The following is a 72,089-nucleotide window of genomic DNA, read 5'->3' on the forward strand; positions in this document are numbered from 1 at the left end:
GACCTCCTCCTCCACCATACCGCGCCCACTCACCGACTCGGTCACACCCTCGATCTCGTCATCTCCTACCGCTGCACTATCTCCTCCCTCACCAACTCTGAAATCCCTCTCTCTGACCATAACCTTCTCACCTGCCTCATCTCTCACACTCCCTCCCCCTGCAAATCTTCGCTACTGCCCCACAGAGACCTCCGCTCTCTCGATCCCATCTGTCTTTCCAAAAGCATCTCTCCTCACCTTGCCGCCCTGTCCTCTCTTCCCACTCTCGACGAGCGGGTCTCCGCTCTCAACTCCACCCTCTCTACTCATCTCGACTCTCTCGCTCCCCTTTCCCTCCGCCGCTCTCGCTGCACTAACCCACAGCCCCGGATCACCTCCTCCGTCCGCCTCCTATGCTCCTATGCTCGAGCTGCTGAGCGCTGCTGGCGAAAGTCCAAGCACCAAGCCGACCTCACACACTTCAAATTTATCCTTTCCTGCCTTAACTCTGCCCTCTTCTCCGCCAGGCAAAACTTCTTCTCCTCCCTCATCGACACCCACGCCCGTCACCCCCGCCGATTGTTCCAGATCTTTAACTCTCTCCTTAAGCCCCCTGTTCCTCCCCCTCCCCCATCTCTCACCCCCAATGATCTGGCCACCTATTTTCTCACAAAAATCAACACAATCAGGTCTGAGCTCCCCAAAGTCACCCCTCCGCCTCTCCCCTCCCCCCCACCAACCCTCTCCCCTACTTTCCCATCCTTCCCTGCAGTATCCTCAGAGGAGATCTCCTCCCTCCTCGCAAGTGCCACCCCCTCCACCTGCACCTCAGACCACATTCCCTCTCACCTTATTAAAACCATCGCCTCTGCCCTCCTACCTTCCTTAACTTCTATTTTTAACCACTCAATCTCCACTGCCTCCTTCCCCGCTGCTTTCAAACATGCCCACGTCTCCCCCATCCTAAAAAAACCCGCTCTTGACCCCACTTCCCTCTCCAGTTATCGCCCTATCTCCCTACTACCCTTCCTTTCCAAAATCCTAGAACGAGTCGTCTACAATCGATGCTTAGAATTCCTTAACTCCCATTCTCTCCTAGACCCCCTCCAATCTGGCTTCCGTCCCCTCCACTCTAAGGTAACCCATGACCTCCTTCTTGCCAAGTCCAATGGCTCCTACTCCATTCTGATCCTCCTTGACCTCTCTGCTGCCTTTGACACTGTCGACCATCCCCTCCTCCTCCATACCTTATCTCACCTTGGCTTCACAGACTCCGTCCTCTCCTGGTTCTCCTCTTATCTCTCTGGTCGGTCATTCTCGGTCTCCTTCGCTGGCGCCTCCTCCCCCTCCCATCTTTTAACTGTTGGAGTTCCTCAAGGGTCAGTTCTTGGCCCTCTTCTGTTCTCCATTTACACTCACTCCCTCGGTGAACTCATTCGCTCTCACGGCTTTGACTACCATCTCTACGCAGATGACACGCAGATCTACATCTCCGCCCCTGTCCTCTCCCCCTCCCTTCAGGCTCGCATCTCCTCCTGCCTCCGGGACGTCTCCACCTGGATGTCGGCCTGCCACCTAAAACTCAACATGAGCAAGACTGAGCTCCTCATCTTCCCTCCCAAACCCGGTCCTCTCCCAGACTTCCCTATCACCGTGGATGGCACCACTATCCTTCCTGTCTCTCAGGCCCGCAATCTCGGTGTCATTCTTGACTCGTCTCTCTCGTTCACCCCACACATCCTATCCGTTACCAAGACCTGCCGGTTTCACCTCTACAATATCGCCAAGATCCGCCCTTTCCTCTCCACCCAAACGGCTACCTTACTGCTACAGGCTCTCGTTATATCCCGGCTAGACTACTGTGTCAGCCTTCTCTCTGACCTCCCTTCCTCCTCTCTCGCCCCGCTCCAGTCTATTCTTCACTCCGCTGCCCGGCTCATCTTCCTGCAGAAACGATCTGGGCATGTCACTCCCCTTCTTAAACAACTCCAGTGGTTGCCTATCAATCTCCACTCCAAACAAAAACTCCTCACTCTAGGCTTCAAGGCTCTACATCACCTTGCCCCTTCCTACCTCTCCTCCCTTCTCTCTTTCTATCGCCCACCCCGCACGCTCCGCTCCTCTGCTGCCCACTTCCTCACCGTCCCTCAGTCTCGCCTATCCCGCCGTCGACCCTTGGGCCACGTCCTCCCGCGGTCCTGGAACGCCCTCCCTCCTCACCTCCGCCAAACTGATTCTCTTCCCCTCTTCAAAACCCTACTTAAAACTCACCTCCTCCAAGAGACCTTCCCAGACTGAACTCCTCTTCTCCCTCTACTCCCTCTACCACCCCCCCCTTCGCCTCTCCGCAGCTAAACCCTCTTTTCCCCCTTTTCCTCTGCCCCTCCCCCTTCCCATCCCCTTAGCACTGTACTCGTCCACTCAACTGTATATATTTCCATTACCCTATTTATTTTGTTAATGAAATGTACATCGCCTTGATTCTATTTAGTTGCCATTGTTTTTACGAGATGGTCTTCCCCTTGACTCTATTTATTGCCATTGTTCTTGTCTGTCCATCTCTCCCGATTATACTGTAAGCCCGTCAAACGGCAGGGACTGTCTCTATCTGTTGCCAACTTGTTCATTCCAAGCGCTTAGTACAGTGCTCTGCACATAGTAAGTGCTCAATAAATACTATTGAATGAATGAATACTATACACCTAGGAGAGAACAGAATTAAGAAGCATGGTTTCTGCCCTGAGGGTCTCCTAGTCTACAGTCTAACATACAGTCTATGTAGATTACCTTTGTATTCAAAGAGGACACTCCTGAACATGAGTTCTTATTGTGCTCACCATACCAGTGGTCATTTTCCTTTTACTAAATTGTAAACTCCCAAACATGACTGTAATCTCCTTAGGGCAGGGATCCTGCCACCAACTCAATTGTACTGAATTCTCCCAAGAGCTTGAGTGTCCAAAAGTACCACTGATTGATTGATTCTTCCTTGGTGATCTGATTTTCCCAAAGCCTCTGATCCAAAACAAGCCCTATATATTCGTAATGGACTCTTTCCATCCTACTCATCAACTCCCTTTTCCCACTACAGCTCAGCTCATATTCTTTGCTCTTCTCAAGCACATTCTTTGCTCCTCTCTTCTTGTCTTATGCTGTTGAGTCATCTCTGACCCATAGTGACACCATGGACACATCTTGGCTCGGTAGAAAGAGCATGGGCTTAGGAGTCATAGGTCATGGGTTCCAATCCTGTCTCCACCACCTGACAGCTGTGTGACTTTGGGCAAGTCACTTAACCTCTCAGTGCCTCAGTTACCTCATCTGTAAAAAAAATGGGAATTAAGACTGTGAGCCTCACATGGGACAACCTAATTACCCTGTATTTACCCCAGCGCTTAGAACAGTGCTCCGCACATAGTAAACACTTAACAAATACCAACATTATTATTATTATTATTATCTCTCCCTGAAAGCTCCCACCTCCATTTGCAATAGTCCTGATAGTGTATCCATAGAGTTTTCTTGGTAGAAATATGGAAGCTGTTTACCACTGTCTTCTTCCGCACAGTAAACTTGAGTCTCTCCCCTTGCTTGACTCTCTCCCATGCTACTGCTGCCCAGAACAGGGGAGTCTTGACTTGTAGCAGATTGCCTTCCACTCACTAGCCACTGCCCAAGCTAGGAATGAAACGAATAGACCTCTGCTTGACTTTCCCTTCCATAGCTGAGACTGACAGAGTCCTGGAAACTTTCCAGGTGGAACCCTGAGTGAGGAAATTATTTGTAGGTCCTCTATTTCACCTCTTCTACCACCTACCTCTTCTCTACTCCCTTCCCCCTTCCTGGAGCTTTCTCCTCCTTCATGTCCACTAGACCACAGCTTTCCCTATTTTTGAAGCCAATTTGAAATCCCATATCTTCCAGTACACCTTCCCTGATTAATCTTCCTTCTCCTTAGGTTATAGTCACCTAACTGCCACTTTATCATTGTCATTTATCATTTACCATATTGTGATAGTTTATCATTACTTTATCATTTGGAGCAGCGTGGCCTAGTGGAAAGGGCATGGGTCTGAAAGTCAGAGGACCTGGCTCTCAGCTCTGCCAATTGCTTGCTGTGTCACCTAGGGCTAGTTACTTAACTTCTCTGTGCTTCAGTATCTTTGACTGCAAAATGGAAATAAAATATCTTTTCTCCCTCCTTACTTAGACTGTGAGCCCCAAGTGAGACTGTTTCCATCCTGATTAACTTGCATCTATACCAGCACTTAGAACAGTGCTTTAGATATGCTAAGTGCTTAACAAATAAAATGGCAATGATAAAAAACAACCTCGGCTTCACTGACACTGTCCTCTCCTAGTTCTTGTCTTATCTCAATGGCTGCTCATTCTCAGTCTCCTTCACGGGCTCCTTTTCTGCCTCCCACTCCCTAAATCTGAGAGTCCCTCAAGATTCAGTGCTGGGTCCCCTTCTATTCTTCATCTACACCCTCTCCTTTGGAGAACTCATTCGCTCACAGGGCTTCAACTACTATCTCTATATGGATGACACCCAAATCTATATTTCCAGCTCTGAGCTCTGTCTCTCTCTGTAGTTTTGCATTTCCTCCTGCCTTCAAGACATCCCTACTTGGATGTCCTCCCATCACCTCAAGCTTAATATTTCTAAAACAGAACTCCTTATTTTCCCACCCAAACCTTGTCCTCCCTCTGACTTTCCCATCGCTGTAGATGGCACTACCATCCTTCCTATCTCACATGCCCATAACCTTGGTGTCATCCTTGACTCCTCTCACTTATTCAACCTACGTATTCAATCCATCATTAAATCCCGTAAGTTCCACCTTCACAACATCACTAAAATCCACCCTTTCTGCTTCATCCAAACTGCTCCCAAGATCTTCTAATTACTTATTGTATCCCACCTTCATTACTGCATTAGCCCCCTTGCTGGCCTCCCAGCCTCCTGTCTCTCTACACTTCATTCCATACTTCACTCTGCTGTCTGGATCATTTTTCTACGGAATCATTCTGGAAATACTTCCCAACTCCTCAAGAAACTCCAGTGGTTGCCCATCCCCATCTGCATCAAACAAGAACTCCTCATTATTGGCTTGAAGGCACTCAATCTCCTGTCCCCCTCCTACCTCACCTCCCTACTCTCCTACTACAACCCAGCCTGCACACTCCACTCTTCTAATGCTAACCTTCTCACTCTCCCTCAATCTTGTCTGTCTTGCCACTGACCCCTCACCCTCATCCTGCCTCTGGCCTGGAATATCCTCCCTCTTCAAATCCGGCAGATCATCACTCTCTCCAGCTTCAAAGCCTTACTGAAGGCTCATCTCCTTCAAGAGGCCTTCCCTGACTAGGCCCCCCGTTCCTCTTGGAAAGTACAATTTAACCCCACCTGATTCTGTGTTGCCCTGACTTGCTCTCTTTATTCATCCCCCCTCCCAGTCCCACAGAACTTATACGCATATTTGTAATTTATTTATCCATATTAATGTCTATCTCCCCCTCTAGAGAGTAAGCTTGTTGTAAGCAGGGAATTTTTCTGTTTATTGTTGTACTGTATTCTCCCAAGTGCTTAGTACAGTGCTCTGTAAATAGTGAGTGATCAATAAATATGATTGATTGATTACAATTTAATAATCATCATCATCATCATCATCACCATCATCCTTTGTGTATTCTCAACTTCTGGGAAGCAGCATGATCTAATTTATAGAGCATGGGCCTGAGAGTCAGAAGGACCTGGGTTTTAATCCCAGCTCTGCCATTTGTCTGCTGTATGATCTTGGGTAAGTCACTTCACTTCTCTGTGCATCAGTTCCTTCATCTGTGGAGGTGAGTAAGACTGTAAACCCCATGTGGGATAGGGACTATGTCCTACCTGATTAGCTTTGTATCTACTTCAGTGCTTAGAAGAGTGCCTGACACATACTAATGCTAATAATAATAGTTACTTATTAAGCACCACAGGGGTAGCCTGATGGATTTTTCCCCAATTGGCCACAGTGATATTATTTTAATTACTAATATAGCCTCCTAGCCCTTTGGCAAGCTCACTTTGACTCTTCAGAAGCCTAGGAACCCTGCATTGTGACTGTAATGTCACCTGGTGCACAGAACTCTAAGCTCTTCAAAGAACTGACAGGTTCTCTGAAGGAAAGGAACCTGGGAAATGGAAGCTTTTGGGGACTTTAGAGAGTGGTTGCCTATCAACCTCTGTATCAAGCAAAACCCCCTCACTATTGGCTTTAAAGTTCTCCATCACCTTGCCCCTTCTTACCTCACCTCCCTTCTCTCCTTCTCCATTCCACCCCCCTCCCCCCTGCTGCTAATCTTTTCACTGTGTCTGGTTCTCACCTGTCCCACCATTGACCCCTGGCCCACATCCTACCTCTGGCCTGGAACACCCTCCCTCCTCAAATCCACCAACAACCATGCTTCCCCACTTCAAAGCCCTACTGAAGGCTAACCTCCTCTAAGAGGCCTTCTCAGACTAAGCTCCCCTTTTCCTCTGCTCCTCCTCCTTTCCCCATTGCCCCAACTCACTCCCTTTGCTCTAACCCCTCCCCGCCCCACAGCACTTGTGTATACATGTACATATTAATAATTATTTATATTATGTGTATATATCTATAATTCTATTTATTTATATTGATGTTATTGATTCCTGTTTACTTGTTTTGATGTTTGTCTCCCCTCTTCTGGACTGTGAGACCATTGTGAACAGGGATTATCTCTATTTGTTGTTGAATTGTACTTTCCAAGCACTTAGTACAGTGCTCTGCACATGGAAAGCACTCAATAAATATGACTGAATACAGAAATGAATGAATACTATGATATGATAAAAAAGTACCAATTTACATATCTAAATTATTAAATATTATCTCATGTGCCAAAACTTCTTTTATTTCTTCCTCCCATGTGAGAATTATTTTAATTTTAGTGAGAAGCAGTATGGCCTGTTGGAAAGAGCACATGCCTGGAAGTCAGAAGACTTGAGTTCTAATTTCGGCTCTGCCAATTGCTTTTTATGTGACCTTGGGCAAGTCATTTATCTTGTCTGTGCCTCAGTTCTCCTGTTCTTTCATTCATTCAATCATATTTACTGAGTGCTTACTGTGTACAGAGCACTGTACTAAGCACTTAGGAAAGTAAAATACAACAATAAACAGACAAAATACCTGCCCACAACGAGCTTACAGTCTAGAGCAGGGGAGACAAACAATAATATAAATGAATAGATTTCAGATGTGTTCATATGTTCATTGTGGGCAGGGAATATGTCTGTTTATTGTTGTAGTATACTCTTCCAAAAGCTTAGTATAGTGCTCTGCACACAGTAAGTACTCAATAAATATGAATGAATGAGTAAGTGCTGTGGGGATGGCAGAGGGGAAGGACAAAGGGAGCAAGTCAATGCAACACAGAAGGGAGTGGGAGAAGAGGAATGGGGGGACTTAGTCAAAGGAGGCCTCCTGGAAGAGATATGTCTTCAGTAAAGCTTAGAAGTAGGGGAATGTAACTGTTGAATTTAAGAAGGGAGGGAGTTCCAGACCAGAAGCAGGATGTGGGCAAGGGGTCGGCAGTGAGAAAGGCGTAGCATGGCATTACCATGGGCCTAAGAATCAGAAGGTTATGGGTTCTAATCCCAGCTCAGCCACGTGTCTGCTGTGTGTCCTTGAGGAAGACACTTCACTTCCCTGGGCCTAAATTATCTCATGTACAATGCAGATTGAGAATGTGAGTCCAGAGTGGACAAGGACTATGTCTAACCTTATTTGCTTGTGTCCACCCCAGAGTCTGTACAGTGTCTGCCAACAATAAGTGCTTAACAAAGACCATAATTAGTATTATTGTTATTTTCAAGACAGAGTGAAAAGTTAGCATTAGAGGAGTGAGATGTGTGTGCTGGGTTGTAGGAGTAGAGTAGAAAGGTGAGGAAGGTGGGACCAAGGTGATGGAGTGCTTTAAAGTCAATGGTGAGGAGTTTTTGTTTGATGCAGAGGTGGATCAACAACCACTGGAATTTTTTGAGGAGGGGGGTGAAGTCTTGAACGTTTTTGTAGAAAAATGATCCAGGCAGCAGAGTGAAGTATGGACTGGAGCGGAGAGAGTCGGGAGGCTAGGAGGTCAGCAAGGAGGCTGATGCAATAACCAGGCAGTATAGAATGAGCGATTAGCAGTTTGGATGGAGAGGAAAGCGCCGATTTTAATAATGTTATGAATGTGGCACTTCAGTAGGAGGTGTTGTTCCTCCTACTTAGACTGTGAGCCTCTTGCAGGACAGGGATTGGGCCCATTCTAATTATTTTGTATCTACCCTAATTGTTAGAACAGTGTTTGACACATAGTAAATGTTTAACAAATCCATTAAAATAGTCTGCCTCAAATATTTTTTTTTCCAGAACTACTTAATCTCCAACCCATTTGGGGATGCAGAAAGAAGTGGGAGACTCTGGCCTCAAAAAGAGGGGTAGGACTGGGGAAAATAATAATAATGATTCGTTAGGGCTTGCTTTGTGTCAAACACTGTACTAAGCACCACAGTAGTGACAAAACAATCATTTTGGACACAGTCCTGTTCCTCATGACTCACGATCTAAATCGGAGGGATAACAAGTATTTTAACCTCATTTTACAAATAAGGAAATCAAGGTCCACAGAACTAAAGTGACTTGCCCTAGGTCACACTTCTGTCAAATGGCAGATCTGGGATTGGAACCCCTGTCCTCTAACTCTCAGGCCCAGGCTGTTTTCAGTTGGAATGGCAGCCCTTACAAACTGGTGATCCCTAAAAGCAGTCCTGACTGAAATAGTCTAATAATCCATCTACTCCAATTTCTGATAGTGTTAACAAGATACATGAGGAGGAGCATTGCCTACTGGAAAGAGCATGGGCCTGGAAGTCAGAAGGACCTGGTTTCTAATCCACTTGTCTGTTATGTGAACTTGGGCAAGTCACTAAACTTCTCTGGGCCTCAGTTACCTCATCTGTAAAATGGGGATTAAGACTGTGCACCCCAAGTGTCCACCTCTGCACTTAGGACAGTGCCTGGAATATAGTAAAAAAAAAAGTATTTTTTTTTAAAAGTACTATGATTATTGTCCTTCTCGTCTTCCATTCTAATGATTATGACTCTCTTTTATTTCAATTTTCTTTCTCTCTATACCTCTATCTCTTCAGCTACCCATCATGGATGTCTTGTCCATGAATTTTTCTAAACTCTTCTTGAGCTATTGAAATGCTCAGTCTCCAAAATTTGAGGTGGGAATGAATTACATATGCTGTGTGAAGGGTTTGTCTTGAACCTAATATTTTTAAGCTTCAATAAGTGCCTCTTTATCCTGTTGTGGGCTTTAGGGAGCAGCGATTCTATATTTGCCCTGTCAGAACACTTTTTAAAATTTCCAGTGTGCTTTCTCTCAGCCTTCATCTTTACATACTGAAGAGTCTTGATCTTTGAGTCTAATCTCATAGGGTAACTGCTGAATTCCCCTGATCATTATGATTGCTCTTTTCTATGCCATCTTGGTTTAAAAAATGTGGTGACTAGAACCGCATGTGATATTTCAATTGTGGATGTGCTATGGTCTTAAAGAATGTCAAAACTCCTTTATTTTCTTCTTCAAAACTCTTCCGGATGAGGCCCAGCATTCTGTTGACCTTGGTGGCTGTCACTGTCCATTGCAGCCATGATTTGTAGGACTGATAACTCAGCGCCCATTATCTTGTAATTAACTGAACTTTGAATTTTCCCTAAATGAATAAACTTCCATTTGCATCTCCCAGGACTATTGTAGTGCTGTTACATTGTCCTTTAAGTTAAACACAGTTCTTTTATGTGACACTGCAACCCTACTCTCCAATCCTCCTGATCTTCACTTAATACAGTGCCTGGCATATAATAAGCGTGTAACAAATACCATAATCATTACTATTATTGTCCTCCCATTCTACTATAAATGTTTGTCAGTAACAATTATGTGCCAGCAAAAAGGCTGGATTAACCCACCCAAGTCCTGGGGACTGATCTGTTTTTTGAAGCTCCCTAATATATGTGATGAGTGTTGCCACTTAAACAGCATGGCCTAATGGAAAGAGCACAGGCCTGCAAACTGGAGGACCTGGTTGCTAACCCAAGCTCTACTTCTTGCCTGCTGTGTGATCTTGTGCAAATCACTTAACTTCTTGGTGCCTCAATTTTTTCATTTGTAAAATGGAAATTAAAAACCTGTTCTCCCTCCCCTTTAGGACTGTTAGTTCAATCTTGGACAAGAAGCATGTCCAGTAAGATGATTTTGAATCTAATTCCAGAACTTAGTGTAGTGCTTAGCACATAGTAAGTCTTTAATAAATATCAATGCTATTATTATTATTATTATTATAAAATATCAATAATATCAATATAAATATCAATATAAAATAATAATGCTGGTATTTGTTAAGCACTCACTATGTGACAAGCACTCTTCTAAGCTCTGGGGTAGATATAAGGCAATGAGGTTGTCCCACATGGGGCTCACAGTCTTAATCCCCATTTTACAGGTGAGGTAACTAAGGCACAGAGAAATTAAGTGACTTGCCCATGGTCACACAGCTGACAAGTGTAGGAGTCGGGATTAGAACCTATGACGTCTGACTCCCAAGCCCGTGCTCTTTCCACTAAACCACGCTATATTTGGAACCCTCCCGCTGAATCTGCCCCAATTCTACCCTAACCCCAAAGTTACTTTCCAAATCAGTGGAATGTGGCATGCACTGAGTTAAACTGATAAACCCGTAATTCTGGGGGTTAGTTTTAGGAACCCTTCTAATGATTCCCATTACAAGATTTGTTTACATCTAATTTCTTGGATTATTTGAAACTATCCTAGGCAGTTACCGCAATTTGATCCAGTGTTTCTTATGTATCTTACACAAAAAATAGAGTATTGACTTTTCTCTAATATTACCCTCAGTAAAGACCAAAAAAAAGAATCTGCCATTCTACATTCCTGGGGAGGGGCTTGTCCACTTCCCATGCTGCTTTCCCCACCCTCCTCCTCCATCCTTTTCCCACATCTTCCAGGGCCCCCAAAGTAGGGGAGAAGAGATGGCCAAGTGTAGACAGCAGTCATCCCCCAGCTTCTGTTGAGCTCTGAATCTTGCCTCACAGCCTGAGCTGCGTTGGATGATGGGACTGAACTCTCTCAGTGCAACTCCAGAGCTGGTCCGGCTGGGACGGAGTACAGGAGGGGGAGGAGGTGGTGGGAGAAGGTGATAAGGGGACTTTAAAATAGCATTCTGTCAAATCAGCTGACCCAGTGCAGTGATGGCATGTGGGTGACTGTGGGGAAGTTGGAACAGCTCCCACCAACCCCTTCATTCCAACCTCTCAATATTGGGAACCTCAGTGCTTTCAGTCCAGTCTTCCCCACCTCCCACAGGCCAGCCAGCCAACAATTTGTGGGTGGCAGCAATGGTAAATCCAGCCAACTAACAATAATAATTGTGATAACTGTCAAGTTTGAAAAGCACAGAATTGAATGTTAAGGTAAATATAAGAAGATGAGGTCAGACATGGTCCCTGTCTCATAAAGGGCTCATATAGGAAGAAGAGGTATTGAATCCCCACCCTACCCCTTTACAGCTGAGAAAACCAAGGCACAGGGATGTTAAGGGACTTGTCCATGGTCACATAACAGGCAAGTGATACAACTAGGATTAGAAGCCAGGTTCTCTGATTCCTAGGCCTGCACTATTTCCATTTAGTCACACTGCTTCTCACTGGGGATGGAGCTTACCTGGCAAGCAGAACACTGATGGGTCTTGGTAGGGGTCAGTACATGACTCAGGGATAGGGAGTGGATCCCCAACAGCTCCTGAACCAACATTTGTGTAGACAGTCAATCAGCCCCAGCCCCCATCTCCTCCCTGATTAGTTCCTACAGCAGCAGTGTGAGCCCCCAGCTGCTACAGGGAGGGAGTGGAGTTCCACTTTTAGATGAGTGATTTAGGTGGAGGCAAGCTTGGCCCAGCCATGCTGGAGGTTGCAGCTGTGGCTCATGAAGTTCAGAACTGTAACATAGGATGTTTGAGGCCTCCTCCCTTAGCCAGGGATGGCTAAACTCTGTGTTGATCTGGTCCTGATTATCTGCTCCATCACTCAGAATTGAAATAGGCTGCTTTGATGTCCATTGAATTTGGCAACATTTTTTTTGGATGGCCTCCACCTGAAAATGGTTCTGAACAAGTGCTAGCACTTATCTATCAATCAACTGATGGTGTTGATTGAGGGCTTACTGGGTTCAGGGCATTGCATTAGTGCTTATAAGGGTACAGTATAGGTGCCTGTTGAAATTACCAGCTCCATAAAATTGATTTAGTATTTATAATGAAAGTAGATTTTAGAATATTGGAAATGAAGCAATAGTATTTCTGAGAAATGACTTTATGCAAATGAAGATGCCAGAGAATTACTATCTTTGCATGGCAGATGATCTGTAGTATAAAATGCCACTTTTCCATTCTTTCATCTATTTCATATTAATAAATGTATGACTACTTGTCTTTCCTAATTGATGGTAAGCTTCTTGAGAACAGATTCGGGTCTTATCTTTTGCAAATCACCCACACTGACTAAAGTAGTTGTTGATACTCTTGATCTGGTAAGCGTGCTCACGGTCTAGAAACATATGGAACCATAATTTGTTTGCAGTTTATGACTGCCCCAGCACTATTGTAACGAGAACAAGAGGCTTAAATGAAGCTTGTAATGAAGGTTGTACCACTGACACTACAGGCACCTTCCTGTTACTGCCCTGTGATTCCAGATACTTGGGCCTATGAGTAATAAGTAATAAGTGTGCATTTGTTAAGTGCTTACTTATGTAGTGAGCCCACAACTAGTTGCCTTATTAGTGACTGTTTGTGATTCAATGAAAAACAACAGGGGAGACTGGCAAAGGCACTGATGGACTCTACTTGAGGACAGGTGATTACTGGCCTGTGGGGGCAGAGAATGGAGGGAGCAGTAAGTAGCCTTCATACCCTGTTCTACCCTCAACAGGCTTGGACCAATCAATGACTGCTATGTACAGCCAGCTGCTGTAAAGCCTAAGGCAGTTAAAAGGGGGTTGCTTGAATTGCAAGGAAACACCTGGAGCACTGAAGTATACAGACCAGGAGCAGAAGCAAGCATGCAGGGGGAAAGCATGCCGAGGAGAAGGAAGCATGCCGAGGAGAAGGAAGCATGCCGAGGAGAAGGAAGCATGCCGAGGAGAAGGAAGCATGTGGAAAGCAGCAGCAGCAGCAGCAGGAGGCCAACAGTAGAAAGCAGTAGAAGGCAGCAGCACTTGGAAGTGGAGAAGAAGCACTGACAGAAAGGACAGAATGGGCTCCTTTGGTGTGTATGTGTCACTCTCTTGCACATTAGTAAAACTGAGTAAAAAACTTTCCACTGTAACTTTGGTGGTCTGTGGTATGGTCTGACTTTACTATGTGTCGCTGAGGCTCCCCCAGTCCAGGAAAGTCCTCGTTGGTATGAGCCAGGGGAGCTTGTGACAACTATGTGCCAGAAACTCTACTAAGTGCTGGGGTGGATACAAGCAAATCAGGTTGGACACAGTCCCTGTCTTACTTAGGGCTCACAGTCTCAATCCCCATTTTACAGATGAAGTAACAGGCACAGAGAAGTGAAGTGACTTCATTTATTCACTCATATTTATTGAGAACTTACTGTGTGCTTACTTGGGAAAGTGCAGTACAGCAATAAAGACAAACCCTGTCCACAGTAAGCTCACAGTCTAGGAGAGTGGAGACAGACATCAGCACAAGTACAAAGACATCAATAAAAATAACATTACAGATATATTGATGAGTACTGTGGGACGGAGCCGGGGGGAGAGCAAAGGGAGCAAGTCAGGGTGATGCAGAAGGGAGTTGGAGATGAGGAAAAGCGGGGCTTAGCCTGGGAAGGCCTCTTGGAGGAGATGTGCCTTCAGGAAGGCTTTGAATGGGTAGAGTAATTGTCTGGTGGATTTGAGGAGGGAGAGCATTCCACGACAGAGGTAGAATGTGGGCGAGGGGTCGGCGGCGAGACAGGCGAGATCGAGGCACAGTGAGAAGGTTAGCACTAAAGGAGCAAAGTGAGTGCGCTCGGTTATAGAAGGAGAGAAGGGAGGTGAGGTTGGAGGGGGCAAGGTGAAGGAGAGCTTTAAACCAATGGTGAGGAGTTCTTGTTTGATACAGAGATGGATAGGCAACCACAGAGATTTTTGAGGAGGGGGTGACATGCCCTGAATGTTTCTGTAGAAAGATGATCCCAACAGTGGAGTGTAGTATGGACTTGAGTGGGGAGAGGCAGGAGGTTGGGAGGTCAGCAAGGAGGCTGATGTAGTAATCTAGGCAGGATAGGATGAGACATTATACTAATGTGGTGGCAGTTTGGATGAAGAGGAAAGGGTGGATTTTAGTGATGTTGTGAAGGTGAGACTGACAGGATTTGGTGATGGATTAGACATGTGGGTTGAATGAAAGAGAGGAGTCAAGGATGACACCAAAGTTACGGACTTGTGAGACGGAAAGGATGGTTATGCTGTCTACAGTGATGGGAAAGTTTGGAAAAGGATGGGGTTTGGGAGGGAAGCTAAGGAGTTCTGTCTTGGACATATTAAGTTTTGAGGTGATGGGAGGACATCCAAGTTGGCATGTCTTAAAGGCAGGAGGAGATGTGAGCCTGGAGGGAGGGAGAAAGATCGGGGAGGAGACGTAGATTTGGGTATCATCCACATAGTGCTTGGCACATAGTAAGTGCTTAACAAATATAAAGATGGATGCTCTGTGACTTGTCCAAGGTCACACAGTGGACAAGTGTCCTAGGCCTGTGCTGTTCTATTTACTGTGCCATGCTGCTTCTACAGACATCTTATGTCACATTGCAAATACCAAGGAAAGCTTCCACTCAGTGATTTTTAAAAAATTTTTTATTACACTGCCAGTTATTGGAGTGAAGGATTGAAAAATGGGTCATCCACAAATTAAGTGCTGGTTAATTAAACTAAAGCTGTAGTCTAAAGCATTAGCAGACAAACATGACATAAATACCTGAAATTAAATTTACCTTTTGCTTCTGTTGAAGATTTTATGAAAAATGGGTTGTTATTAAAAAAAATATTTTTGAAAGGAAATAAGAAACCAAATTCTTTATATATGAAACTTCTTTTATCATTCAGACATCCCTAGGAAAAAATGAGTGAACTCCCTTTGATTTCTATTTCTTCATTTTTTATAATTAAGCATTTTAAAGAGTAAAACATGGCAAAGGAAGTGTTAGGAGATAACACATGCCTTGTTGCATTATAAAAAAACAATCTTTGAACTGGAAATATGTTATCACTCACATACACCTTGGAGTGTCATATTGTAACTTGCAAATGGAAGTTAAAAATATACAACTCTTTTAAATAAAACATTTATTGCCCAGTCTCTGCTTATTAGTTGAAAGTTCCCTGTATCAGTCCCGGGGAAATAATTTGACAAGGCATCTCATTGTTGTTCTATACATCAATGGACTATTACCCTGTGGCTAACAACCTTTACCACCTCAATTCCATGGGCAAAAGCATTTGGGGCTAAATGTTCCCTTCATCATTTTCACTTCCATTTTTCATCTAATTGCACACTAGATGCAATTCAGTTTACCTTACTATTTTCAATGTACCTAAGGACCAAAAGGATATTATTTCCATGGCAACTATATATGATTTTTAGTAAACATCAGCTTTGAAGATGCTTGAAATTTTGGGGTTTGTATTTGGTAGTAATTCAGTCTACCACAAGAGAGATTTAGATTTCATTTAAAATCAGTGGATCAAATTTGGGGGAAAAAAGTTTTGTTTATTTTTGGATTTTTTTTTTAATCAAGCATGGTAGAGCGCTCTGTTTTTTCAATTCAGTAGATACTTGGGTGCTGAGTAATCCAGTAAGTAATTTAAAATTTTAAGAATCATTCCTGTCACTTGAGATGAGTTTACTTTCAACAGGTTTAAACTTGCTTTCTTGAGAACTGTGAATATTTCAACAGGTGATTTCTTTTCATTGTAGAAATATGATTCCATTCACCTTTAAAATCAAGCCCATGGTTGTATAGATTCATATGGAGTTATGGTGGAGAGCACATGAATCAATCTATCAATAGTATTTATCAAGTGCATACTAGATGTAGAGAGCTGAACTAAGGGCTTGGGAGGGTACGATAAAATAGAGATGGTAGAGTTGGTCCTTGCTCTCAAAGAGCTTAAAGTATATCTGGGGAGACGGATATTAAAATAAATTGCAGGGATAGTTATGTAAATGCTGTCATTTGGGGTTGGGATAGCTATCAAAATATTTATAAGGTACAGACCAAAGTGAATAGGCAATGCATAAGGAAAGGCAAATAAGGTGCTGAAAGAAAGGCTATTCAGAGAAAGCTTTTTGATCATTCAAGTCAATCATATTTATTGAGCTCTTACTGTGTGCAAAGCACTGTACTAAGCATTTGGGTGAGTACATGGGTATGAGAGTAGTAGGACTTTAAATAGGAGGAGAAAAGTAGTCTGTCAGATGTGAATTGGGAGGAAATTCAAGGCCAGAAAGAAGATTGTTTTGTTCTGTTTTGCTTTGCTGTCTTCCCCCGTTTTAGACTATGAATCCATTATTGGGCAGGGATCGTCTCTATCTGTTGCCAAACTGTACATTCCAAGAGCTTAGTACAGTGCTCTGCACAGAGTAAGTGCTCAATAAATATTATTGAATGAATGAATGTGAACAAGGGGTCAACAGTGAGAGAGACAAAATTGAGGTCTAGTGAATAGGTTGTTACTAAAAGAGCAAAGTGTAGTCTGGGTTTTGTTATGTTCTGGGTTTTTTAGCCCTAAATAAAGCCAAAAGAGCCTGCAGAGTCAGTTCAAGGGGCCCGAGACCCCTACAGCCTCCTCTGCTGATTCCTAAAGTCTTCCATCTCTCCTGTTCTTCTATCTCATGTTTTGGGGCATCCTACTGACTGGTCCCCAAGTCCCTGCACCTCTAACACTTTCACCACTCTCTGAAGTCCAGGCATAATGCCAAAGGCACAGATGTCATTGTAAAACATCATCCCTCTAGATTGCGAGCTCTTTGAGGATAGAAAATGTGTCTACCATCTCTGTTACACTGGACTTTCCCAAGTGCTCAGTGCAGTGTTGTGCACACAGTGAGCACTCAGTAAACACCAATGACTGATTAATTGATTGATCATAGCCTAACACCAAAATACTCCTTCCTGCATGGCTTAGTGGAAAGAGTAGGGGGTTCAGAGTCAGAGGTCATGGGTTCTGACCACGGCTGCGCCACTTGTCAGCTGTGCGACTTTGGGCAAGTCACTTAACTTTTCTGCGCCTTGGTTACCTCATCTAAAAAATGTGAAATGGAGATTAAGACTGTGAGCCCCACATGGGATAACCTGATTACCTTGTATCTGCCCCAGTGCTTAAAACAGTGTTTGGCCCATAGTAAGCGCTTATCAAATACCATCATTACTAATAGATTCACATTCCATGTATCTCCATGGCACACAGAGATTCTTGTCCTCTCTCTATTGCAGGCAGATACAATGATCTGAGGTCTCAAGACTGTGAGCCCATTATTGGTCATTGATTATCTCTTTCTGTAGCTGCACTGTACGTTCCAAGCACTTACTACAGTGCTCTGCACATAGTAAGCACTCAATAAATATGATTGAATGAATTTAATATGTTCTTAACAAGATATCAAATGAAAGTAAATCCAGTTCAAACTGACTTTCCCTGAATCTATTACTTCCCTTTCCAGGACCCTCAACATTTGTCTGTATATATGCCCCTGGGCTCATCAGTCAATCAATTAATCAGTCATGCTTGCTGAGTGCTTACTGTGGGCAGAACACTGTATTAAGCACTTGTGAGAGTACAGTATAATGGAGCTGGTAGACAAGTTGATGTTCATGTACTTCTCCCTCCAGGGGCAGGAGCTTCACCCCACAGAATCCTGGCTGCTGGACTCTGTACATCCAGGGGTCCTCTCTGATCCCTCCCTGTGCCCTTTGTTTATCCAATGGTCACAGCATTTGCTCTCCCAAGAATACTGCTAGCTTGCCCTTACTTTCAAGATAGTCAAGGGTCTTTTTCTTCTCCCAAAGTGGCCCTTCTACTTCCAGCCTAATCGCTCTCTGTCTGATGGGTTCAGTTGTATATCCAGGGAGGGACACATAGAGGCTTTACTGGCTTCCTCCTCCATCTTCTAATCTTGGGAGTCAGTGGCACTGGTTATTTCAAGGTAATTGTATGAGATCAGCAAGGGAAAGTAGGAGGGGGATAGCTTATTAAATGCCTTAAAGCTGATGGTAAGGCATTTCTGGGCAACCTTTGTGGTTTTTGAGGAGTGAGGAGATGAGAGTGCAGAATATTTCTTTTAGAGAAATGATCCATAGTGAAGTACGGACTGAAGTGGAGAGAAATTGTAGGCAGAAAAGTCAAGGGTGCTGATGCAGTAACTGAGGAAGGATATAATAAGTGCTTGGACCAGCTTTATGGGAGTTTGGCTGGAGAAGAAAGTGTGGATTCTAGAGATTTCCTGAATGTAGAACTGACAGGATTTGGTGAGACAGAATGTGCAAGTTGAATGAAAGGGATGAACTGAGAATAATGTTCAGTTTATAGGCTTCTGGAGGGTGGTGGTAATGTCTTCAGTAACTGGAAAGTAGAGGAGGATAAGGTTTGGGTGGGAAAATGAGGAGTTCTGTTTTGGATAAGCTCTGAGAGGGAGCAAATTATCCAAGAATGTGGGCATAGCTGAAGAATGGAAAGGGACCCAGCACTTAGTCTTGAGGGACTCCCACTGTTAGGGGACTGTAGTCAGAAGAGAAATCAATCAATTGTATTAATCGATCACTTTGTGCAAAGCACTGTAAGAAGTGCTTGTGAATGTATAATATAACAAAGATGGTAGACACATTCCCTGCCCACAATGAGTTTATAGTCTAGAGGTGACTGATAAAACCAACAAAACCACTGAAATATACTGAGAAAACTGGCCAAGGAGATGGGAAAAGAACCAGGATTGGACTGGGTCAGCGAAGCCAAAGTTAGACAATGTTTCCAGGAGAAGGAGTTTGTACACAGTGTTGAAGTTAGCTAAGAGGTTTTGGAGGATTAGGATGCAGTAAAGACCACTAGATTTGATGAGAAGGATGCTATTGGTGACCTTAAAAAGGGGCAGTTCCAAGGAGTGGAGACACAGTAGCCAAACTGTAGAGGCTCTAAGAGAAAATTGGAGGAGAGAATAGAGAGGTAGTGGATATGAACAATTTTCACAAGGAATTTGGAAAGAAAGGATAAGAGATGGAATGATAACATGAAAATTAGTCCATTTCTACTGATAATAATAATAATAAACAATAATAATTGTTATTTGTTAAGCACTAACTGCCAGGCACTGTACTGAGCACTGGGGTGGATATAAGCAAATTTGGTTGGACACAGTTCCTCTCCCATGTGGGACTCACTGTCTCACTCCCCATTTTACAGATGAGGTAACTGAGGTACAGACAAGTTAAGTGACTTGCCCAAGGTCAGAGAAGTGGCAGAGCCAGATTAGAACCCATGACCTTCTGACTCCCAACCCCTTGCTCTATCCACCATGCCATGCTGATGGCATTTCTATTAGTTGTTGTCTCCTGTAATGCTTATTATTGATATATCATCATCACCATCATTATAAATGGTATTTACTGAGCATGAAGATTTCCTCCCCCACACTTTCAGAAGTGGCAGATATTCCATTTGCATTTTTTTTTTCAAATTATATTCAGTGATCAGCAGAAGGGTCTCTTAGGCATATGTTTAATAAGTGTTTTAAAAATGCTAGATGAGAAGACTGAGCATGTCCTAGGAAACACTGGGGAAACAGCATAGCCTAGTGGAAAGAGCATGGGCATGGGAATTAGGAGGCATAGGTTGTAAACCTGGCTCTGTCATTTGCTTGCTACATTACCTTGGGAAAATCACTTAACTTCTCTATGTCTCACTCAGTTTCTTATGTAAAACTGGGATTAAATACCTGTCCTTCCTCCAGTGTAGACTGTGAACCCAATGTGAGACGTGACCCTGATGGAGAGAGGTGTTCAAAGCCATGAAAAGGCAGTGAAAAAATGTTCATAAGGAATTGGCCCACTACAAGGAATCTTTTAAAACAGAAAATTGGCTATTGTACCTAAATTTTTCTTTAACAAAACTGAATTTTAATAGAAATTAAATGATAATCCAGTGATCCTTAATATAATCTAACATAAAGAGAAACAAGAAGACAGGTTATTTTATATTCTAGGGGTTCTTGAATGGATCCCTATTTATAACACATGAGTCTGTGAAAATATAATCAACTGGTCATGTTACAATCATTCTCAGGAAACACCTGACTATAGTGAATTCCCTGAGTCTTTGGAAAAATGTGTACTATTATTTTCTTTACCATGTGATTAATATTGTTGGGGGGGTCGTTCAAGAAGCTCATTTTTCAAATATGGAGGAAAAGTCAAGATATTCACCAACAAGAATGGGTGAAAAAGCTGCTTTAGTAATTATAATAACTATGGTATTTATGAAGCCCTCATATATTATTATACTAAGTGCTAAGAAAGATACAATAAAATCAGATGGGACACAATCCCTGCCCCACACAGGCCTTGCATCCTAAGAGCCTGCGGCATGGCATAGTGGATAGAGCATGGACCTAGGAGTCAGAAGGTCATTGGTTCTAATCCCAGCTCCGCCACTTTGCTGTGTGGCCTTGGGCAAGTCATTTAACTTTGCTGTGTCTCAGTTGTCTCATCTGTAAAATGGGGATTAAGACTGTGAGTCCCATGCGGGACAGGAACTATGTCCAACCCAATTTGTTTCTATCCACCCCGGCTCTTAGTGCTTAGTACATAGTAAGCGCTTAACAAATACCACAATTATTATTATCATTATTGTGTCAGCAAAGAGATACCATGGGGCCTGATGTGTGGATGCTATGGAGTTTCTCCATTCACAGCTTGTGGTTTTCACCAGAGGCAGAGTCCTGGCCTGGATGGGCCATTAGTCTGGTACCATAATGGCATGGCTTATAATCTTATATGAGACATGTGTCAGAGAATGGAAAGTATTTCCCAGGGTTATTCAGAGGCATAACAGTAGCAGCACAGCACTGTAGGTTCATTCATTCATTCAATAGTATTTATTGAGCGCTTACTATGTGCAGAGCACTGTACTAAGCGCTTGGGATGAACAAGTCGGCAACAGATAAAGTCCCTGCCGTTTGACGGGCTTACAGTCTAATCGGGGGAGACGGACAGACAAGAACAATGGCAATAAATAGAGTCAAAGGGAAGAACATCTCGTAAAAACAATGGCAACTAAATAGAATCGAGGCGATGTACAATTCATTAACAAAATAAATAGGGTAATGAAAATATATACAGTTGAGCGGACGAGTACAGTGCTGTGGGGATGGGAAGGGAGAGGTGGAGGAGCAGAGGGAAAAGGGGAAAAAGAGGGTTTAGCTGCAGAGAGGTAAAGGGGGGGTGGCAGAGGGAGTAGAGGGAGAAGAGGAGCTCAGTCTGGGAAGGCCTCTTGGAGGAGGTGAGTTTTAAGTAGGGTTTTGAAGAGGGAAAGAGAATCAGTTTGGCGGAGGTGAGGAGGGAGGGCGTTCCAGGACCGCGGGAGGACGTGGCCCAGGGGTCGACGGCGGGATAGGCGAGACCGAGGGACGGTGAGGAGGTGGGCGGCAGAGGAGCGGAGCGTGCGGGGTGGGCGGTAGAAAGAGAGAAGGGAGGAGAGGTAGGAAGGGGCAAGGTGATGTAGAGCCTTGAAGCCTAGAGTGAGGAGTTTTTGTTTGGAGCGGAGGTTGATAGGCAACCACTGGAGTTGTTTAAGAAGGGGAGTGACATGCCCAGATCATTTCTGCAGGAAGATGAGCCGGGCAGTGGAGTGAAGAATAGACCGGAGTGGGGCGAGAGAGGAGGAAGGGAGGTCAGAGAGAAGGCTGACACAGGAGTCTAGCCGGGATATAACGAGAGCCTGTAACAGTAAGGTAGCCGTTTGGGTGGAGAGGAAAGGGCGGATCTTGGCGATATTGTAGAGGTGAAACCGGCAGGTCTTGGTAACGGATAGGATGTGTGGGGTGAACGAGAGAGACGAGTCAAGGATGACACCGAGATTGCAGGCCTGAGAGACGCGAAGGATGGTCGTGCCATCGACGGTGATAGAGAAGTCTGGGAGAGGACCGGGATTGGGAGGGAAGATGAGGAGCTCAGTCTTGCTCATGTTGAGTTTTAGGTGGCGGGCCGACATCCAGGTGGAGACGTCCCGGAGGCAGGAGGAGATGCGAACCTGAAGGGAGGGGGAGAGGATGGGGCGGAGATGTAAATCTGCGTGTCATCTGCGTAGAGATGGTAGTCAAAGCCGTGAGAGCGAATGAGTTCACCGAGGGAGTGAGTGTAAATGGAGAAAAGAAGAGGGCCAAGAACTGACCCTTGAGAAACTCCAACAGTTAAAGGATGGGAGGGGGAGGAGGCTCCAGCGAAGGAGACCGAGAATGACCGGCCAGAGAGGTAAGAGGAGAACCAGGAGAGGACAGAGTCCGTGAAGCCAAGGTGATATAAGGTATGGAGGAGGAGGGGATGGTAGGCAGTGTCAAAGGCAGCAGAGAGGTCAAGGAGGATTAGAATGGAGTAGGAGCCATTGGATTTGGCAAGAAGGAGGTCATGGGTGACCTTAGAGAGAGCAGTCTCGGTAGAGTGGAGGGGACGGAAGCCAGATTGGAGGGGGTCTAGGAGAGAATGGGAGTTAAGGAATTCTCTGCAGGTTCTGTCTTGGTCACCGCACTCATAATGTATTGTCAGTCTCCCCTAACTAAACAGTGCGCAGCTAAACAGAGAAGCAGCGTGGCGCAGTGGAAAGAGCACGGGCTTTGGAGTCAGGCCTCATGAGTTCGAATCCCAGCTCTGCCACCTGTCAGCTGTGTGACTGTGGGCAAGTCACTTAACTTCTCTGTGCCTCAGTTCCCTCATCTGTAAAATGGGGATTAAGACTGTGAGCCCCACATGGGACAACCTGCTTCCCCTGTGTCTACCCCAGCGCTTAGAACAGTGCTCGGCACATAGTAAGCGCTTAACAAATACCAACATTATTAACATTATTAGTGAGCTCTGTGAGGGAAGGGATCCTGTCTACCAACTTTATTGCATTCCTCTCCCAAGAGGTTAGTAGAATGTTCTGCAAACTTAATAAGCCATCCCTAAATACTATTGATTGGTTGATTGCAGCTGCTCTCTTAGAGCATCTCCTAATCAGAATTTAAAGAGCTGTGTAGATGGGAAGGTCTCAGATGGCACTGAAAACAGCTGTTGTGCAGAGAGTGATTTTCTTGCTTGACAGGGAAGCTTCGAGGTCAAATGGAAAACAGAGATGGGAACCTTTGGCAGTTTGCCGCCTTATCCGTAGTTCCCATAGGTTCATAGCTGCACTGTCAGGAACCTCAGATGGGAGGATCGAACTGATTAATATGCTTCATCGAGATAGTGAAACGGGGCCAGAACAATCCCAGTGCCTAAATGTGTTGATGTCCTAAGGGAGAGAAGAGCAATTGCTATTATCTGAACAGGATGTCGAGCAAAAGATGTACTTCTGTTTGGCAAAGCACATTAAATTGGGCAACACCCCCAAAGTGTTGGGTGTCAGTAAAGTAGCCTTGCTTATTATTGAAATGTCTTAATCTGTGCCTCATCTATTTGACTACTCAATATCCAACAGAATATGACTTTAATTCAAAGGCAGAGGACTGGAATTGTAGAAGACCATTTCATTACTATATCATCCTTGTGTTACAGCTACACATGATGAATGTGAGAAGTTAATGAAAACCACAGTGGAAACATGAACTGTGTAGCCCTCTATTCAATGCCTTATTGGTAGAGGATTGATATACTCCATATTTTTTGTTTAGAAGCATTGCAGGTATATGAAGATTTCAGGTCATTTCCCTTAGGGGTGTCCATCTGACAGATCTCTGCTATTAAGACTAGAGCAAAAGAAACACCTCTGGAAAGAGCAGGTGCTTGCGAGTCAGAGGTCATGGAGCAGCATGGCTCAGTGGAAAGAGCATGGGCTTCGGAATCAGAGGTCATGGGTTCGAATCCCAGCTCTGCCACCTGTCAGCTGTGTGACTGTGGGCAAGTCACTTAACTTCTCTGTACCTCAGTTACCTCATTTGTAAAATGGGGATTAACTGTGAGCCTCACGTGGGACAACCTGATTACCTTGTATCTACCCCAGCGCTTAGAACAGTGCTCTGCACATAGTAAACGCTTAACAAATACCAACATTATTATTACATTATTACATTAATTCCTACTTAGATTGACAAGCTCTGCCGCTTGTCAGCTGTGTGACTTTGGGCAAGTTACTTAACTTCTCTGTGCTTCAGTTATCTCATCTGTAAAATGGTGATTAAGACTTTGAGCCCCACATGGGATAACCTGATCACCTTGTATCCCCCCAGTACTTAGAACAGTGCTTCACACATAGTAAACACTTAACAAATACCATTATTATTATTATTATTATTATTAATAATGAATCTTGATTCCATACTCCTAGTTTTTCTTGAAGAGGTTGCCACTATAGTCACAATATTTTAAACCCTACTGTTTCCGGGGTCAGTCTCTCTAAGAAGAACTACTAGCTGATTGTCACAGTAATGTATGTATAGAACAGGATGGGGAAGTTTGGTACAAGTTGCTAAAATATTCTTAGTAGAGTTTTACTCATTCTGCAATTTTCACACATCATGCAGTTGATTTTGTTGCTATTAATGTGGCATCACGTTTTGTGTAATGAGGTGGGGCCAAACACTTCTCCAGGTGGATAATCTGCTGCTTATGAAAATGAGCAAAGCTATTTTGGATGATTGAGAATGGAGAAAGTTCTATGCTTTTGTCTGTGTTTATACCTGCCACAATTAACACTGCATAGCTGTGAGCCAGTTGGATTAGCACAGATGAATCTCAGGAGACCTGAGCTACTGGGGACCCTCAAAGACATAAAATGTGCCTCTCCCAGAAGCCCCTGCTCCAGCAAAAATTGCCCACAAGCTTACCTGATGAGGCACACTCTCTCTTCCACACCCTTCCCCTCCCTCCAGAGATGGAAGTCCATTCCCTCCCTGCAGGTCTGGCATGTTTCTTGGGACAGTGTGTTTAAGCAGTACAGGAAACACAGCTCTTCTCAATAGGCCCAAGGAGGGAGAAGCTGTACAGAAGCTGAAAATTAGTTTGCAGGTACAGTGTGGGAGGTGCAGCCCCAATTTACCATGCTCAGAACACTGCAGCTCAGTTTTGGTGTGTATTGAAGGAAAATGAGCCCTCAGACCTACAGGGAAAGAAGTGGGAATGGAGTATCACCCCTTCACCTCTCCTTCCCTTCATCTGCCACCAAACGTAATAGCTCCATCCATAATAGCCCCATCCATAATAGCACATAAACACGTTGGCTCTGATTACCCAATAAAAAACACTACATTTTTTTTTCTGAATCAAAAGAGAAAACAGCATGGGCTAGTGGAAAGAGCATGGGCTAGTGGAAAGAGCCTGGTCTGGTAGTCATGGACCTGACTTCTAATCCTTACTCTGCTACTTTCATTTATTCATTCATTCATTCATTCATTCAATAGTATTAAGTGTTTACTATGTGCAGAGCACTGTACTAAGCGCTTGGAATGTACAATCGGTAGCAGATAGAGACAGTCCCTGCCCTTTGACAGGCTTACAGTCTAATCGGGGGAGACAGACAGACAAGAACAATAGCAATAAATAGAATCAAGGGGATGAACATCTCATTAAAACAATAGCAAATAAATAGAATCAAGGTGATGTACATCTCATTAACAAAAGAAATAGGGTAATGAAAATATATACAGTTGAGAGGACGAGTACAGTGGTGAGGGGAAGGGAGGGGGGAGGACCAGAGGGAAAGGGGGGCAAAGAGGGCTTAGCTGAGGAGAGGTGAAGGGGGGACATGGGAGGAGCAGAGGGAAAAGGGGAGCTCAGTCTGGGAAAGCCTCTTGGAGGAGGTGAGCTTTAAGTAGGGTTTGAAGAGGGGAAGAGAATTGGTTTGGCGGAGGTGAGGTGGGAAGGCATTCCAGGACCATGGGAGGATGTGGGCCAGGGGTCGACGGTGGGATAGGTGAGAACGGGGAATGGTGAGGAGGTGGGCAGCAGAGGAGCGGAGCGTGCGGGGTGGGCAGTGGAAAGAGAGAAGGGAGGAGAGGTAGGAAGGGGCAAGGTGATGGAGAGCCTTGAAGCCTAGAGGGAGAAGTTTTTGTTTCGTGCGGAGGTTGATAGGCAACCACTGGAGGTTTTTAAGAAGGGGAGTGACATGCCCAGGGTGTTTCTGCAGGAAGATGAGCCGGGCAGCAGAGTGAAGAATAGACTGGAGCGGGGAGAGAGAGGAGGAAGGGAGATCAGAGAGAAGGTTGACTTGCTTGCCTGCCATGTGATCTTGACTGGACAAGTCACTTAACTTCTCCGTGACTCAGTTTCCTCAGGAAACTCTTCTGCTTCCTACTTAGATTGTGAACCCAATGTGGGACAGAGACTATGTCTAACCTGATTAATTTGTGTCTACCCCCGTGCTTAGTACTGTGCTTGGCACATATTAAGTGCCTAGGAAATACTATTATTATTATTGTTATTGTTAAGAAGAGGATTTAAATGAAAGGCTGCAGGTAAGCTTTCTCTTTGGGAATGATATTAAAGAGTTAAGAGTTCCCATTTTAGAAAACTTTGTGCCTTTAATCCCCTATTCTAGGGGCCAGGCTAGGCATGCTGGTTCATCACAGGATATTTTTCCAAAAATGACTTACAAACATCTTTTAAACTTCACAACTAGAGAATTTAACTGGTAGTGAATGTATCATAAATAACAACTTATTCCTCCATTTTCAAGAAACTGCTCAGCATTTGCAGCTTGGCATTTTTCCTGTGTTAAATTCAGATTCATGATGTGTATCAAATTTTGATAAGCTGCTCATGAATTGTTCAGATGTCAGTCTGATTAAAAAGTGATAAACCCATTAGATTAGAAATAAATTAACACTTGCCAATGCCACATTTTTTATGACAGTATATTCAGAAAGCAGAATCATGACAAAAATGTCTGGCTAGTTAGGCTGTTTTATAATTGCTAATTATAAAGTGCTTTCGACTACATTCCAAGATAACCAGAAATTAAATCATGACTAAAGACACTTATTTTGAAGTTGTGCTGGTGCTTAAAAAGATTGGATATTTCTCTAAGGAAATTTTTCATTTCCTTCTTTTGAAGAGCATAGCTGGTTCCACGAGCAACTGCTGCCTTGACAACCCCTGTTTCTATTGGCCTTTTGACCATATGGGCAGGGCACATGTCAATCAATTCTTTTATAATTCTTAGTACAGTGCTCTGTACATGTAAGTGCTCAATAAACAGATCAGTTGATTGATAAGCCTTTTCATTCATTTGCTTTTAATTGCCCCACTCTTTCCCTGCCTCTATTTGTCCCTCCCTTCCTTCAGTTACTTTTATATTTCTGTTCCCACAGCTGAACCCACCCATATATAACTATGAGCCCCCTTCTAGTAGTGATAGTATTTGTAATCACTTAAGGTGAGAAAAGCACTGTTTCAAATCCTGGGAAAGAATGCATAAATCAGAGTTAGACACTGTGCCTGTCCTACTAGGGCTCATAATCTCAAAATAAGATGGGAAAGGATTTGGTGAGGGACCCAATAAGAAAGTGAATAAATATGAAAACAAAAAGCCACAAAAGATGAAAGTCAGAGCCCCATGAGTGCCATGCTAAAGAGGGCCCATTGGGGTCTCAGGATGCTGCCACCCAAACCATTGAGAGTCCAGTCACATGTCCACCACCAAAATAGTAAACAGTGTAGAGGCTACGCTCCCTCTACTTATATTAACCTCAGGCCCACCTCCACAGGGTTGACTGGGAACAAAAGCCCTGGGAGTGGTGATGGCAATATAGCAGGGGTTACCATGAAGCAGCATGGAGTAGTGGAGAGAGGGTCTAGGATTCAGAAGGTTGTGGTTTCTAATTCCGGCTCCTCCACTTGTTTGCTGGGTGACCTTAGGCACGTCTCTTCACTTCTCTGTGTCTCAGTTATCTCATCTGTAAAATGGGGATTGAGACTGTGAGTCCCACATGGGACAAGGTCCGTGTCCAACTCAGTTTGCTTGTATTCACCCCAGCGCTTAGTACAGTGCCTGGCACATAGTAAGTGCTTCACAAATACCATTATTACTATTATTGTTAACACCAGCCGCTTTGTTTGGCAGTCCAGTGGGCAGAAAGAACAAGGGAAGCACTGTTTCATCTTGAATTCCCTGTGGCCCTGTGTGCTCAGGGAATGTCTGACCCAGGGACACTTGGTGTCAAGATGGGAGAACCAGCATGCCTATTGGATAGAGCATAGGCCTGCAGGTTAGAAGAATTTGAGTTCTAATCCTGGCTCCGCTGCGTGTTTGCTCTGTGACCTAGGGCAAGTCACTTAACTTCTCTGTACCTCAGTTACTCCATCTGTAAAATGAGGATTAAGATTGTGAGCCCCATGTGGAACTCGGATTGTGTCCCATCTGATTAACTTGTACTTACCCCAACGCTTAGTTCAGTGCCTCGCACATAGTAAGCACTTAACAAATACCATTTAGAAACAAACAAAAAAAAAGGGGAGGGCCACTCTTTGCATACCTCCCCCCATGCTCCCATCACTGAATGCACTCTTCATGGATCTTTCCACAGCAGTCAAATTTACAGCTACCATACTGCAGTGTTACTTTGGTGGCGATATTGATTGAGAATTTTTCAAAGTGAAGGGGCCGAGGTTTAGGGCTGCTGTGGGGCTACAGGAATCAGTTCAGTTACGGGGTGACAAGGGGAAGGAGGCCTTAGATAGCCACAGACACACGAACTGAAAGGGCATGAGTTGGTTTAAGGGAGGAAGAGCTCCCTAGAGCTGTCAGGAAGTAGGTCTAAAAGAGATGTAGGAAGGGCAGGTATGGGAGTGGAATAGGAAGATTTGGAGATCGGGAGTGGGGGGTAGAGAATATAGATGAGCAAATACAGTATGTGATCAATATGTGGAGATGTCTGGTGGGGAGAGAAACAAAAAAAAGTTTAGTATGAATCAACAGAAGTAGAGGATGCCCCCAAGAAATCCATCCAAGTTGTGATTTTTTCTGAATTCTTATGTGGATGTCTGTGTAAGAATGATAATGCTGGGATTTGTTAAGCGCTTACTATGTGCCGAGCACTGTTCTAAGCGCTGGGATAGACACAGGGGAATCAGGATGTCCCATGTGGGGCTCACAGTCTTAATCCCCATTTTACAGATGAGGTAACTGAGGCACAGAGAAGTTAAGTGACTTGCCCACAGTCACACAGCTGACAAGTGGCAGAGCTGGGATTCGAACTCATGACCTCTGACTCCAAAGCCCGTGCTCTTTCCACTGAGCTACGCTGCGCATACTTGTGCTAGAAAATTATACTCTACTTTTATTTCAGGAATATATGCATACATGTAAATTTCACATGAACTTCTTTCAGTCACATTTCAGAGGTAGTTTTCCATTTGGGCTTATTCATATGTTCAGAGGTCATAATACAATTTAATGATAACACCCCTGAGATGGGGTCTGGTTGTAGCTGTCAGTAGTTTAAGAAGTATGATCTCCCTTAGATTATCTGTTGCCTTTCATGCTTTAAATTTGGGGTTTTACTGTCATTATCATTATTATACTATTTATTAAGTATGTACTAAGGGCCAAGTGCTGGAGAAGATAGCAGATAACCATGTCATACCTAGTCTCTGCCTGAGAGAGGATAGGAGTTTTATCCCCATTTTACAGATCAGAAAACTGAAGCTTAGAGAGAATTAGTGACTTGCACAAGATCGTACAGCAGGCAGGTTTTGCCACTATTGTCACTGGATAGAATCATGTTTAAGTGATTACTCATATTTCTACTGGTACCAAGGAATTAAAATCAGGCAGAAAATTATTGTAAAAGATTTGGTTTGCTGCCTTTTGATGCTTTTACATTCTGCCTCAACCATTTGTACACTGATCCAGACGCCTCCTTTTCTGACTCCCAGATATATGTATGCTTGTATACTTTTGTGTTTCCATTTACACTGTAAAAAAATTGTAATCAGTTATATAAGAAAAAACATCCAGAAAAAAAATTAAAGATATTTGTACATTTCCCTAGAGTTTTTTCCCCACAACTTCTAAATAACCCTTTTCTCTCCCCTAGGTATTCCATGACTGATAACATGAATAAAATTCATACTGCAACTGCATGTTTCAGCAAGTCATCTCTAAAACCCAACATTAACAAGCACACCAAATTCCCATCTATGGGAAAGAAAAGATTGCATTATTTCTCTGGCACATTTGCTTAGTGCTCCCCATTCGGCAATTCAGTGCATAAAAGAAACTTAAAATCACCTCCACTTTCCTCAAGGCTATAATTATCCCTGCTTGAGGCTCTCTCACTGCCTGCACTCCACCTCTCCTTGTTTTTCCTTTGTCCCCAGAAAGGGGAACTGGGTAGAAACAGGGCAGTGGGACTGGGAGAGAACCAGAGGGGTACCATAGCTGGAATGCTTCTGGGTGGTCTTTCTTGTAGAGCACCCATCAGCAGAAGGGTGGTACCATGGTCTTTACAAGTATTTTCTGTGGCCACTAGTTTCTTTGCAACAGAGTTGGGATGAAAAGGGGTTCTTTCCCCCAAACCCCCTCCCATGTTTGGGAAGCTTCCCTTTCACTAGAGACCACTGGAGAGTAGTGGAGTAGGGGATGGAAAGAAGACTGCCTCTCTTGTCTAGACTTTAAGCTTGCTGTGGGCAGGGAATGTGACTATCAACTCTATACTGTATTTTCCCAAACACTTGGTACAGTGCTCTTCCCAGAGTAAGCACTCGATTGATTGATTGATTGATTGATTCACCTGCTACTCCAAGTTCACATTCTTTGCTTCCCTGGACTTAACCTCTTCTTGTACTTGACTCTCCTGCCTCTGTTAGTTGCCCATGCCCTTCCCACAGCACGGAACTTCCTTCCCCTCAAAACCATGCTCATTCCCAACATTAAGGCCTGGGTTTTTTAAAAAGGAAACAAACAAAAAAAAACCTTTTCCAGAAGGCATTGTGCAACTCCCTGATCAGGTCACAGGTCATTCCATCAGTCACTCTAAGTACTCACATGTATGTCATGAATGCATATATGTAACAAAAAAATAAACAATATTTATCCTCCTATATGCAAAGCACACCAGAAGAATCAAAGGAACCAAGACCCTTATTAGATCCTAGGCACTAGACCTCCCAAAGCCCTGGAAACCATGGTTGTGGTCAACCCTATTTTCTTGTATCTACCCTAGTGCTTAGTACAGTGCCTGGCACATAGTAAGTGCTTAAGAAATACCAGTACTATCATTATTTTCCAGACAGAATAATAGCCATAATATTTAGGATGTAGTAGAGGTCATCAGATTTGGCAAGAAGGAGATCATTTATGACCATTGAGAGGGCTACTTCTGTGGAGTGAAGGGGACGGAAGCCATATTGGAGGGAAACAAGGAGATAATTGGAGGAGAGGAACTTGAAACGGCAGGTGTAGACAAGGAGTTTGGGAAGGAAAGGTATAAGAGGGAGGTGGGACAATAACTGAGAGAGCCTTGGGTACACGGGAGGATTTTTTAGGACGGGAAATTTTAGATGATTGAAAGAAATGGGGGAAGAAGCCATTGGAGAGCAAAAGGTTGAAGATGGCTGTCAGGGAGGGGAAAAAAGGAGGGGCAAGTGTTTTGATAAGGTGTGAAAGGATGCAGAGATCCCTTCTTGAGATACTGCTGGGAAAGATGAGAGAGTTGAAGAGAGACAGGAGGAGGGAGGGACTGGAGAGAAGCAAGGGAGATTTTAGAGAGCTCATTCCTTGAAGTTTCAATTTTCTCAATAAAATAGATTGCCAGATCATTAGCAAGAGATGAGGAAGGCAAGGAGATAGGTCTTTGAAGAGAAAGTTAAGCATCTGGAACAACTCATGAGGACAATGGGCATGGGTGCCATTAAGACTGGAGAAACAATTCACTAAGTATAGATGAGATTAGAATCAAAAAGCATGCAAGGATGAACTTGAGGTGGTCAAGGTCGGCCTGGTATCTAGATTTCCTCCAGGAACACTGTACAACTGGTGCACAGAAGAAAAGATTGTGGACTGTGGAAGTGATCCAGAACTGTGGCTTTGTGGTACGAGATCAATGAAGGAATAGGGGAGCGGGTGTGTTGAATTCAGTAGAGAGGGTGATTTTCAGGTGTCAATTTGGTCAACAAGGGAAGGTAGGGTGGGTATGGAGGCTAAACGGAGTCAAAATATTGGAGGTCTCTATAGCAGAACAGGACAGATTTGTGGGGAGGAGATATGTGGGAGACCAGGCAGGTGAGAAGGTTGTGGTCAATTAGAGGCATGTCAAAGTTGGTGAGGGTAGAGATTGTATAGTGACTAGCATTTTGAGATCAAGTGTGTGTCCAAGTTGGTGAATGTTTGAGCTAGGATGCAGCAGAAGGTCAGTGGAGATGAGGAGTGATAAAAACATGGTCAGTGGAAGGGTCATCAGGAACAACTAAGTGGATATTGAAGTACCCAAAGATCAATGTATGGATGGAGAAAGAGAGAAGGAATGTGAGAAAGGGATCAAAATGGTTCAAAGAGTTGGAGGTCGAACCTGTGGGGTGGTAGAAAACTGTGACTAGTATCTGGAATGGGTGGTAGAGGGGGGATGATATAGGTTTCAAAGGAAGGGAAAGAGGGATAGGGGAGATGGTGTGAAAGGACCACTGGGGAGCTAGAAGGAAGCTGACTCCTTCTTTCTCAGTGAGTCTGGGGGAGTAAGAGAATATAAAGTACTTTTAGAGAGAGCGGTAGGGAAGACCCTGACATCTGGGGACAGCAAGGTTTCTGTGATCATGAGGAGAAGTGACTGGGCCAGGAACAGGTCAAGGATGGTGTTAAACATTAATTTGAAGTACCAGAAAAACACCTGTTGCCTAATTGTACATTCCAAGTGCTTAGTACAGTGTTCTGCTAATAGTAAGCACTCAATAAATACTACTGAATGAATCAATGAAATATATTTTAAAGGCATGATAAGCAACCTAGACATAGGCAGGCATGGCTTCTAAAATATTCTTAAGGAAAGTATGATAGTAAAACTTTGTTATCCCACAGTTGCCTGCAAAGTCAAAAATGTTGATGATTTTTAAGAGTCAAACCTCCGATACAATCAAAGATTCTGTGGATTTTTAGAAAGGATTGTAAGTGAACCTTAGCCAGGCTTAGATGCAAAATTAAAGCAAAACTCCTTGTTAATCAGAGCTAAAGTTGCTGAGGAAAACCATTGTGTTCTAATTACATACAATGATAGGATTGTCTAATGATCAGAAATTAAAATAGTTGACTATTCAAATTAGAAAAATGATCCAGGGTTGTGTCCAAATTATCTTATAACTACTTCAGTGCTTAGTATAGTATCTGGCTTAGTAAGCACTTAAAAAATACCATAAAAAATCCCAGGGAAACTACAAGGAGGGAAGTCAAATACTGTACTCTCTTTCTATGAGAGGTCAGTATTCCAAAATTGTCTTTGTATTAAGACCAACCAAGTGTCAATTAGCAAAGCTTTCCAGTTGGAAAGGTGTCAAATAACAGGGTCCCATTGTGTATGAAAACATCTTTGGTGTTAGGAAAGCAGTCTCTTAAAGTTCAATTAAGGTTATATTGAAGAGCTGGTCCTTAAGTGAAAATGAAACTCGACATTGCTCTCAATGGTTTCATTTGAAATGTCAGCTCACCATAGAGAATTCATGTTACAATTTTGTATGATATGCCTTTCACCTTTGTCTCTGATGAGTTAGACTAGACTATACACCCACCTATTTTTAAAGTTGTAGTGAACTACAGTGAAGCTGTAGTTCAGTGTAGGAGAAGAAATAGAAGGTACCATGGTCTAAGACTCCTTATGTGTCCAGGAATCACTGTATGAATCTCTCCATTCATGATTTAAGTAGCGGCATAATCATTTGAAGAATATAAATTATTTTCTTTTGAACCCTTTTAAATCAAAATGGTCAAAAATTCCCAGAATTTGTTCTGCTATTTGCAGAGGCCATGAAAGGAATTTATGAAACCTGGTTCATTAGCCCATGTAAATCAAACCTGTCCTCAGCAAGGCCTGTTTAGAGAGAAAGTAAACAATTTAAGGGAACAAACCAACATACCAGCAGCCAAATCACTCTAATAACAAATGCTTAGAACTCAAATCTATGTTACTATATGACAGACTGGAAACCAAAATGATAGAGAAAACTGAGAGTGTAGGAACCCCATACTGAAGAGATGCCATCATAATCATGCTTTGCCAAACAGGAAGAAGTAGAAAGTGGCAGATGTGAATGGTTGATTTGCATTTTTTTAAAATGGCACTTGTTAAGCGCTTACCTTATGCCAAGCACTATACTAAATGCTAGGGTAGTATAAGATATGTAAGATTTATATAGGTATAAATCCATCTCCCACATGGAGCTCACAATATATGTAGGAAGATTAAAGATTTAATCCCTATTTTATAGGTGAGGACATTGAGGCATAGATAAGTTAAGCAATTTGTCAAGGTCACACAGCAAAAAAGTGGCATAGTCAGCATTATAACCCAGGTCTTCTAAATCCCAGGCTCATATTCTTTTCACAAGGCCATGTTGCTTCCCTTGTTTGTTACTACTGCATAATAGCCACTGTTGTGGATAATCGCATTGGTTCAAACACCAGGTATGCAGTTCCTAATAATTGGCATAGCAATGACTCTGTAGTAGCATTGTTCTTAGATTAAAGAAAAAGAATTAACTTCTCCGTGACTCAGTTCCTTCATCTGCAAAATGGGAATTAAATACCTTTTCTCTCACCTACTAAAATTGTGAGCCCTATGTGGAACCTGATTATTTTGTATCTATCCGAGTGTTTGGTTTAGTGCTTGAAATATAACAAGTGATTTACAAATACCACAATCCTTATTATTTGATGTCATTAAGAGAAAAGGGAAAGATACTTCAGGGCACTCAAATGTTTTGAGGGACTAATATTCCTCCATTCATCTCTGATGTGCTGCAAAGAATTGGGGCTCCTCCTTGGCCTATGGGATTTGAAGGAAAAAAGTTGGGAATTTTGATTATTATTATTAATAATAATTTGTAGTGTTTGTTTATCACTTACGTGTCAGGCACAGTGTCAAGCACTGGGTCAGATACAAGATAATTGGTTGGACACAGTCCCTGGCCATAAAAGGCCTCACAGTCTCATTCCTCTAGATTGTAACCTTGTTGTAGGCAAGAAATGTGTCTGTTATATTGCACTCTCCCAGGACCTTAGTACAGTTCTCTGAACATAGTAAGTCCTCAATAAATACAATTGAATTAATCCCCATTTTACAGGTGAGACACAGAAAAGTTACATGATTTACCTCAGGTCACTCAGCAGCCAATCAGCAGAGCAGAGATTAGATCCCTTTGATTCTCAGGCCCAGACTCTTTCCACTAGGTCATGTTGCTTCTTGTTCATTGCCCTAGGGGTGATAAGTGAGAGGTAATCAAGTATAGGAATTGATTCTTGAGCACATCAGCTGTCTAGAGGTAATAATAATAATAAAGGTGGTATTTGTTAAGTGCTTATTATGTGCACAGCACTGTTCTAAGCACAGGGAGGAGACAAGGTAGTCAAGTTGTTCCACTTGGGGCTCACAGTTTTAATCCTCATTTTACAGATAAGGTAACTGAGGCACAGAGAAGTTAAGTGACTCGCCCAAACTCACACAGCTGGCAAGCGGCGGAGCTGGGATTCGAACCCATGGGCTCTGACTCCCAAGCCCGGGCTGTTTCCACTGAGCCATGCTGGTATGTGTTAAGCGCTTAGTATATGCCAAGCACTGTTCTAAACTCTGGGGTATATACAAGATAATTAGGTTGTCCCACATGGGGTTCACACCCTTAATCCCCATTTTACAGATTAGGTAACTGAGGCACAGAGAAGTTAAGTGACTTGCCCAAAGTCACACAGCTGACAAGTGGCAGATGTGGGATTAGAACCCAGGACCTCTGACTCTCAAACCCATGCTCTTTCCACCTAAGCCATGAGTGTCCAGAATTACTGCATCTAAGTTCTAGAATCCTACTTGCCAAAGGTGAAAATCAACTCTCCTAGGAATATTAAACTCAAATATAGTGGGGTAGAGAACACCAGTTTATGCTTACAAAATACTGGTGAACAAATCTGTGCCCAAAACATGTATGAGATGGGGAGAGGAGGTGGAATGTAGAAGCCAGGCACTGTCACCTCCCTTGCCCCATTCCTAGGTACAAGCTGTTATGATCACCAAAGCCACTAGCCCTCACATTTATGAGAGGGAGGAGGGAGACAGAAGAGTCATTCCAAGGTGACCCTCCTTGAGGGAAGTGTGGAGATTCAGAAAAAAACATTTTGGGGGGGAAAGATTGACGAGGAAGTAGGGGAATGGGCAGGTGATGAGAGAGGTGATGGCCCTAGGCCATCTGGGAGGAGAAAGGTAGCAAGCTGTGTACCTGGGAGAGCAGATCACAGGGAAATTTCATGCTGTGGACCCTGAACAGGTACAAAACACAGGAAGCTATCAAGAGGATCCTGGATTGGAGTTAGGATACTCGTAATCCTAATTTTTTCTACATATATTGTAAGCCCCTATAGGAGATGGACTTAGTCCAACCTCATTATCTTTTATGTACCCCAGCATTTAGTATAGTACGTGGCATAAGACATTAGACTGTGAGCTCTTTGTGGGCAGAAATGTGTCTGTTGTAATATTGTACTCTCCCAAGTGCTTAGTACGGCACTTGGCACATGGTAAGCATGGGAGCAGGAAAAAGTGAGAGGTGGAAAGGAGAAGGAGACAAGGAAAATGGGTAGAAAGACAAAGGGGAAAAATGGCAAAAAAAAGAGAAAAAGACAGAAGAAAGAGAGAGAGAATGCAAAAAAAGCCCTGGAATAGGGAGGACAATCACACACTTGCACAGAGAAAACACTCTGCTTGTCACATCTGATGATTCTATTTTCATTCAGCTCACTTAAAAATAGTACCTTTTAATTTTTAAAGTAAATAAACTCCAAGTAAAATATTGCTGTTGTGGATGTAAGTATGAAGCCCACAAAAATATTAAAATAGACACTATAACTGGCACAGATAAAGTTATTATGTCAATGTGTCTAATGGCTTCAGTTGGCTCCTAATGAATACTTTAATTATCAGCCTGGCCTTGCTAAGTAGGCACTTGAAAAATAAGTCAAGTGGTAGAGTAATTATGAAAGCCAAAATAAACTCCTTTCAATTATTTTGAATATTGATCAAAATATTTATGTGACTAGGCTTATGTTTTGTCAAGAAAATTGACAATTGCAATGTGTAGAAGAGCTCTTCAAACTGACTCCATACATTCAATTACCTGAAAAGTCTTATCCTAGACTGAAGCAGTGATTCAATTCTCATACAGTTGGGACAATAATATAAATTGATTTCTAGCAAACAAATTTCTCTTGCCATTTGGTAAATGGATATCTGAGGAGATTGAGAAAATATTAAAGATTTATTTAATTATTTATTTATTTTTGATCGCTGGCTTAAATGTCTTATCCCCAGGAAGGCCCCATTTAAAGTTAGCTAAAGATCAACAGTAAAGCAGAAGAGACAATACTGTTTACAGCATTCTGAGAAATGGCATCTGGTTTAACCTTAGCAATGTCAAATGACTTGATAGCTCATTTGCCCGCTGCCATTTAGAATTTGTAAAGCGATCTGTAAACAACAGAGCTTGTCTATACAGTGTGGCAGTTTTGTAAAATTTCACCTTTGGGATATTTTGTTTTTTTAAAAAAGAGCTTTCGATTCTCTTGTCTTTGTTTTTAATCTCTTTCCTTTTGGCCCTTCCATGCTACAGCTGGTTGCTCTATCACTGTGACTCCCACTGCTGGGACAATGTGGAGGCAGTTTTGAGGGCCATTTTCATCCAGATGGAGACGATTGCTTCAACCCTCTGTGATGAATGTAGAAAAAACAGTGGGAACCCTCCTTGCTCAATTGGCATGTTCCATTCACTTCAAATGCTCTGGCAATTCTAAAGCCTAAAATTGGATTCACATCTAAAAACTCTGTAGGAAAAGATAATTCTCCAACCTATATAGAATGCAAGCTAGGTCAGTGTTTTGTGCTGGGTGTCGCCTTTCTTCATGCTACCAGAAAAATGATTTTCCCCTTGCTTGGATTTATAAGGTAATGTCCATAAAAATGCTATTATTGATATTTATGGACTGGTTAACTTAATATGTGGGAGATAGGAAATTCACAGTAACAAAATCCTTTCTACCAATTGGGCATTAAAAAAAAACAAACATTTAGGGTGCTATAAGGAAAAGCGCAGCTTTGTCAATCTAGTAACAGGTATTAAAGCCAAAACAATTGGATTACCCACAATTGGAAAATTTCTCTCACAGTTAGCACCTCCTTCCATCAGCTGCTAGTTTTATGGACTATAAACCAATCAGGAGTCACACACTCAAAAGGGAGCCACACTACTGAATTGCTAGCTCATCTCTGTGAACCCACTTGAGGATACTTAAGGTGAAATTTAAGCACACCAAAATCCTTCATGCGATTGAAGTGGTGCCTGGTGATACTGCAACATTAAGAAATAGAGAGTGCCAATCAGAGCCTCTTATTTTTCTGCACCATCATGCAGACTGATCTTTGTAACCATAAAAATAAAGGGCTTCACAGGCAGATTAAATTTCGATGATTTCTTTGCCCCATTTCTCTGGGGTGAGTCATTTTAAACATGGGAGAGGAGAGATTTTTGACTGTCTTAGATAATTCATCATAAAGCTACAGCCTCGATATAGCATATGTTTTTCTTTGAAATACCTAGGTCTGTACACATATATTCAGTATTTTTCAATGTTATACCTTTTTTCCTCCGGCATTTACAAAATGGCTACAGGTAATTCTTCATGATAGGAAATTCCCTAGTACTAAGCACTCAATAAATACCATTGATTATTTGGTCTAAGGTGGTATGGCTGAGAAAAATGAAGAGTTTGGGCCATTTCTTTTCAAAGGTCATCCTCGATAGTAACTTAATACAACCCCAAACACAAAACTTACATTTCATTTTCCTAAATTACCTCACCCATTTGACTGGCCAAAAACTCATGAAACTAGAACTATTAATTCTTTACCTGAGTTTACAGAGGAGTCTGAGAGAGAGGCACACCTATTTGGGAAATACTACGTTGCTGTTCTCAGTTTTCAGAATCATCACTGTCCTAGAAAAGCACAAAGATGGTAGACAGCTATATGCTCAGTCACTGTACCCAAGGGCCAACAAAAACAGGAGCTGTTCAGAGCATCTTCAAACTTTTATGGTGAAATTTTTTAATATATATTTTAACAGCACAAATGATGACAGGAACTAAGGATGAAGTAATAAATATAGGAGATTCTCTATGGGAAATAACACTAGGAACGGTAAACAAGACTGACCCCGAGGTCCTGGATCCTTCCAGCATCAGTTCATGAAGGGAGAAGATTCTGGCTTTTTCTATTCTCTCTGTCTGGTGGAAAGAACACTCTTTGGGAAGGTGGTGGTAAAGGGGAGTTGCAAGAACATAGTAGCACTGATGCTGGGGTATCAAGTGGGGCCTGGATATTGTATTTTTTCTTTATGCTCTACTTCAGGAGACTGGGATTCGAATGAGGTGATGGTGGTAGGATGGCAGGTCCTTCCATATCTGCTCCCTTGCATCACCAAACACCAATTAAACAGAATGTTCAGCCTCCAGTACTCAAGTTATTCTAGAGTTTCACCAGTACCAAGAGAGAAGGTAAGTGGGAAGACAGTGGAAGTGCTTATTAAGTTTAAGGCACTGTATTAAGTGTTGGGGAAAATTAGACATGAAAACTAGAAAAGGACTCCATCCTTAAGGGGCTCACAACCTAAGAATAAAATGGGGATTGGTGGAGGTGACAGACACATAAGAGAAAGTGAGACAATAATCAATTTATAATACTAATTTTGTGCTTACTGGGTGCAGAGAATGGTACTAAGTTTAGGTTTAATAGAAAGAGCACATCCTTGGGAGTCAGAGTTATGGATTCTAATCCTGGCTCCGCCACCTAGTGACTTTGGACAAGTCACTTCACTTGTCTGGGCCACAGTTACCTCATCTGTAAATTTGGGATTAAGACTGTGAGCCCCACCTGGGACAACCTGACTATCTTGTATCTACCCCAGTGCTTAGAACAGTGTTTGGCAACTAGTAAGTCCTTAACAAATATCATTATCATTATTATTATCATTACTAGGTGCTTGGGAGAGTACAAAATAAAAGAGTTGGTAGACACATTCCCTGTCCATAACAAGCTCACAGTCTAGAGAGGACCAACAACAGTATGGGGATTGAAAGCACACTCAATAAATGCAATTGATTCTTCTTCATCTGTCTGCAGTGGATAGAGGAGGATAGGTCCTTATGATGAAGGGATTGGTAATATGGACTGCAAGGTGTCTTCCAGGTGTTATGGTTTGCATTCTGTTATCAGTGGAGCAGAAAGACCAGTCACAAACAATGCTATGATGGAAATTAGACCACCAAACTCAAAGCAATGACTAACTCACTGCATATTCACTGCATATGTCCTAACATATAAGGAGAATGGATGAGAACAGGCCATCCAGACAGCTGTTTGGTGGTGAGCTGGTTCCCCATCTATACTCACTCCCTTGGTGAACTCATCTGCTCTCACAGCTTCAACTATCATCTCTACGCAGATGTCACCCAAATCTACATTTCCTCCTCAGTCTTTCCCCCTCCCTCCAGGTTTGTATCTCCTCCTGCCTTCAGGACATCTCCACCTGGATGTCTGTTTGCCACCTAAAACTCAACATGTCCAAGACTGAGCTCCTTATCCTCCCTCCCAAACCCTGTCCTCTCCCTGACTTCCCTGTCACTGTGGACAGCACTATCATCCTTCCCATCTCACTGGCCCGCAACCTTGGTATCATCCTTGACTCTGCTCTCTTATTCACCCCACACATCCAATCCGTCACCAAAACCTGCTGGCCTCACCTTCACAACATCGCCAAGATCCATCCTTTCCTCTCCATCCAAATGGCTTTCGTGCTGGTATAATCCCTCATCATATCCCGACTGGATTATTGCAACAGCGTCCTCTCTGATCTCCCATCCCCCTGTCTCTCTCCACTCCAGTCTATACTTCACTCTGCTGCCCAGATTATCTATCTACAGAAACACTCTGGGAATGTCACTCCTCTCCTCAAAAATCTCCACTAGTTGCCTATCAACCTTCGCATGAAACAAAAACTCCTCACTCTTGGCTTCAAAGCTTTCCATCACCTGACCCCCTCCTACCTCACCTCCCTTCTCTCCTTCTATAGCCCACCCTGTATGCTCCGCTCCTCTGCCGCTAACCTCCTCAATGTGCCTTGTTCTCTCCTGTCCCTCCAACTCCTGGTCCATGCCCTCCCTCCTCACAACTGCCAAACTAACTCTCTTCCCCTTTTCAAAGCCCCACTGAGATCACCTCCTCCAGGAGGCCTTCCCAGACTGAGCCCTCCCTTTCCCCCTGCTTCTCCCCCCTCCCCATTTCCCCTACTTCCTCCCTCTGCTCTTCCCCCTTCCCCACCCAACAGCACTTGTGCATATTTGTATATATTATTTACCACTCTATTTTATTAATGATGTGTATATATCTATGATTCTATTTATCTTGATGGTATTGATGCCTGACTACTTGTTTTGTTTTGTTGTCTGTCTCCCCCGTTTAGACTGTGAGCCTGTTGTTGGGCAGGGATTGTCTCTATCTGTTGCCGATTTGTACTTTCCAAGCACTTAGTACAGAGCTGTGCATACAGTAAGCGCTCAATAAATACGATTGAATGAATGAATGAACCAGGATGGGCAAAATAAAATATTTATTGTGGAAATGAAGGAAAACAGTGAAGAGGCAGCAGAAAAAGACCGGCCACCCAGGGAGCATCGATTAAAAGTGGCATGACTATTTTTGATGCAGACATTTTAGGAAGATTGTGACAACTATGAGGGGCAAAAAAGCTAACTGCCAGGCACAACTGGTAACAAATGCAATAGGGCAGCAAGAGGCAACCTTTATGTGCCCCAATGCAGAAGAGATTGTCAGTCAAGCTTTGGTTTTTAGCAGCTCACCATGTACACTGATGAAATCTCGGTGTCAGTAGCATTATCTTCAAACCTGCAGGGCACTGCAGGGCACTGCAAGACACTGAGCTGTACCGACTCTTTTTTCCTTTTAGCACTGTTGGAGTGGGGTCGGTGTCCTGACAGTTAGTTAATAAAATGATTCCTTTATACTGAAAATAAGAATGACATCAAATATCTGGAGAGTAACTGTTTACTTTCTTAAAATGTAAAAGGTTCTGTAGAACCTGAAAGAAAACTGTGATACATTAACTGTTTTTTTTCCCCTGTTGGTATTTGCTTTTTTTTAATAAGTATTGGGGTCAACAACCATTTTATGAACACAAAGGGTTAGTGAGTACGTAAGGAAGAGGAGGACAAGTCCTCAAATTTATCTTTGAGAAGGCCCTACAATGTTAAGAGTCTTTCCCTCTTCATGTCCTTTCTTCATTGATTGTCTTAATTTTATTCTGATTCCCTAATCAAAACATCAGATTTACTACTTCTCCCAGATTTAGACCATACTTTGCATTACATTACCCCATCCAGTATCATATCTCACCACTAGTCTGTCAGATATTTGTAACACTACTTTTTCAGATTGATTCCTTCAGGTCACACACACTCACACACAAACAAAAATATACACTGTGCTAATTTAGACAACTGAAAATTAACCATCAATGTAATGTTCTTATTGTTCTAAATACATATTTACTAAAGTATAATACAATGAACTTAAAATAACTTTTAAAGATTGTAGTGGAAAAAGACAGTTCAGATGCAGGGTTTGTTAAATTCTGGAACTAAATGAATTGTGATAATCTGTGAATTAGTTGCAACTGTTGACACCCTTAATTAGTTCACAAACCACAATGTGGGACAGGACTATTTCTAACCTAATTGCCGCAGCATTTAGCACAGTGTTTAGCAGATTGTAAGTACTCATTAGTTACTACTACTACTACTACTATTATAGCAGAGAAAGGGAGTTGTAGGAAAACAATAATTCCGTCTCTAAGGGGCAATCTAATTGCAAATCAGCTGATCATACTTCCAAAAAAAATAAAGGTTCATAATTAAATTCAGAAAAGTGCATACATATAACCATAACCTTCCTCCCTTTTTCTCAAGCCCCAGAATTTGGCATTGTCCTTGAATCCTCTTTTTCCTTCAACATATCTGTAATTTATTTTTATTAATCAATCCTTCAATCTATCATATTCATTGATCACTTCCTGTGTGCAGAGCACTGTACTAAACACTTGGAAGAGTAAAATATGACAGTATAACAGATGCATACCCTTCCCACAGTGAGCTTAGAGTCTAGGCATATTAATACTTGTCTTCCTCTGTAGACTGTAAGCTCACTGTGGGTAGGGAATGTATCAGTTATATTGTTGTGTTGTACCTCCTCAATGCTTAGTACAGTGCCCTGCACACAGTAAGTGCCCAATACATATGATTTATTGATTGAATGAAGCCCTTCATTCAGTCTGTTGCAAAATCCAGTCAATTTTTTTCTCCACAAAATTTCCAGGATCCATCATTTCCTTTCCATTAAATAGTCACCAATATAATTCTAAGCATTTGTTTTATTCCAGCTTCACTCCTGCAGTAGCTTTGTCACTGTCTACCAGCTGCCAAGTTCTCCCAACCCCAGTTCATACTTCACTTTGCTTCCTGGATCATTTTTTCTAAAACAGTGTTCATTCAGTCAATCAATCATATTTATTGAGCCCTTACTTTGTACAAAGCACTGTACTAAGCACTTGGGAGATTACAATATAGCAATGAACAGACACAATCCCTGCCCACAATGAGCTTATGTTCTGCACATTCCTCTCTTCATAAAAAGCTGTAATTCCTGACCATTGGCTTCAAGACATTCAGTTAGCTTTCCCCCTTTACTTAATCCCTTTCTTATATCCAACCGCCTCTCCATTTTTCTAAAGACAACCGACTCAACATGCCTTGTTTTCTCTCCCACAACCAACCAACCCCTTGTGCACTCCCTTCTCGCTGCTAATACTTCCTCTTTCTTCATATACAATGGATCACCGTTCTCTGCACACAGTATGCGCTCAATAAATATGATTGAATGAGTTTAAAGCCCTTCCTCAATTAATTTTCAGTTTCTCCTTTTTCCTGCACATCATTACTTTTACAACACCTAAACATTTAACTGCTCACAATCCCCCTAAGCATTTACATTCATATCTTGTATACCTTATTATTTCCACAGATCTGTAACTGACTTTAGTGTCTGTTTCCCATGGTAGACCATAAGCTATTTTATATTTCTAAGTGCTTCATACAGTACTCTGCACCCAGTGGGCATTGAATAAGTACAATTGATTAGTTGATTAATTGGACTGACAGGATTTATGCAGGTGGTTTTCTTGGATTTATGAATCCATATAATCTTTTACTTTAAGTGGGAAAAGAAAACTTGGACACTGTATTGTCGTGTGAAGATTGAGAATGATATAGGACAGCTCTCAGCATCAAACAGCATATAAACACAGGGTAACTGGATGGCTCAGAAAGGAACAACAAAAGTAATTTCTACTGAAGTAGAAGGGATGGGACAAGATGAGAAGCAGCATGGCCTAGTGGAAAGACCATGGGCGTCAGAGTCAGAGGAACTGAGTTTTAATCCCAGCTCTGCAAATTGCTTGTTCTGTGACCTTAATTTATGTGTGCCTCAGTTTCCTCAACTGTAAAATGGAGATATAATACTCATTTTCCTTCTTACTTAGATTGTGAACCCCATGTGGGATAGGGCCCTTGTCCAACCTGATTAACTTGTATCTACCCCAGCATTTAGAACAGTGCTTGACACATAGTAAGTACTTAACAAGAAGAACAGTAATTATAATAATAACAAAGATGAATGAAGTGAGGTTGCATTGACCACTTTGAACCAGGGACTTGATGTTGTGGTTCAGGATTTCATCCTGATACAGAGGGCACTGAGAATATATGGAATTGTTTTTCAGGCCAAAGCCATGAATAACAGATATTAATTTGATGTAGAAACTTAGGTTAATTGCAGGAAGAAAGAGAAACTTCTACAGTGCTTTGTGTCTTCATGTAGCTAATGATATATAGAATGGAGGCAGATATGAGAGGCAATTGCAAGGCCTATTTAACCTCATTATTCCATATGCATTCAGAGATTACCAATACTCTCTAGATGAATGAGCAGCTGCTAAACAAAAGCTAGATCGGTTGGTAATTCTCCCCGCCATGAGTCCTAATTAGTGAAAGGAAACATGGAAAGTAGATTTGATATCCAGTAGAAACTTTCTAACTCAAACTTTGCTGATTTGGAATTTTTGCTCATCTGGGCTTTGCAGTACTTACTATAAAAAAAGGAAGTAGTAGAAAGCAACCCCCCAAAATGCCTGGCAAGATGAATGAATGGAGACCAGTGTCAGGGGACCAGATCTTTAAAAAAACAAACAACTAAATAAAAAATATCCTGCCGCTATGCAAATTTCACCAAAGGAAAGACCAAGCAGCTCACTAAAAATATTGAGCTCAGGCCATATATTTTTCAAGAGACATGTAAGCTACTTGAGCACATATATCAAGTCTATCAATTATACTGTACTTTTCCTAGAGCTTACTTAGTACAATGCAGTATACCCAGTAAGTGTCCACCTAATTAAAAACTTGTACATATCCCAGCACTTTGAACAGTGTTTGACATATAGTAAGCACATAAATGCCATAAAATTAATCAATATTATTGATTGATCGATTAATATATCTGGGATTGCCAGAAGTTAGATGTTCCTAACAGACAAAACAACACCACAGCATTTTCTAGTTTAACAGCAAAACCCCATGTACCTGAACTTCAAACCATGGAAGAGTTGAGTTGCAAAAACATCATAAGTAGAGGTATTAAATGTAAAATCTTTCTCATTATAGTCTTCATATATTAAAACTGAATGTAGAAAAACCTCCTGCTCAGTCAATGAAATCCATTCATTTTAGGATGGTAATTTTGATTATAAAATTTATGACTACATCTAACTGGTGTGTGAATCCACATTCATAATAGTCTTGCTCTATTGAGCAGAATTTATTGCTGCTTTCTAAGTAAAATGAAATAAAATAAACAATTTTCTACAATGATTCATCATCAAAAGAAGACTATTGTTTTGCCAATACTGGGAATGAGATTGATCTTAAAATAACTTCTAAAGATTGTAATGAGAATAGGCAGTTCAGGTGCAGGCTGTTTCTAATTCTGGGATAAAATGAATTGTGGTAATATTCTGTGAATTAGTTTCTACTGCTGCTGTTAAACAGTATGTTATGAAGCAATATTTTATATTACCATTGTTTTACCAGATATACAATTCTTGGTCAACTATTTAGCATTACAAGGCATGGGGGAATATTATTAGAACTGTACTTCAAATTATTTAAATCCCATAGTTTTATGCTGCTATTTCACTCTAATTAATTAAATTCTACACATGATGACTGTCCAATGATGCCTCAAAAATAATCTTTCTGGAAAAAAGGACATCTGACTGTTTCTATAACAAACAAGCAAGGCTTGAGTTAAATAACAAGCACCTTCCTTTTAGAATAGCCTATTAATATAATTTTATGCTAAATTATTCCATATGCTGTTTTTAACATGATTAGATTGTAAGGTCTTGGAAAGCAGGGGTTGTATCTACCAATTCTATTTCTACTCTCCCATGTGCCTAATACAGTTCTCCAAACAGACAGCTCAATAAATGTCATTGATTGCATTACAGAAAATTAGTTCTTGACAAGTCAGTCATCTTCCATTTCAATACTATAAAGATAAGAGCACACAGGACTCTCAGATGCTCCTGCAATTTAAATTAGACCTTCAAACCATATTCTTGAATGAATGTGTTATGGGTTTGCTTGACAGGGAGTAATGGGGATGGGATTATTAATTTAGGACCTGTGTCAAAGTCTCAGGGAAGGGCTCCTAAAAAAAAGGAGAAGGTTTCCAGGCTCACAAACACCAATATTTTTGATATTGTGCTAATCCAAATTATCATTGTGTGTTGTGATTAGTTAGCCTTAAAATGCAAAGTCTTCATAATTTCCCTCAACTAACTGGCATTTATTGAACACCTTCTGCATCCAGAGTAGGTCCCTCCTACTTACACTGTGAGGCCAATGTGGGACAGAGACTGTGACTGATCCAATTAACTGGTACCTATCCAGGGCTCTGAACAGTGTTTGACACATAGAAAGTGCTTAACAAGTATCATTAGTAGGAGTACTAATAGCAACAATTGTTACTAAAAAGTGTAATCTCTACTTCAGGAAGTTTGCAATCTAGTGGTGAAGGCAACATTCATTCGATAGTATTTATTGAGCACTTACTATGTGCAGAGCACTGTACTAAGAGCTTGGAATGTACAATTCGGCAACAGAGACAATCCCTGACCAATGACGGGCTCACAGTCTAATCAGACCTACATCAATGACTCTGAATTAACAAAAAGAGTATGAGGGTCATAGACAAATCCTCAGGAATACAGGAATACAAATGATTTATCAGTAACAAATAAACCAATATGAGCTGTTGCTAAGGGAAGTAATAGGATGGTGTACCTGGGCATGTGAGGGAAATTAATAAAGGAGTAACTCTTGGAGGAGAAAGCCTTTCCCAAGACTTTTGAAGGAGAGGGAGGGACTTTGTTTACTAAAACCAAGGGAGGGAGAAAATGATTTAGAGGAAAGAGCATGGAAAGGAGGGCCCTGGATTATAGTCCCAGTCCTTTCACTTGCTTGATGTGTGACCTTGGACAAATCACTTAATATTTGTGTTCCCTGGAAAATTTTCTCTTTCCCTCTTAGATCGTGAGCCCTAGTGGGAAGGGACTGTGTCTGATCTGATAGACTGTACCTATCCTAGTGTTTAGCAATGTTTTGGCAAAAAGTAAATCCTCAATAAATATTTTAATTATTATTTCATATAGGAGGAAAATGTGAATACTAGTTGGAGACAGGAAATAAAGATCAAAAAAACTCTAGATGACTTGAAAAGAGGAAAGAATATAAGTTTGGGTATAGCAGGAAAAGAGCATGATAAGAAGGAGACTTCATCCTTCCCAGCAGTATCTCTGGAGGAGATCTCCTGCCTCCTCTCAAAAGTCACCCCCTCCACCTGTGCATCTGACCCAACTCAGAGAGGCAGCTTGGCCTACTGTAAAAAGCAGGGGCTTGGGAGTCAGAGGGCATGGGTTCTAATCCCAGCTCTGCCACTTGTCTGCTGTTTGACCTTGGGTAAGTCACTTAACTTCTCTGTGCCTAAATTACCTCATCTGTAAAATGGGGATTAAGGCTGTAAGCCCCACGTGGGTCAATCTGATCTACCTTGTATCTACCCCAGCACTTAGAACAGTGCTTGTCACCTAATAAGTGCTTACCAAATACCATAATTATTTATTATTATTCATTACCTTATCAAACCTCTCTCCGTCTCCCTTCCTCCCTCCCTAACAGTCATCTTCAACTGTTCACTCTCCAGTGTCTTCTTCCCCATTGCTTTCAAACATGTCCATGTCTCCCCTATCCTAAAAAAAACCTCTCCCTTGACCCCACGGCTTCCTCCGGTTATCTTCCCAACTCCCTCCTACCGTCCTCTCCAAAGTTGGTTTGATATTCCTGTTGAGAGGTCAATTCTATCAATCCAATCAACCAATTGAACCAATCAATTAAACCAATCAATCGAGGCAGTATAAAAATTGGCAAGAGTGTGCATCTTGGATTCAGAAGACCTGGGTTCTAATTCCGCCTTTGCCACTTGCCTGCTGTGTGACCTTGGGCAAGTCATCTAACTTCTTTATGTCTCAATTTCCTCATCTGTCAAATGGGGATTCAATGCCTGTTCTTCCTTCTCCTTAGCATCCCATGTAGGATAGAGACTGTGTCCAACTTGATTACATTAAATCCTCCCCAGCACTTAATAAAGAACCTATATAAGAATAAAGAATAAATAAGGAAGTTTATTAAAAATAAGTGTTTATAAATACCACTGTAACTTATTATTAGTCAATTAATCAATTAAGTCTTCAAGACTTAGGAGATTTAGAGAATGAATGAATGTGGGAAGAAAAAGAAAGAAAGGAATCATAGGTGGCATGTTTATCCAACATGAGAATAGGTTATCAATTCAGGTGAGATATTAGGAGTAGAAGAAAGTTAAAAAGGAAAGGTAAGAAAATTTTGGACATATTTACCAATCTATAGTATTTACTGAGTTCTTATTGGGTGCAGAACATTGTCCTAAATGATTTATAGAGCATAATAGAGAAGGAGAAATGATCCCAGCATGACTTAGTGATTAGAGCACGGGCCTGGGAGTCAGTAGATTATGGCTTCTAATCCCAGATTCACCACTCATCTGCTATGTGACCTTGGGCAAGTCACTTCACTTCTATGGGCCTCAGTTACCTCATCTGTAAAATGGGGATTGAGACTGTGAGCCCCATGTGGGACAGGGACTGTGTCCAACTCAATTTGGACACAGTAGTTAATACAGTGCCTGGCACAAAATAAGTGCTTACATACTACACATTATTATTATTATTATTGTTATTATTATGTGTAGTGTATAATCTAGCAAGGAGACATATGACAATTTATATATGAGAGCAAGAAGTGCTTAACTACTGAGGCATATAAATTGATGTGTAAAGAAGCGTTAAGCTCAGAGGTGATTGAAAAACTGCTCCAGTGATTGGGAGGAAGTGACCTGGAGAAAAGGAAAATTTATCAAGTAAAGCATCCAAGTGGACGTGGCATTATGGACAGACTTTGATGATGGGGTGAATTTATACCTAGCAAACTTGAAGCGGCAGGGAGTTCCAGGAAGAAGGAAAGATGTAAACTAAGTGTCAGTGACGGGAGAGTAGAGAACAAGGCACCAACGTGAGCTCTGGAAAAATAGAGAATGAGACCTGGGCTGTATGGGAAGAGAGACAATATAAATTGGAAGATACTTGAGGCCAGGGATCATGTCTACGCTCCATCAATCAATCAATCAGTCAAAGAATGATATTTATTGAACACTTAGAGGATGCAGAACCCTGCACTAAGCATTTGCAAAAGTATAATACAATTTCTGCCTACAGGATCCCACAGTATGCAGATGGAGACAGACAGAAATAAATACAGATAAGGGAAATGGGAAGGTATAAAAATACGTACATAAGTGCTGTGAGACTGAGTAATATCAAGTGCTTAAGGGTGCAGAGGTGATACAGAAAAGAAAGCGAGTAGGGGAAATGAGGACTTATGGGGGGAAGGCCTCTTGGAAGAGATGTGATTTTAGGATGATTCTGAAAGTGGAAAGAGTGGTGGTCTGTCTGGTATGAACAAGGGCAAATTTCACGCATTATTCTATGGTATTCCGCCAAGCACCTAGAGCAGGGTTCTGTACAGAATTAGTTTGTTTTTTTAAATGGCAATTATTAACTGCTTACTGTGTGCCAGACACTGTAGTAAAGGCCGGGCATTCTACTAAACTCTAATTATTCAAAACATACTATTGATTTATTGAGAAAGAGAAAGCTGATGGAGAGCAGTAATTCCAATGATCAGGGGTTTCTGATGGATGGGAGAGGAATGGGAAATCACCAAAGATTTATGAGAACAGAAGAATTATGTGCAGATTGATATTTTATAAAGGAGTAGTATGGCTTATTTGGAAAGAGCATCAGTCTGGGAGCTATAGGACCTAGCTTCTAAACCTGGCTCTTACAGATGTTTGCTGTCGACCTTGCGCAAGTCATTTAACTTCTCCATGCCGCAGTTTCCTCCATGTAAAATGGGGATTAAATTCTATTCTCTCTTACCTAGATTGTGAGCCTCATGTGGGATAGGGACTGTGTCCAACCTAATTAGCTTGTATTTACCCCAGTGTTTACAACAGTTCTTGCTCAAATAAGCACTTAAATACCATAATAATAAAGATGATCTAAGCACAGAGTGATATATGGATTAGATAGGTAAGAGGCTGAAGACAGGGAGCTCAGTGAGGATGCAGAATTGCCAGGATTTGACAATTGTTAATACCAGGTTGGTAATTTGATAATGTCTTGAACTTGATAATTTTCAAATTCATACAGCCCTTTTATGCCTTAACACTTTCTCATTCACTGTTTCATCCTATTCTCATCTCCATTTTACAGATGAGGAAATTGAGGTCCAAAATTATCTGAATGACTACTTTGAGATCACAGTAGAATTTAGGTCCCAGAGAGTTAACAAAGAGTGATCAGAGTAGCAGGATAAGAAACAAGAAGGTACATAATTAAGGGATAAAATTGCTTGTGATACTAATAAATGGTCTCTTTAATATAGGCTTTGATAAAAAATTGAAAATCAAAGTACAGCAATGATTTATGGACTACAAAAGTAACAACTTCAGAGGAATAAGCATATTTTTTAAGCCAGACACAGTGACGTGAAACTTCAACTGGTATTTTTGTGGGCCATAGGAGGAGTAAAACAAAGGGCCAGGAGCTATCCAGTTGAATATTATTATGCTTCTAATGCAGTTTGGGAATCCATTTTTTGAACAAAGAAGGATTTGTAACAAATTGGCAGTGCCAATATACAACTGTGCTTTAATATTTGGATGAGTTTATAAGAAACTGGGGAACTGTTTACACTTTATTATGGCTTTTTCTGTTGGTCATACAGTTTTCTTCATCCGGCTAACCAGATATATATTTTCATAGCTCTTTTCAAACAATTCTATTATGAAGAACAACAACAATTAAAGTGTTAAATATGGGGTTACTAAACTTGTTTAATGGAATGAGCTGCCTGGAAAGAAACACGTAAATCATGGCTCAAATGGGATTTTGCCCTGCTAATTACAAACCTCTGAACTAGAGTTATTCTGGAGCTGTTGTTCAATGTGATACTTAGTATTATTTCAAGCAGTAGTAAGTCTGTGAATGAGGAGGGTAGATAATAATAATAATAACAATTATTATGGTATTTATTAAGCACTTACTATGTGCCAGGCACTCTACTAAGAGCTGGGATGGATACAGGAAAGTCCAATTGGACACAGTCCCTGTCCCACATGGGTTTGTAGTCTCATGCCTCATTTTACAGATGAGGTAACTGAGGCTCAGGGAAGTGAAGTGACTTGCCCAAGGTCACACAGCAAAGTGGCAGAACGAGATTAGAACCCATGACCTACTGACTTCCAGGCCCATGCTCTAGCCACTATGCCATGCCGATTTCCACAAATGTCCCGGCATATAAAAGATAATGACATGAAATCTAATGGACTTGAAAATAAGAGAGTACCATGATGCTATTTCAGAATCTTCCACATTCCTATTCTATTAACTGCTGAAGAAATCTGTATCTTGTGGGGAAAGAAGTGATGTGAAATTCAAACTGCAACATTATGTCAATCCCCAGGATGGTTACTGATTCTTCAGGAAAGCCAATATATATGTATTGAACTTTTTTTATTTTTACAAAATTGATTTCTATACAATTGATTCCATCCAGTGGGTGATAACTAATAATATATGTTCAATCAATCAATGGTATTTGTTGAGAGCTTACTACGTGATAAATTGTGAACCATAAATCATATAACAGATAAAATGCATAACAAATGTATTAAAAAAACTATGGTAAAAACTGTTATGTTCATTTTTAAAAAAGCAACTATGCAGGTAAAAAAATCATATTATAATTGTGTTCATTTGATTACATAGTAGTACTCAACAATAGTGATTAGGTTACAACTAAGAAAACATCAAACTAGGATAATAGGAAAAACTTATGTTAAAAACGACTTAAATTCCATACTTTTAGAAGGGAGTCAAATTTTGGGAAAAGTGAAACTTGTATAAATGCACTAACTTCTAATTATAATAATTACATTTCAATATATAAAACACAATGACTCTAAATTTAATAACTCTACATCACTGGGCTAGGACCTAAAGACTAAAAAAACCTTATATTTATAGAACCTTTTTAATTTTTCCCAAGTGCTTTTACATTTTTTTTATTTTGTTCTCATAACATTTCTGTAAATTAGGGAGAAGCAGTTATTATGCCCATCCATTTTATAGATGAGGAAACTGGAGCCCAAAACTGTTAAACTGCCCCAAACCAGAAAGCAGGACAATGACAGGGGCAGTAGGACCAGAACACAAGTCTTCTGCCTGAAAAATGAATGTTTTTGACATCAGGCACAATTAAGTATAGTGAAAGGAAAAACAATGCTTTACATACAACAGAACAGATTAGAGAATTTCATAGGAGCTTATGTAATATTTATGAAGCAGGTAGAATACAATAGAATAAATACAAACCCACTGAATGTTAGGTACTAGGCAATTTAATTCACTTCATGTAACACAGAATACATCAAACAAAGGCATTTACTGAGCACTTACAGTCTGCAGAACACCTCAGTATGTGTTTGAGAGAGTAAATGGCCTAGTGGATAGAGCACAGTGTTGGGAGTCAGAAGGTTATGGGTTCCAATTCCAGCTCCGCCACTTGTCTGCTGTGTGACCTTGGGCAAGGTACTTTACTTCTCTGTGCTTCAGTTACCTTAACTGTAAAATGGGAATTGAGATTATGAACCCCTCATGGCACATGGACTGTGTCCAACATGATTAGCTTGTATCCACCCCAGCACTCAGAACAGTGCCTGGTACTTAGTACGCACTTAACAAATACCATCATAATTATTATTATCACAATAGAATTAGTGTACATGATCCCTGGACTCATGAATTAACAATCTATTCCAACTCTTTAATATGCCCGCTAGTGCTTCTCCCAGATATAGACACAAAAAAGTTATGAAATGACTAAACAACATCTGATTGGAAAACAGTAATCCTGGTCACTCAATCAGTCCATTTCGGCTGAATTTACTAAGCATTTACTATGTGCAGAGCACTGTACTAAGCACATGGGAGACCACAGTATAAAAGATTTGGTAGACCCGTTCCCTGTCCAAAATGGGTTTTCAGTCTAGAGTGGGAGGTAGACATTAATTTAAATAAATTAATTTCAGATATGGACATAAATGCTGTGGGTAAGAGGGAGGGGTGATAAAAGGAGAAAATCCAAGTGAGAGGGTGATGAAGAAGGGAGTGGGAGAAAAGGAAATGAGAGGCTAGTCAGGGAAGGTCCCTTGGAGGTGATGTGCCTTTAATAAGACTTTGAGGATGGAAAGAGCGATTGTCTGTCAGATATGAAGTGGGAAGGTGTTCCAGGCCAGAGCAGGATATGAATGAGAGGTCAGAAGAGAAAGAGAAGAGATTGAGGAACAGTGAGATGGTTGGCATTAGAGGAGTGAAGTGTGTGGGCTGGGTTGTAGTAGGAGAGAAGCGAGGTAAGGCAGATGGGGCCAAGGTGATTGAGTGCTTTAAAACTGATGGTAAGGAGTTTCTGTTTGATGCAGAAGTGGATTGGCAACTCCTATCTGATCTTCCTTCACTCAGTTGAAGGGGTGAATTTATGGCAGGGTTAGGTGTGTGCTCTGATTTTTTTTTTGGGCCGACATGAGCTCTGAAGAGTTCTGGCTGACAGGTTCTGCTAGATGGTGGAGGATGGTGGTGCTGAGGAGGGAAAGTGGGGTGCTGAAGTTTAATTAAAATCTCTCCATTGCTAGGTAATAGTGAGATTAGAGTAGGACACAGAAACTTGGAGATGAAGAGAATATGTCTGAAAAATCTGAATCAGTATCCTTCAACATCACCAAGTCTCCTGGCCCCAATAAGGAGGAATAAGAGTTCAGCCAACTCTTCAGGGCACAGCACCATGGAGGGTAACAGACAGGAGGTAGCGGGGTGCATTCAGGAGGGGTAGAAGCCAGACTCACCAGTGGCAGTTTTATTTTTTTATTTTTAAATAAAAGAATGCATGCCTTCATGTCCCTCTGCCAGTCATAGCCACAAACTGGAGAGCCCCAGTGCCGGGCAGGGGATTTATTTTGTATTTAGACAGCATTAACAGCAACTATCTGGTTCCTTCCCCTCCAGTGGCCCTATCTTTTTCAATTTCATTTGTATTTATTGAGCACTTACTGTGTGCAGAAAACTGTACTCACAGCAGCAGTGGAGGCAGGAGTAGGAGCTCTCTGCATTTGTCCAGGAGACACCTCCCTCTTCCCCCCTCCCTCTGGGCTGTGGTGTCCCAGAATGGGGTCCCCCCACTGCAGGGGTCAGTTCTATGTTCACCACAATCATCTACAATCATCTTTGGTTCCTTCCCAGTCCCGAGGAAATTCTCTCCTCCCACAGTGCCTTTCCTTACTCATCATCCTGTCATAGAACCATCCAGGCTTGAAAAGGTTATTTTAAGCATAAGAGATTTCACATCAAAGGAGATGTTCTCTTTATTATATGCTTTATCATTATTAATTTGTCATGCCATTGTCTTGCAATTCACTCTAATGTGAATGAATGCAAGGGCAGAATTTGGACCGTTATTGCTTAATGGGAATTAAGGGGCTTCACTGCATCCTCTCCAATAAAAATTCCCTCTAGTGGTTATGAATCTATTCTAAACCTATGTATATTAATGAAATTCATTTGCCCTCAGCACTGTCATCAGATGACCCTGCAGTTGTCAGATACAGTAGCTGTTTGTTTAAATGATTTACTGTGCAATCAGAATATTCATAGCAACTGGTTTGTTTGCACAGAGCCAGCATAGAGAATTGTATTCTAAGAGGATTCCCACTTGGTTCTTCTAACCCTTGTTATGATATTTGTTACACAATTTTTTAAGCACCTATTATTTACAAAGAGTGGCTTAGTGGAAAGAGTCCAGGCTTGGGAGTCAGAGGTGGTGGGTTCTAATCCCAGCTCTGCCACTTGTCAGCTGTGTGACTTTGGGTGAGTCACTTAACCACTCTGTGCCTCAGTTCCCTCATCTGTAAAATGGGGATTAAGACTGTGAGCCCAACGTGGGACAACCTGATTACCTTGTATCTACCCCAGTACTTAGAACAGTGCTTAGCACATAGTAAGTGCTTAACAAATACCATCATCATTATTATTATGATTATTACAAAGAACTTTCCTAAGCACTGGGGTATATATAAGACAATCAGAGTTGGACAGAGTCCCTTTTACCCTGTCACTAGTGGAAAATGTCAGCTGGACATGTCAGGGGCAACACAGTGGCTCTCTGTATCGGGTCCCAGTATGGAGACCATTTTGTTTGGCTAGGAAGGGAGATTGAGTACCAATCACTGGCTATATCAAGACTCCACCAGATGTAGCCCTTCTTGAGGCACTGACCATAGTATTCATCAGAGCCGGATGGTGTATTTCCCAAAGTTAGGGTCTCTGTTCTCCAAACATCCATCTTTCCGTGCCTACCTAACAAATGATTTGGTTTTGGAGAGTCCACCAAAATTACTATAATTATTATTGTATATGTTAAAGCTCTTGCTATGCACTATCCCACATAGGGCTCACAGTGTAAAGGGGAGAGAGAACTAGTATTGAATCCCCACTTTACAGATGAACAAACTGAGGCACAGAGATGTTAAGTGATTTTCCGAAGGTCACATCACCAGCAAGTAGCAAGTGGGATTTAATAATAATAATAATGTTGGTATTTGTTAAGGGCTTACTATGTGCAGAGCACTGTTCTAAGCACTGGGGTAGATACAGGGTAATCAAGTTGTCCCACATGATCCTCAGAGCCTTCATCTCCATTTTCCAGATGAGGTCACTGAGGGACAGAGAAGTTAAGTGACTTGCCCCCAGTCACAGCTGACAAGTGTCAGAGCCGGGATTCAAACCCATGACCTCTGACTCCCAAGCCTGGGCTCTTTCCACTGAGCCAGGCTGCTTCTCTGAAGCAGCTTATTATTTGAAGCTAGGCCCCCTGATTCCCAAGACTGAGCTCTTCCTTCTAGGCTCTGCTGCTTCCCTGTTTTTCCAGGCAGCTGATAGAAGCCTCCTATGTCCTAAAACTTTTTTGGGCAAAAATAACTCTTCTGTGGTTCTGTAGCTGGAATCATTGACTTTCTGATACAATGTAATAACAAAGTCACTAAAACTGGAACTATTTTCATTTATATGAGAATTCCTATAGTTTCTTTTGTAGGAAGTTGATGACCCTCTCAGGGTCGCACCTAGAGAGTTTCCAGTACTCTACCAGTCTCAGCTATGGGAGGGAGAGTCAAGCAGAGGCTTACCTATTCCATTCCATTCCTAGATCAGCCAGTGGCTAGCGAGTGGAAGGCGATCCGCTTCAAGTCAATGCTTCTTTGTGCTGGGCAGCAGCGGCAAAGGAGGGCATTGAGGGCAAGTTTACTGCGCAGAAGGAAGCAATGGTAAACCACTTCCATATTTTTACTTTAGGGATACACTACCTGACCAATTGCAGATGGAGGTGGTGTGTTCCGGGAGAGATGTGTCCATGATGTCACTATGGGTCAGAGACAACTCGACAGCATGACAAGGAAGTTGATGCTTAGAAAACTATGTTATCCTGGAATATGTTTAGTAATAAACATTTTTCCATTTCTCCAAAGTTGCTTAAGATCAGTTTTGGGGCCTGGATCAGGTAAAAGCTATATAATAATGTTGGTATTTGTTAAGCGCTTACTATGTGCAGAGCAATGTTCTAAGCGCTGGGGTATACAGGGTAATCAGGTTGTCCCACATGAGGCTCACAGTCTTAATCCCCTTTTTACAGATGAGGTAACTGAGGCACCGAGAAGTTAAGTGACTTGCCCACAGTCACACAGCTGACAAGTGGCTACATATGGACTGTAGTGGTTGTGTGTTCTTACATTTCCTTTTCTGAATGCAATCCTGAGAATTGATCTTACACACTTTTCAGTGAGGGAGAATTGAGTTCAATTCTGCTAGCTGAACCGTTACGTAACCTACCAAATTGGATCACTGCTTTCTTAAAATTAGTGAATTATTGGAATATGTTTTCAGCATTAAGCTCTGGAAGGGAGGCATTTTTCTATTTTACCTAATTATGAAATGACACAGATATTATATAAACCAATGTCTGTGAGCATTTTTCACTCTTTATTTAATCTGACTTGGAGTTTTGGTTGGTGTAGGTATTGCTTTTACAGAAGGAAGTTCACAATGTGGAAAATGACTGATTGAAACTGAAGGATTTCTTGAATAACTTGGCCATGATCTTGGAGCACTTGAGGGAGGAGGTTTGAACCACAGGAACAGACATCACTATAAATGGATCAAATATCACTACTAATTTACCCCCCATCCCCAAATATTTGGAAATCATCTATTAAATATATACATTTTGATTTGGAAGCCAAATATACATCATCAATTTAAACCCCCCCCAAAAAACAGATTATTTCAAGTCACCAATTTTTCAGCTTTAAAAAAAATTACAAGGGATTAGCTGTCATATAACTTCCATATACTTTTCAGATCTTTAGCAATATTTGAAGGGAAACAAAATATTATGAGCTTCGGTTCAGCTGGTGGTTCTATAATCAAATCTCTTTCAAAGATAGAGGAGCATGATGTATGGATATCTCCCTCTAAAATTAGTTTATACAGGAAAGAAAAGTTGATTTTTTCTGGAAATATAATAACAGCTTGGTACCAAAGTGCTGACACTAAAAGGTTTAAAGAATATATGCAAACATTTTCTGTCAACTTGTATGACTTTTTTCCCTTATTTTCTCTTATAATCTCATACTTATTTCTTTCTGGGATATAAAAACAAAGCCAGCACTATCTATTTAGACTAGGGTTATAGCATGTGCTGGTGTTACTTGTATTGAAATAGCTATCAGAGCATTAGGAATAATAAAATATTTCTCAATGTTTGTACTGGATTGAACAGTGTCTACCCTACTTTAGAAATCTTATTTGTATATCTTCATTTGAAAAACATGCAATGAATTGGGCAAAGAAAATGCTTAATTTTTGTCATCCTCTCCCTTACAGCCTCGATATGCATTTAACCAACATATTTATAGGATTAATTTTCTGAAATATAAAACAAGTGATTTTCCTAAAATGTAGGTGTTGCACTTTCACAAAACACAATGACGAGGAAAACTCGTGTTGTAGTTCTTTTTAGTTCTTATAGTTCTTGTAGTTTAATTAGTTACTAGAGAAGTAGCATGGAGTAGTCGATAGAGCATGGGCCTGGGAATAAGAAGATCATGGGTTCTAATCCCGGATCCGCCACCTGTCTGCTGTGTGACGTTGGGCAAGTGGCTTTACTTCTCTGTGCCTCAGTTACCTCATCTGTAAAATGGGGATTGAGACTGTGAGCCCCACATGGGACATGGACTGATTTGCTTGTATCCACCCCAGTGCTTAGTAAAGTGCCTGGCAAACAGTAAGCGCTTAACAAATACCATAATTATTATTATCATGGGGGGCAACGTTGAATACAAACACTCAAGGATCCAAGTACTTGTGTACCAGTCATTTTGTCAGATAATGCAACTTCTTTAATTAAAATAGACTCATATTGTCAGATTAATTTCAATCAATAGTATTTCTTGAGTGCCTGCTGTATGTGAAACACTGTACGTAGTGCTTGGGAGGGGAAAATAATACGAGTAAACATGATCATTACAACCTACCTTACAACCTAGCTGAGACAATGAACACTTCAACCAATCAGTGGTATGTATTGAGCACATACTGTGTGTAGAGCAGAGCATTTACTGTGTGTAGAGCACTGTATTAAGTGCTCAGGAAAGTACAATGCAACAGAACTGATGGACATGATCTTCCTCTTAGGGAGCTCACAACCTAGTGGGAGAGAAAGATAGTAGGAGGAAGAAAGACAGGTGTTAACCATATAAATTAGTGCTTAAGTTTTAGGGTGAGTAGGAATATTTGCAAGAGCAATGGGAGATGGTAATCCCGCTCCCTCCTGTGTCATCCTGACCTCCTCCCTTTTATTATTATTTATTGATTACTGGAGAAGCAACGTGGCTCAATGGAAAGAGCACAGGCTTGGGAGTCAGAGGTCATGGGTTCTAATCCCAGTTCTACCACTTGTCAGCTGTGTGACTTTGGTCAAGTCACTTAACTTATTTGTGCCTCAGTTACTTCATCTGTAAAATGGGGATTAAGACTGCGAGGCCCATATGGACAACCTGATTACCTTGTATCTCCCCCAGAGCTTAGAACAGTGCTTGGCACATAGTAAGTGTTTAACAAATGCCATCATTATTATTCTAGAAGCAACATGGCCTAGTGGCAAGAGCACAGGCTTGGGAGCCAGAGGTCATGGGTTCTAATCCTGCCTCTGCCACTTGTCTATTGTGTGACCTTGGGCAAATCACTGAATTTCTCTGTGCCTCAGCTACCTCACCTGTAAAATGGGGATTGAGATTGTGAGCCCCACGTGGGGCAATTTATTTACCTTCTATCTACCCCAGTGCTTAGAACAGCGCTTGGCACATAGTAAGCGCTCAACAAATATCAATATTATTATTATTATCCCCCCCAGCCCCACACACTTATATACCTATCTGTAATTTATTTATTAACATGAACACCTGTCTCCCACTCTAGTTGCCATTGTTTTTACGAGATGTTCTTCCCCTTGACTATATTTATTGCCATTGTTCTTGTCTGCCTGTCTCCCCCGATTAGACTGTAAGCCCGTCAAACGGCAGGGACTGTCTCTATCTGTTGCCGACTTGTTCATTCCAAGCGCTTAGAACAGTGCTCTGCACATAGTAAGTGCTCAATAAATACTATTGAATGAATGGACTGTAAGCCCATTGTGGGAAGGGAATGTGTCTGTTTATTGTTATACCATACTCTCCCAAACACTTAAATACAATGCTCTAAACACAGTAAACATTCAATAACTACAACTGAATGAACAAGTGCTTAAGTGGTCCAGAAGTGCTAAAGAAGTAAAGGTATTTATTGAGCATCTTTTTTGTGTTTTACTGTACAAGGCACTTAGAGAGTTTAGAAAAACAAAGTGACCCCTTCCCCGTTCGCAAGGAACTAATTCTCTAACAGGAGAGACAAACATAAAATTATCTGTATCTAGAGTGGTCAAATAAATCTTTGAGCATATATATATGTGCTGAGGAGAGTGTAAATGAGGGCAGAAGTTCTAGAGTTAGCTGAAGATATGAAGATATGGCTTAGAGTTCTGGGAGATTAATTAAACCACTTGGAAGATGTGAGAATTTTAGAAGGAATTTGAATGTGGGTTGTCTGATATGGGACCAAAGGGAGTTCTACACTGAGGGAACAGCAAGAGGGAGGGTCAGATGGCGAAGACCAAAGATCAAGATGAAGAATAGAAATTAATTGGGAAATACCTCCTGGAGGATATGTGATTTTAGGAAAGGTTTGAATATGTGAATGCCCTTAAGTCATTAAATCATTCTAGCCAAAATACATAATGAACACATAATCATGGCATGACTAGATTATCAGTGATATGAAGATGTGAGAATATAATAGCTTTTAATTTATTTTATCTCATCTTATCTTTGGAGGTGGGCCATCATTGCTCTTGCAGTTTCAACATTTACAAAATAATCTTTGCCCTTAGTATGCATAATAGTTTCATATATTATATTTATATTTATTTATATTATATACTTTTTATATCATATATTTTATTATTTGAATGACAAATAGAAACATACAAAAGCAATCTTTCTACAGCTATGTAGGCATATGTTTCTTAGATATCTATATGACAAGACCAGTGTCAGCATTTCAGTGGACAACTGTTTTAAACTCCAGTCTTGAGTATGGGATAAAAGAGTGGCAATCTCACTTGGGCAAGTATTTTCTCTCACTTGGGCAAGTATTTTTCCATCTTGAACCATTCAGACCCTACATTAGACTGAATGGCATTGAGTTGGGGCTCAGTAGCACTCTGGGTTTAGTTTAGCCCAAGCCAAATGAAAGGAATAACAAGCAGTTATCCCTTTGCAACACTCCTGCATATGACCTCAAAATTCTGGCTGAATTTATACCATTCTGCTAACACAAAATGATTATATGGTCACACTCACATTCACTCATCTTTGGAATTGAGGAACAACCTCTAAAATTAGACATGAAAGAGTAGATGATAGTAAACATTCAGGAGGACCTCTAAATGCTGGTCCTGAGGATTTCTCATTTCACCTGCCACTAAAACTGACCCTGCTACAGACTAATATGTTGTTTTAATGTCAATTATTTGCTGATTAATTTTTGTTTATTTTTGTTTTTTATTATTAGGTTGAGAGAGATGTTAACTGTGATCCATTTTTAAAAAAAATCTGATGGAGAACATTTGAAATATCGGTAAATGGATAATTGATTCTAAGTCAATTTGATAAATGTTCAAGTAATGCTATGCAAATCAGTAATTGTCTTATCCTCAAAAGCCTTGTAATAAATAGCAAAATCATTATTTACCTTGATCTCAAACTTGCATTCGTAATCACTGAAGAGATTAGAAAAAGAACCAGCTAAAATTTCTTCCAATGAGGTCCCACATGATTTAAAGTTTATATTTTCCAATTTCTTTCTGCCTTTTGACCAGATAAATTGAGAAACGTATTTTTTCAGAAAGTCATGGGCAATTTTGAAAGTAACTAGAATTGGACTCACCAAACAAGCAAAGGGCAGAGCATTTTTTCTTCAGTTTTTTTGAGATCAAAATAGCAAGAGAAAATATAAGCAGAATTGCAAAATAAGCAATATGTTTGCTAGAATGAAAAGAATAATGATATAGAATCTGGAGAAATAATCCTGAAAAGCCTGGCATTAGTATTCTCCATCTACATTTGCCTGAATTATTCAATATATTGTTATTTCTGTTCCCAATTCAATTAGTTATTACATAGCTATCTGTTTTGCTAGGCTATTTGGAGCTAACAAGCACATTTTCAGACCAGAAGTAGGGATGGGAAGAGAGAGGGAGCAAAACTGTTGACTCTGAAAAGACAATGAAATTTTCATGATAATTTGAAATCACACTTTATGCAGGTTCAGGAGTAAGTGAAAGTCAAAAGGCAAATTAGTCATTTAGGAGATGAATTTATCAAAGACTGCTACAGTCCTGCTGATAGTAAAGAGATTTAATATGAGGATGAGATCCAGATATTGTAGTTGTTTCAACTAAGGATTAAGAACTTTTATGTAGTCACAGGTAATGGTTACCAACCCTATTAACATACTTTCCTTAATGTTCTGCACAGTAAAACTTATCTAATCATGCTTATCAATTTTCCATGGTAATAATTTATATGCTGATGGTAAAGCCTTTTGAGATCTTGGTTTATATGAAAGAATAAAGTGAAACAAAAGTGTTTATATTTCAAATATTGGGCTTTTAACCTTATGCTTTTTAGTTCTATATGCATTTTCTTCAGGATTTGTTCAGGGTCACATATATGGTATCTTGAATTTTATAGAAGAGATATATTCAGAAAGTGAATGTCTCTAGGGAGATAGAAAGTCTGGCATTGAACCCCCCAAATTTCATAATATTTTTTATATTCTATAATTTCAGTTCTTTTGACCTTTATTCACCTATTAGAATTTTTAAATTGGTTTTATAGCCTCATGTTGCAAGAACAATTAAATCACTCATTCTAAGTAATAATAATAATAATAATAGTGGTATTTGTTAAGCATTTACTATGTTCCAGGCAGTGTACTTAGTGCTGGGGTGGATACAAGCAAATTGGGTTGGGCACAGTCCCTTACCCACATAGGGATTACAGTCTCAATCCCCATTTTATAGATGAGGTAACAGGCAAAGAGAAGTGAAGTGACTTGCCCAATGTCACCCAGCAGACAAGTGGCAGAGCTGGGATTAGAGCCCAAGAATCTTTGACTCCCAGGCCCATGCTCTATCCACTAGACCACCCTGTTTCACTCAGATTATAGTAGTATAATACAGTATAGTATACTAACTATAGTTAGACAACCAGAATAATTCCAAAAGTGAAAACTAGCAGCATGAAACAGAATATTTCATGATACAGACTTCAATTTTTTATATCAATAACAATATTGTTGTGATTCCTTTTGGCTTATGTGATATTTAGATTTAAAAAAAATATAAATGAGGTTAGAATTTTCTTGCAAATCCCTCTCTTAAATATTTAACGTTAGAAAGTAAGTCATAGAAAACCATTTCCCAACTCCCCAGCTTCCTCCATCCCAATACACCTAAATAATGCAAGGATTTTATTAGCAAATGATGACTTTGGGATTGAAAACCTGAATGTATCAACTTGATATGATTAAAAGGAGCAGAGTGACAAACCACTCAAAATCGGGTTTATATTAGAAATGCTATCTGAGCCTTACCTATCGTTATTAAGCTCCTTCCCCGCTGCCTTCAAACATGCCCACGTCTCCCCCTTCCTAAAAAAACCCGCTCTTGACCCCACTTCCCCCTCCAGTTATCGCCCTATCTCCCTACTACCCTTCCTTTCCAAAATCCTAGAACGAGTCATCTACAATCGATGCTTAGAATTCCTTAACTCCCATTCTCTCCTAGACCCCCTCCAATCTGGCTTCCATCCCCTCCACTCTACCGAGGCTGCTCTCTCTAAGGTCACCCATGACCTCCTTCTTGCCAAATCCAATGGCTCCTACTCCGTTCTAATCCTCCTTGACCTCTCTGCTGCCTTTGACACTGTCGACCATCCCCTCCTCCTCCATACCTTATCTCACCTTGGCTTCACGGACTCTGTCCTCTCCTGGTTCTCCTCTTACCTCTCTGGCAGGTCATTCTCGATCTCCTTCGCTGGAGCCTCCTCCCCCTCCCATCCTTTAACTGTTGGAGTTCCTCAAGGGTCAGTTCTTGGCCCTCTTCTGTTCTCCATTTACACTCACTCCTTCGGTGAACTCATTCGCTCTCACAGCTTTGACTACCATCTCTACGCAGATGACACGCAGATCTACATCTCTGCCCCTGTCCTCTCCCCCTCCCTTCAGGCTCGCATCTCCTCCTGCCTCCGGGACGTCTCCACCTGGATGTCGGCCCGCCACCTAAAACTCAACATGAGCAAGACTGAGCTCCTCATCTTCCCTCCCAAACCCGGTCCGCTCCCAGACTTCTCTATCACCGTGGATGGCACGACCATCCTTCCTGTCCCGCAGGCCCGCAATCTCGGTGTCATCCTTGACTCGTCCCTCTCGTTCACCCCACACATCCTATCCGTTACCAAGACCTGCCGGTTTCACCTCTACAATATCGCCAAGATCCGCCCTTTCCTCTCCACCCAAACGGCTACCTTACTATTACGGGCTCTCGTTATATCCCGGCTAGACTACTGTGTCAGCCTTCTCTCTGACCTCCCTTCCTCCTCTCTCGCCCCGCTCCAGTCTATTCTTCACTCCGCTGCCCGGCTCATCTTCCTGCAGAAACGATCTGGGCATGTCACTCCCCTTCTTAAACAACTCCAGTGGTTGCCTATCAACCTCCGCTCCAAACAAAAACTCCTCACTCTAGGCTTCAAGGCTCTCCATCACCTTGCCCCTTCCTACCTCTCCTCCCTTCTCTCTTTCTACTGCCCACCCCGCACGCTCCGCTCCTCTGCCGCCCACCTCCTCACCGTCCCTCGGTCTCGCCTATCCCACCGTAGACCCCTGGGCCACGTCCTCCCGCGGTCCTGGAACACCCTCCCTCCTCACCTCCGCCAAACTAATTCTCTTCCCCTCTTCAAAACCCTACTTAAAACTCACCTCCTCCAAGAGGCCTTCCCAGACTGAGCTCCTCTTCTCCCTCTACTCCCTCTGCCACCCCCCCTTTACCTCTCTGCAGCTAAACCCTCTTTTTCCCCTTTTCCCTCTGCTCCTCCACCTCTCCCTTCCCATCCCCTCAGCACTGTACTCGTATGCTCAACTGTATATATTTCCATTACCCTATTTATTTTGTTAATGAATTGTATATCGCCTTGATTCTATTTAGTTGCCGTTGTTTTTACGAGATGTTCTTCCCCTTGACTCTATTTATTGCCATTGTTCTTGTCTGTCCGTCTCCCCTGATTAGACCGTAAGCCCGTCAAACGGCAGGGACTGTCTCCATTTGTTGCCGACTTGTTCATTCCAAGCGCTTAGTACAGTGCTCTGCACATAGTAAGCGCTCAATAAATACTATTGAATGAATGAATGAATGAAGTTATTAATTGAAGGCATCTCCACCGAGGAAAAAAAAAAAACTAAGACTTTGACATATGTGTTTTAAGGGATGTAAAAGTTATTTTTTTAATCCTTGAGCAAAATATTTATCTTGCTTCCAAATATCCCATTAAATACAGATAATATTAAAATGAAATAAAGAACATGGGGAAGAATGACTGATCAAATATTTGATTACTTATCATATAACTAAGCATAGTGCCTAAAAGCAATATTAAATTTTCAGATTTTCTTCCTTTTTTATTTCTATTACAATACCAATGCACACTAGGAAATAGCTTTTCCCACAGTTGGAGAGATATCAACTACTAAATATGATAGGTCCAGTATTAATGACAGAGTCTTCCCTTTGGCACTACTACTTGAGAGGAAGTAGATCCTTGGAGAAGAAGTAGAAGAACCACAACAAAATTATGACCCATAGAGAAGCCATCTGTTTCCTACAGGCAATTTGAAACTGGGAGAGTAGGTGCTTTTAATTTTGTCTGCATCTGGGGGCAGATGAATTAATTAGCTGCCAGCTTCCTAGAAGACCAACTAAGACCCATGCTGAAATGCCTACGTTACGGCCACCGGGAACCACTGAAGACTTACACCAGGACACCACACTGTGGGCAGCCACGACTCCTCAAATTCCTCTGATGTGAGACTTATCTGCATGAACGTGGGGAAAACAGGCACATGGGTGGTCGGGGTTGCAGCAGGGAGGCGGGGTGTGTGTGTGTGTGTGTGTGTGTGTTTACCCCTTTAATTAGATGAAGAATTGAATAAAGCTTTTTGCCTTAAACTGTGTGGTTTGGTTTCATTTTAAAGTTGTCACTGAGCACCTTAAACTAAATTAGAGAGGTGAATCCTTAAGGGACCTCAGAGAGGTGAAGCCCCAAAGGGCCTCAGAGACAGACTCATAATTTGAGAACCTGAAAATAGGGGAAGTTGAATCCTTAGAAGCTCAAGCCATAGAGATAATAATAATAATAATTGTGGTATTTGTTAAGTGCTTACTATGTGCCAGGCAGTGTACTAAGCGCTGTGGTGGAGACAAGCAAATTGGATTGGACACAGTCCCTGTCCCAAATGGGGTTCACAGTCTCCATCCCCATTTTATAGATGAGGGAAATGAGGCACAGAGAAGTAAAATGACTTGCCCAAGGTCACACAGCAGACACGTGGGGGAACTGAGATTAAAACCCATGGCCCTCTGACTGCTAAGCCTATCCATTATGTCATGCTGCTTCTTTAGAGATCAAGGGGGCCGGTGCTAAAGGGTCTGGTGCTCCTTTAGGTGTCTTGGGGGAGGCTAAGCAGGGTATGAATCTCAGAGAAGGGCTCATGACACAGAGAATTTAAGTAACTTGCCCAAAGTCACACAGCAGACAACTGGCAGAGCCAGGATTAGAATCCAAGTTCGATTTCCAGGCCAGTGCTCTTTCCAATGGACCATACTGTTATCCCAGTGTGGAATTCTGGAGCCATGCCAAAAACACTTCAATGTCTTCCTCAACATGCCTTTGGGTATTAAAGAATAAAAAAAAAGCCATTGCAACATGTGAAGATATGACATTTTTCCCAAATACAGGTGAAGTCCCCACATCAGGGGAATAAAAAATGGAAAAACTCCAGGAACTGAAGATTGATAGCTAAAAGTATGGAGGAGACACCTTTCTCAGGCATTTATAGAAGCTCTTCTTCAACATGTGGACCCATGAGAAAATGCAACAACAGTTCCTCTAGCCCGTGAGTAGGGAACATTTCTACCTACTCTGTGTATTGTACCCTCCTAAACAGTTCAGGGCTCTCTACACAGTAAGTACTTAATAAATTCCAAAGACTGATTCAAATATATCACCACCATTACCATATTCAAGAAGAAATGCTGAAGATCATTTTGCAGCAATTTTGATACTTTTTATTCTTTACTGCTGGTATGATCCTAGTTAGATTAGTTTTATACCTTCCCCTACCTTCAGCGTCTATTGCCCCACTACTAGACCATGTTCCAACAGAGCAGAAATTGTGTTTCCGAGCACCTGGTTATTCCCAAGTGCTTAGTATATAGTGGTCTGCACACAGTAAGTGCTCGATAAGTAACATTATTTGATTAATAGATTGGGAATGGATTTGACAAGGCACGTTTTATTCTGACCTAGTTAGCCATAACATTAGTCAGTTGGTTAATCATATTTATTGAGCACTTACTGTGTGGAGAGCACAGAACTAAGTGCTTGTGAGAGTACAATACAACAATAAACAGACATAATCCCTGCCTACAATGAGCTAGCCTCAGAGCCTTGATGAATGATTCAGGATATCCAGATTTGTTCATCTATTTCCTGTGCCCAGATCTACTGATGATAACAAATGTTTCTGAGGTCAGTGAAAACTGTGAAGAAATCTTGGTGCTATTCCCTGCATTTTTTCAGTATCTGCTGAACATCAAAGAGCATATCCACTATGCCCTGCTGTGCTCTGGAGCCACACTGTGATTCCACGACCATTCAATCAATAATATTAATTGGAGGCAGAAGAAGCTGTAGTATTTAAAACAGTTTTGGGGGCATAACATTTTTATTTGTAATTCTTCAGTCTCTTTGCACCTGGCTTGCCCACATTCTGGCCTCATCAAAAAAAAAGCAACACTCACACCAGACTTTACTTGCACCATAATTGAACTCCAAATCATCCTGAATCTCTTCCAAGAAAGGCAGATGAGGTCTGGAACATTTTACCTCTATTAATTACTTTTGCTAAGTTATTTTTTTTATTTAATTCTGTTTTTATTTAGCAAAGGACAAATATTCCCTCAAACATTAGAATAATGGATTTTTAAGTCACAGAGTAACAAATCCTAACATAAAATGAAGGCTTACCATTAATTGAATGAGTTTATGATTCTGACGTGCAAAAATGATGAATGAAACATTTTTACTGTCTAAATCCCTTTCCTGTTACGCAGTAGGCATGGGGGCTAAAATTTGAAAAATTACTCTGCACACTCATCAATCTTCCTAAGAGTGTCAGTTGAAATGAATATATAGAAAGTCGCTTTCTTCATCTCCAATGCTTCTTTTGATAGTCTTAGTTCAAACAACATTTTTGCATTTCTTTCCTGGTGAGAAGCAGCATGGCTTTTAATCCTGGCTCTGCCACTTGTCAGCTGTGTGAACTTGGGCAAGTCATTCAATTTCTTTGTGCCTCAGTTTCCACATCTGTCAAATGGGAATGAAGAGTGTGAGCCCCACGTGGGACAACCTGATTACCTTGTATCTACTCCAGCGCTTAGGACAGTGCTTGGCACATAGTAAGCACTTAACAAATACCAACATTAATATTATTATTATTATTATTATTATTCCTGGAGTAGAGTATACTATAGGGAAGGTGTCCATTAAAACAGAAAAAAAAACTATTAACTCATTGTTGCAGTATTTATTACCATTCTGTCACATCACAACACCAATATCAATCATTGCTCTCCATCAAATATGTGAGCAGATCTCTTAATACAACCCAACCATTACCCTTCACTGCTATAAAACCAACATTTTCAATAGTATCTTAATATCATCTTTCTTGTCAATCTCCCTTATCTACATCCTCCCTCTGGCTTATAACTTCCCTATCCTTCACATCCAACACACCACCTTTCTTCCCATTTTCAGAGCTCTATTAAAATTATATTTCCTCTGAAAGACCTTCCCCTTCTTAGCCTCACCTCCCTTCTGTCCTTTGTACACATGGATCTGCTCCTCTTAAGCATTTGATATTCATCCCTTCCCTAGCCCCACAGGACTAATGTAGTTATTCTTATTCTCTGCTGATTTTTCTATCTGTAATTAATTTTAATATCCATCTCCCCTGATAGATTAAGAGTTTCTTGTGGGCTGGGATCATTTATACCTACTCTTTATTACTGGGATCTCCCAAGCACTTAGCACAGGGCTGCTCTTTATTACTGGGATCTCCCAAGCACTTAGCACAGGGCTGTGCACACAGTAATCATAATAAGAACAACAATAATAGTATCAATACTACTACTACTACTACTACTACTATTAATAATAATGATAGAGGAGGGCTTACTACGTGTCAAGGACTGCTTTAAACTCTAGTGTAGATGCAAGTTAATAGGGTTGGACACAGTCCCGATTCCACATGAGGCTCACAGTCTAAGTAGGAGGGGGAACAGGTATGGAATTATGGACTATGATTTTTAATAATCTGAACCATGATGCACCAGAAAGTGGTTAATATATAGGAAAGCAAAGAAAATTCATAGGCTGCTCCCAGGTCATTGAAAGCACCATCAGTTCAGGTTTGAGGGGGCCCTTTGATATGCACAATTAATCATCTTCTAAATACTGACTACTTTCCCCTCTAAATGGCAGATTTTCAAGTTTGTTTCTATTTAAGAGGAAGGCAGGATATCAGACCCCAGTCACTTCATTTCTGAATCTATCGTATTTCTGCTGACTAAACATATGCTTAGAACAGTGCTTGGCACATAGTAAGCACTTAGAAAATACCATCATTATTATTATGTTGAAAAGGAAGTTCATTAACAAATTTTTAACTACATTATGACTTGTCATGTAATAGATTTCACCCAGTACACTCTACCATATAACATTACTCAAGTCTACCTGTGAATATGTAGAAAAATAGACAAATGGCAACTATGCTGAAAGGCATTTCTGGACTGAAAATACTTGCATCACCCCAACCTTTTTTACTACATTACTTGCATTTGGAAGAGGTGGCAATATAATTCACATACTTCTGTTAATTTCTTGGAAACAAATTATATTAATGTTTAATAATGTAATATTGTTCATGAATTCCACTGAAACTGAAATTATATGAAATGCCTTTTTATTTTTTCTTTGTGATTTACCAAAATACATTAATAATTAGTGGTTCTTTGTTTATTCCCTGTATTCAAACAAGATATCCCAGATCTTACAAGAAATGAACCAGAATAGAGAAGCTATTTAAGAATTACTGGTCAGTTTTCTTTAAATCCAAATTATCTAAATTCAATGAATGTGCATTTCCCTGGAAACTCAGCATTTAAAGTCAATCAAGTCTAGTTGCCTATAATATGTTTTCACCACAAAACAGTAGTCCAAGAATTGGAAGAAAGATTGATCTTTTTTCTCTAGGTGTTTTGGGAACAAAACTAAACAAGCCCTACTCTGCCTCCCTAAACTGGGATACCTCACAAGGATGCTTGGAAGAAAACTGAAGTTCCTTGGCATCCCATTCTAAAAATCTTTAATAACATTGGTATTTGTTAAGCGCTTACTATGTGCAGAGCACTGTTCTAAGCGCTGGGGTAGACACAGGGGAATTAGGTTGCCCCATGTGGGGCTCACAGTCTTACTCCCCATTTTACAGATGAGGTAACTGAGGCACAGAGAAGTTAAGTGACTTGCCCACAGTCACAGAGCTGACAAGTGGCAGAGCTGGGAT

This window comes from Ornithorhynchus anatinus, chromosome 4 (assembly GCF_004115215.2).
Source record: "Ornithorhynchus anatinus isolate Pmale09 chromosome 4, mOrnAna1.pri.v4, whole genome shotgun sequence".
Taxonomy (NCBI): Eukaryota; Metazoa; Chordata; class Mammalia; order Monotremata; family Ornithorhynchidae; genus Ornithorhynchus; species Ornithorhynchus anatinus.